The sequence below is a fragment of the Rhododendron vialii genome, chromosome 4a (assembly GCF_030253575.1).
Source record: "Rhododendron vialii isolate Sample 1 chromosome 4a, ASM3025357v1".
In the NCBI taxonomy this organism is placed as follows: Eukaryota; Viridiplantae; Streptophyta; class Magnoliopsida; order Ericales; family Ericaceae; genus Rhododendron; species Rhododendron vialii.
Window position 1 is genome coordinate 480,654 of NC_080560.1, and position 60,948 is coordinate 541,601.

General features: G+C 37.6%; 7 protein-coding genes across 11 annotated transcripts in view; 3 read left to right on the forward strand and 4 right to left on the reverse strand.

Annotated features, from left to right (window-relative positions):
- The window catches only part of LOC131321849 (nucleolar complex-associated protein 3), a 9,414-nt gene extending 2,449 nt beyond the window's left edge, over window positions 1-6,965 (forward strand). The window contains exons 4-14 of the mRNA XM_058352812.1: window positions 1-199; window positions 979-1,187; window positions 1,299-1,401; window positions 1,560-1,723; window positions 2,131-2,269; window positions 2,720-2,896; window positions 2,993-3,129; window positions 4,405-4,734; window positions 5,723-5,862; window positions 5,960-6,057; window positions 6,358-6,965. The exon at window positions 1-199 is cut by the window's left edge and continues 10 nt beyond it. Coding sequence (XP_058208795.1) covers window positions 1-199; window positions 979-1,187; window positions 1,299-1,401; window positions 1,560-1,723; window positions 2,131-2,269; window positions 2,720-2,896; window positions 2,993-3,129; window positions 4,405-4,734; window positions 5,723-5,862; window positions 5,960-6,057; window positions 6,358-6,861 — 2,200 coding nt within the window. The 3' untranslated portion in view covers window positions 6,862-6,965. The remainder of the gene's footprint in view (window positions 200-978; window positions 1,188-1,298; window positions 1,402-1,559; window positions 1,724-2,130; window positions 2,270-2,719; window positions 2,897-2,992; window positions 3,130-4,404; window positions 4,735-5,722; window positions 5,863-5,959; window positions 6,058-6,357) is intronic.
- Window positions 6,966-8,396: 1,431 nt separating this feature from the next.
- Window positions 8,397-9,321, reverse strand: LOC131321850 (auxin-responsive protein SAUR71-like). The gene has a single exon (XM_058352813.1). It carries the CDS (start codon window positions 9,095-9,097, stop codon window positions 8,693-8,695), a length of 405 nt encoding a protein of 134 aa, XP_058208796.1. The 5' UTR covers window positions 9,098-9,321; the 3' UTR covers window positions 8,397-8,692.
- Window positions 9,322-9,694: 373 nt separating this feature from the next.
- On the reverse strand, window positions 9,695-10,348 carry LOC131322563 (uncharacterized). Its single transcript, XM_058353922.1, has one exon. It carries the CDS (start codon window positions 10,346-10,348, stop codon window positions 9,695-9,697), a length of 654 nt encoding a protein of 217 aa, XP_058209905.1.
- Window positions 10,349-33,587: 23,239 nt separating this feature from the next.
- LOC131321851 (cyclin-T1-3-like) lies at window positions 33,588-42,045 on the forward strand. Of its 3 annotated transcripts, none has more exons than XM_058352815.1 (7): window positions 33,588-33,780; window positions 35,045-35,395; window positions 37,690-37,771; window positions 38,773-38,907; window positions 39,585-39,760; window positions 39,846-40,003; window positions 40,852-42,045. In XM_058352815.1, the coding sequence occupies exons 2-7, from the start codon at window positions 35,169-35,171 to the stop codon at window positions 41,805-41,807; spliced, it is 1,734 nt and encodes a 577-aa protein (XP_058208798.1). In that variant the 5' UTR covers window positions 33,588-33,780; window positions 35,045-35,168; the 3' UTR covers window positions 41,808-42,045. The 3 variants fall into 3 exon arrangements, with proteins under 3 accessions (XP_058208798.1, XP_058208800.1, XP_058208799.1); XM_058352817.1 differs by having other exon boundaries at window positions 33,620-33,780; window positions 39,846-39,946; XM_058352816.1 differs by having other exon boundaries at window positions 33,623-33,780; window positions 35,049-35,395.
- A 562-nt stretch (window positions 42,046-42,607) lies between these two features.
- On the reverse strand, window positions 42,608-45,445 carry LOC131321852 (THO complex subunit 7A-like). Of its 3 annotated transcripts, XR_009198641.1 has the most exons (4): window positions 44,675-44,699; window positions 43,610-44,229; window positions 43,031-43,165; window positions 42,788-42,927 (listed from the first exon to the last, which is right to left on the reverse strand). XR_009198641.1 is itself a non-coding variant. In XM_058352818.1 (3 exons), the coding sequence occupies exons 2-3, from the start codon at window positions 44,201-44,203 to the stop codon at window positions 42,796-42,798; spliced, it is 726 nt and encodes a 241-aa protein (XP_058208801.1). In that variant the 5' UTR covers window positions 44,204-44,229; window positions 45,395-45,445; the 3' UTR covers window positions 42,608-42,795. The 3 variants fall into 3 exon arrangements, 2 of the variants coding, with proteins under 2 accessions (XP_058208801.1, XP_058208802.1); XM_058352818.1 differs by lacking the exons at window positions 43,031-43,165; window positions 44,675-44,699 and adding an exon at window positions 45,395-45,445 and having other exon boundaries at window positions 42,608-42,927; XM_058352819.1 differs by lacking the exons at window positions 43,031-43,165; window positions 44,675-44,699 and adding an exon at window positions 45,295-45,410 and having other exon boundaries at window positions 42,608-42,927.
- A 2,960-nt stretch (window positions 45,446-48,405) lies between these two features.
- LOC131321853 (uncharacterized protein At4g15545) lies at window positions 48,406-52,539 on the forward strand. Its single transcript, XM_058352820.1, has 9 exons — window positions 48,406-48,884; window positions 49,006-49,074; window positions 50,685-50,738; window positions 50,910-50,973; window positions 51,083-51,157; window positions 51,263-51,520; window positions 51,749-51,794; window positions 51,886-51,964; window positions 52,077-52,539. The coding sequence occupies exons 1-9, from the start codon at window positions 48,597-48,599 to the stop codon at window positions 52,167-52,169; spliced, it is 1,026 nt and encodes a 341-aa protein (XP_058208803.1). The 5' UTR covers window positions 48,406-48,596; the 3' UTR covers window positions 52,170-52,539.
- A 1,514-nt stretch (window positions 52,540-54,053) lies between these two features.
- LOC131321854 (LOB domain-containing protein 4-like) lies at window positions 54,054-58,506 on the reverse strand. The gene is made up of 2 exons (XM_058352821.1): window positions 57,970-58,506; window positions 54,054-54,611 (listed from the first exon to the last, which is right to left on the reverse strand). The coding sequence occupies exons 1-2, from the start codon at window positions 58,177-58,179 to the stop codon at window positions 54,306-54,308; spliced, it is 516 nt and encodes a 171-aa protein (XP_058208804.1). The 5' UTR covers window positions 58,180-58,506; the 3' UTR covers window positions 54,054-54,305.
- Window positions 58,507-60,948: the final 2,442 nt, after the last annotated feature.

Sequence of the window (60,948 nt, forward strand, 5' to 3'; positions counted from 1 at the left end):
GTCACAAAAGTCTGAAAATGCAACAAATGGAGAGGACATCGGTGACAATGAAGCTGATGGTGTGGACAAAAGTTTCTTCAAGTTGACGAAAGCTGAAAAGCGGGCAAAGCTAAAAAGAACGAAAAAAGAGGAAAAGCAGCAGGCCAAGGAGGTTGCTAAAGTGGAGGAAGTGCAACAAACCCCTCAAGCTGAAGTGCTGGTACTTATCCTAGCTTGTTGCTAATCATTCTTATATTGCTACATTTGTAACAGGTTGATGCAGCCGTGTGCACGTGCAGAGACGCAGACAAAAATAGAGAAGAAGAAATGTGGATAGAGAAGGAGAGATGCATCATAGATGCTTTGTTTCCACATCTTTGAATTGCTGTGTGCATTTAGGCTGTTATACGATGGCTAGGAAAGTATCTTGAAGTGCTCATATTTGCATGTGCATGTTAGATGCTTCGTTTCCACATTCAAAAGGTTTAGAAAGGCATTCATACTACGATGGTTATGAAAGTGTCATGAAGTATTCTTATTCCCCTATGCATGTTAGATGCTTAGTTTCCACAATTTTCAATTACTGCGTACATTTAGGCTGTTTCACGATGGTTATGACAGCTTCTAAGCTTATGCGTTGTTGATATTTGCTTTAAAAAATATGCCTTTTTCTTTATAGAGAATGATGATTTGGTCTCAAAGTACTGAGTTCTCCCAGCTTTGATTTGAAATTCCTCTGGACATTACTTTTCGTTATTGCTCATGCATTGGATGTGCTTAATGTTTTTTACTCTCGCCACATGGAGCCTTGTATTGATGATAAGGAATTTGTTTGAAACATAGCTTTTTCATTTTTATTTGGTTGTATCCGACAATTGGTTCTTACCAACTTGGTTGCGATTTGTCCTTTTTGGTTTGGGTACTTTGCTTTCAGTCAAAGAAGTTCTCCTGAACTCCCTTTTTGTGTAACTGGGTCTGGTGTTCTTTTACTTTCAATAGGCTGAGGTGGAAAAGGAGCTAACAGCTGAAGAAGCCAATAAAAGAAAGAAGTATAAACTTGCAGAACTTGGAACAGCACTGCTCATGGATCCAGAATCCAACGTTAAATCTCTTAAAGAGATGCTGCAAATCTCAAAAGATGAAGACCATTCTGTAGCAGTCCTTGGGCTAAAGTCTTTGCTGGCTGTTTTCAAAGACATTATTCCTGGGTAAATTTTGTTTAGTTCCTCACTGTTTCTTGTGCAGTGTTCTTTGAACTTGTTATTGTTCCTCTTTGCATGACACTCCAAGTCCTTTACTTTTTTTAACGCGTGCCACAGCTATCGTGTTCGGCTGCCAACTGAGAAGGAGCAGGAAATGGTTGTTTCAAAGGCTGTTAAGAAAATGCGGTTCTATGAGTCCACCCTTCTATCTGCATACAAGGTTCGACTTGGCACTTCTTGTAGTTAATATGGAGTGTTGATGTTGATTTTAACTTTGGACTGTAGTTAATATGGAGTGTTGATGTTGATTTTAACTTTGGTCCCTAGCTTTGGTATTTGGTACCTTGTCTTGAATTTTTTCCTGATGTACGTATGCAGGCATACTTGCAGAGGTTGATAGCCTTAAAACAGAAGGCCTCATTTCAGCGTGTAGCTATTCGTTGTATCTGTACTCTGCTAGATGCAGTTCCCCATTTCAACTATCGCGAGAGCTTGTTAGCTGCTGTCATTCACAACATAAGCTCCCCAGATGATGTTGTAAGGTTCTGATATATTTTTATCTTTAATACTTTCTTTTTTCATTGATAATCAGGGCTTAATTGGGAAAACATGATGGAAAGTTGTTTCTGTTTCATCATCTGAGTTTTAGCATCTTTTCTCATGTATGTTTTGATAGAACGATATGTATGAGACTGATGTCACTGGTTTGCACTAGCTTCCAAGTGTGGAATCCAGCATGGTATACAAACTAGATATTTTAAGTAGCATGATGTGGTGAAACTGTCATTTTTCTTGGGGTATCCTATGAGGTGGGGCTGGTGTGAATAAGTCAGATATTGGGGTGACAGTGGATTAAAGTTCTTTCTTCTTCTCGGTAGAATTGTTGCACTTATTTCCAGCATGACCAAATCTTTTTCTGGGTAAAGATGTGTCTCCCATTTGGTGACAGGAAACTCTGTTGTGCCACTGTAAAGTCACTTTTCACCAATGAGGGAAAGCATGGTGGTGAGGCTACAGTGGAGGCTGTGCAATTGATTGCAGAGTATGTGAAAGCTCATGATTGCCAGTTACATCCTGATTCCATTGAGGTATTGGATTCCCATTCGGTTGCTGGTATTTTAATGTTCTTGCCTCCGTTTCTGTCTGTAACTTAAACAATTGGCTTGGTTTGCATGATTTAAATTAGACTTGGAGGAATAAAATTTTGAAGTGTTGAGTTGAATAGGGACCTTTAGAGTTGAAGTACATTATATCCGATTGTCATTTAAGTGTTAGGTTCTTTTTCTTTATGTTTTTTTTTTGTTTACTTCAGTCTGTTAGCCTCTTCATTTGCCGCGTGCGAGATGGGATTGCGTGTTGTGTGCATGTGTGTGTTAGCTTGATATTCGTGTTTGGCCATTTTTAAACAATTTAAGCCTTTTGGTACAAATGTTTATTTAATCATATTCTAGAGGGGAGTTTTATTCATTGACAAAGCCATTCACTTATAATTTATTTGTCATTGCTGTCTTCACTTATCTTTCTTTGTGCTTTCTCAGGTTTTAATGTCTTTGTCTTTTGATGAGGATCTTGGGAGGACTGAAATGTCGAGTGCAAATAATAAGGTACAAAAAAAGAAGAACAAAAAGGGAAAGAAATTTGAGGAGCCTAGTCAATTGCAAGAGAATGACAAAAAGAAAAGTCGAAAGGAACTAATGTCACAAACAAGAAATGAGGTATTGACTCGTCCTTTGAAGTTTCATCTTCTTGATGTTGAGTAGTCTTCAATTCACTAATTCTGTGGCATAAAGATTTCCTAATGTTTTGCACAGGTTGATGCTGACTTTAAGGCTGCTACATTTGCCCAAGATGTTAGGGAGCGGAAAAGTATGCAGTCTGAGACACTTTCTGCTATATTTCAGACATTCTTTCGTATCTTGAAGCACACTATGCATACAATCGCAGCCAGGTATCTCCCAACCTTGGCATTTGCTCCTTTTCCATTTACGAGCAGAGCATGAACTTGGTAACAGAATGACTATTCATGGTTGTGAACATGTAAATTTGTAAAAACTCAAAAGGGGCAATAGTTTTGAAAACCACACGAGTCTGAGGAATATGATTTACGCTAATCTAAGCACTTAATGTCTAGTTGTACAAATGTGTTAATGGTAGGGTTTTGGTAGTTTTGAAGTGCGGCTGGGATTTGCTCGTTTAAATTGGTTCCAATGACGAGATGCTCAGAACTGAGATTAACAAATGTTTTGAGAAGCTGAGTGCTGTGAAGGAGATTTCCAACCATATTTGGTTGACACTTGGCTTAGGTTCCCGAATCGTGGGATGGCCAAACGTGTGCAAATGGATTTCCCATGCAACAATGAAGACAAGAGGAAAAGGATATCTTGTTCCTCTGCCAACTGTTTTTTTGGGTGACTTGTTCTAGTACCACGTTTACAATACCTAACTGTCTATACTAGTACTTTTCTCATAGTTAAGTTTTTCCCCACCCTACCATCTGTGTTATTGGTGATCATTCCATACTAACATACAGGAGGCAAAAGATAAACCATAACCCTATGGAAGACGACAAAATCACTAAAATCACAAAACTTTGCAACTATGATTGGTCCAATGAGCTCACCTCCTTAAATCTTGTTCTTCATTACGAATTCTTTTTTCCAAATAAAAAGAGGGAATCAGAGTATCTTGATGAAAAATTGGGTCTTAGAAATTGGAGAAATAGGTGTGCCGTGCGCTCGTTTAGAATATAGTGGCCCTAAGTTAAAGATCCTGTAATCAGCTTAAAGCACTGAAGCCTCTTCTTTCTTTCCCTCTTCTGCGACTCTTGGAGTAATCCATATGTTGCTGCGCAGCGTCCAAATTTTGTGGCTCACACTGCGTCTTTTTGCCCCTTCGAAATCTGTCTCGCTCTCTGCCACGTGTCCTTTCTAGCCTTCTAGCTAAGCTGTATCCAGCTACGTGTCCTTAGACGTGGAGGTAGCTGTGCTTCTTTCTGGGTAAGCTTTGTTAGTTGAGTAGAAACTCAAGTAAGGTTAACGTAACAAATGAGGGTTGACGAGAAAATGGAAAGAAAGAAGGAAATTATATATGCCTCCTTGGGCTCCATTTGGATCTTGATTGTTCGTTAATCAATGTTTCACATTCTGTTAACAGAAGGCAAGTTTTTTCGTTTCTTATCATTTCTCTGTTTCTAGGTTTCTGCTCATTTTCCTTTCTTGTTCAGATCTGAAGGGATTTCAAATTCATCAGCTGGTGCTTCTGGGGGTCACCCACTGCTTGCTCCTTGTTTAAACGGAATTGGAAAATTCTCTCATCTAATTGACTTAGATTTTATGGGGGATCTCATAAACCATTTGAGAAAGCTTGCTGGGGGAGGCAGCAACTCAGATGGTTCTCCAGAGAAGTTTTCGAGACAGTTGTCTGTAACTGAACGACTGCGCTGTTGCATTGTGGCCTTTAAAGTGATGAAGAACAATCTTGATGCCTTAAATGTTGATTTACAGGACTTCTTTGTTCAGCTTTACAGTATTATGCTTGAGTACAGGCCAGGAAGGTTGGTATCAGTCCATTCCAAAATCGCATTTTTTTGTAGTAGTGGAATTTTACTTGCTGCTTAATATTTTGTGGCTTGAAATCTATGCATCCATGTTCCTTTTACATTTTTTTTTTTGATTGGCCATCTTCCTTTTACTTGCTCTTAGGTTATCTGAAGTCTCTCTCTCTCTCTCTCTCTCTCTCTCTCTCTCTCTCTCTCTGTGATAAGATTGACACTGTTGTAGTTCTTCTGACATCTTCATCTCTGTTTTGTTTCTCAGTAACCTAATTTCCTATCCTTCCCCCATGGCAAAATTGTTAGAATTCTGTTGGCAAGCTAATTGTTAATGAGGTCCTTACTGTCTCTTCTGAAATGTTCTTACAAACTTACCTGACTTCTCTTACAGCAGAAGAGAGGTAGCTTGGAGCTACAAACTGGATGAATCTTAGTTATTTTCCTTGTAATTTAAAACAGTTTGTTATGAACATTAATACCTGATTGGAGTGCATCCAACCAAATTTTGCCCATACTACTGGGTTGTCTGCCAACCTTTTGATCTTTATTGGATCAGTATGAACGTAGATCTTGCACATTTTCTGTTCGATCTGCTTTCCCATGAAGTTCCTATAAGACATTAACTCTCTATCACGAGGGTTAAACTCATTAAGTTTCCCCAACTTATACTTGTTCCCACTTTCTCTCATTTTTAGTTTCACGATATATATATATATATATATATATATATATATATATATATATATATATATATATATATATATATATATATATTCTTTTACCGCTGCTACTGCTGGTGTTAAGGTGGTGGGGAAATGTGGAGTTCATTTTCATTGGACAACGGAAAAGCCCAAAAATTTATTTTTACGATGCAACTGATATTTTTAGGATCTGCAGCTTATTGCATTAGCACATATTTGAAGAGATTATGTCCTTATTTCTAAATGTGAAGTGCAAGATGGCTACTTCCTTTACACGGTTGTTGAAACAGGGATCATGGTGAAGTGTTAGCGGAGGCTCTGAAGATAATGTTGTGTGATGATAGACAACATGACATGCAACGGGCTGCTGCATTTATAAAGCGATTGGCTACATTTGCTTTATGCTTTGGATGTGCCGAGTCCATGGCTGGTATCTTTACTAACGTGCAATTCATACTTAAACTATTTGATTACCCCCTTTTGGGTGTTCTGTGTCACCCCTTCCGTTTCTATTGGAACTCTTGCAGCATTGGTGACTGTAAAGCATCTTCTTCAAAAAAATGTCAAGTGCCGGAATCTGTTAGAAAATGATGCTGGAGGTGGTTCGGTTTCAGGCCCCATTGCGGTAAGCTTTCATACTACGTTTTAATAGGTAGAGATTCCCTTAGGCTGTGTTTTGGTCATGATGGATTGTTTTGTGATTTCTGGAGTGTAAAGAAAAGAGGAAGAACAAGATGCTAAACATACTTTTTAGTTACCTCTCACTTTCCTTTCTCTTGGTAAACTCATCCGACATAGCCTTGGGCCGGCCGAACGTATGTATTGATTCTATTGAATTGAAGTGCCTAAAATGCTTGCATTAGAGTTGTGGCCCTTTGTTTTGATTTCCCAAGCTCTTATTTTTGACCATTTTAATCGCATGCAGAAGTATCAGCCTTATGCCTCTGACCCAAACCTTAGTGGTGCCCTTGCTTCAGTTCTTTGGGAACTCAACCTTCTCTCTAAGCATTACCATCCAGATGTTTCGACACTAGCGTCTAGCATTTCAACCATAAGCTCTGCTCAGAACCAGGTTTACCACTCCAATGTGACCCCTCAACAAGCTTTCATGCAGTCATCGCTTGAACAGGAGTTGTTCAACCCGAAGACTGACAAAGAGAAAGCTAATCTCAAAAGGAAAAGAGGAAGTGGGTCTTCCATGCCTAACGGTAGCTTGACAAATAATGATGTATCAAGCACGATTGATGAAGATATGGTGAAGAAGAAACTTTCTGAGCATTTCTTGCTTGTTCATGAAATAAGTGAAACGATGCGTTTGAGGAGGGAGCTAGATCATGTAACCTCGTCCCTGAAATTATACGAACAGTATAAGAAGCAAAAGGAAACAAAGAAAGATGGCTCGAAACCAAGGAAAATGAGAAGATCTTAGCCTTCATTTGATTCTTCTGTTTCCAGTGAAATTTTGGATGTGTCTTGAGTTATTGAGGTTCTTTTGAATGTTGTGGTTGATTCATAGTATTGTTTTCTATTTCCTCTTTTTGGCAAATTTCTTCTCCTTTTTCTCATTCGGGGGGCGGGGGGGCGGGTTTATAACTTTTGATTCATTTGTTAAATGGATTTTGCAATCATCACTGGAAGTTCTTTCTTGTACGTATTTGAAGCGTTGGAGAGGAGGAGTTGAACCCTGGAAAGTTGAGGGGATAATGGAGAATAATTTAATTAATGAAAAAAATCAAGAAACAGACAGCCTAGCCAGCCGTTTGATAGCATATTCATCATAGGTTCTGGTACGGTCATGTCAACTTAACTTAAAAGCTGAAACAAACTCTTACTACTGTATTTAAAATTTAGTATTAGTTTAATATGGCTGGCGGAGAAGATTATTCATGAACCCCATATCCTCGATTTTCTTCTATTAATCAAATGGAACTGATTAAGAGCTGTGGGCTGTGGCTATTATTTTTTTGGTTCACACTAGTTGCTTTCGATTCGCCAATTAAGAAAATGGTAAATAAGTAAAGCTAATTGTGGTGTGGGCTTCATAAATACGGTACTCCATAATCTTTGCCGTAATAAATTCTACATGTCATTCTACCAATATTCCAAAGGTTAAAGTTCTACTAGTACTTTTTTGGAAAGAAAAAAAAAAAAAAAAAGAGAAAAATGAGGTATGGTACTACAGTAATATTTTCACGCGACACGACACAGCATATACTAATATTATATTCCCATGACCTATTCCAATGCAAAATTACGAGAGTAACCCTACACCTAAAATCTATAAGCCCTAGGACCGACCAACCTTGGAAGAATCGCCGACAAAATCGCAGAGATTACATCAAATTGGATTTTCCTGGTGGTGCGTGTTATAGCATGACTTACGGGTTCAAATACTACTTTCACCACCGATCCTATAATTACTCGATCGTAACCAACCGTTCATTTGTTGCACTACTACTCGATAATGGTATCGTTTATGCAAGAAAATCAGATTAATCAAACATCAGAAAGAAATATAGAAAGATTTAGATTGATTGAGCATAAAATGCAAGATAAATATACGTTGCAATTATTTTGGTACGGACGTAAGATTCTTGAATGAGCCTAGTAAAATGTAATTCCTTGACAACATATACATGTTAGGATTATTATGTAGCTTACCAGGTCCAATTCAACAGATTGTTTTTTTTTTTTTTTTTTTGTGTAACACCTGGAGGAAGAACAAATAATGAAGACCGAGATTTTATTCCATCTTATTACTAAAATAACAAACGGCAAACCCGGCGAGAGACGTACACATTCACTGACCGGCCAGTTTTGGCGATCGACCAGCGATTTATTCGGTCACCGGAAGACAAGAATCTCATAGCTATAACCAAACTGAGAACTTCTTATTTTTTCTCTAGAAGAGAAGAAATACTAATCAAAAATCGCATATAAATCTCAGGGTAAAAATAGTACTAATTAAGAAGGTGAAAGTAAATCTTCATTCATCCTGGCCTGGCCTGGCCTGTTTTAGTGAGAGAAGCTTTCCGCGAAAACAAAATACTCCATACTACTGTAGTAGTATCCAGAAAGCCATATACTATAATTTTCCTCCTCCTCCTCCTCCTCCTCCTCCACTTACTTTGACAGAGTAGACCCTATTTACAACGACCAAGTAAAAACTGATTACTGTTCTCTAATTAACTCACTCCGAATCTCACTACACAATTAAGAAAAAACAGAAAACAGAGCGCCCGGTTGAAATTAGTAATAAATTAAACAAACTCATCGGATAAGGAATCGAGAAGATCTTGTACGGAACCATCGCCGACGCGCAAAGCTTCAAGGACGCGCTCAAAGACGAGGACGTGGCAAGGTATGTGAAGCACGCCTTTCTGGTCGTACCCGTACTCTTGGGCCGATTTGTTGAGGAGCTTGACGAAGATGGGGTGGTTGAGGAGCTGTGCGCTGACGACGAAGCGTTCCATGGCTTCCCCGACGTACACGGGGAGGTGGCCTTGGGGAACGGTGGCGGATCGGGATTTGGAACGGGAGAGGTTCCCGATGCGGAAGGAGTCTAGGCGGAAAGATCGAGAAGGAGGCGCCGGTGAGTCGGATCGGAGGAGGCTGTAGTGGGAGGAGTCGGACACGCGGGAGAGGCGTCGGATGAGCTTCTTCATATTCGGTTCTCTCTCTCTCTCTCTCTCTCTCTCTGCAGGGATGGGGAAACAGAATCACGGGTTTTGAGAGGAGAAGAGGGATGGGGAATGTATTATGTGTGTGGAGGGATGAGAGAGAGGGGGAGAGAGAGAAGAAGAGGCAGCAGCTAGGCGGCGTGGTAGGAGGAGGAGTGAAGGGAGGGAAAGATATATAGTCGTAAATAAGGAGGAGTAGGAAAAAGGAGTGGGGTACCAGAGACACTAAAGCAGAACTATAATTTTCCGCTTGACCCAAAAAAAAAGAAAAAGCAGAACTATAAAAGGACAGTACAGGTAGTCGTACTTGCCAGGTACGGTGGAGTATCAATAATAATACGGAGAAACTTCCCTCCTGGTAATAAAACTACTACTAGTATCCGGACTTCGGGTCGAATCTCTTTTTGACGAGCACCGATTAAAAATTGTTCATTAGTAAAATAAAATCTAAGCCGTTTAATGTACGATTCAACAGTTCGAAGGTGTTGCACAACACCATCCCCAATCCCTTGTATCCCATCCTTTTTTTTTTTTTTTTTTGATAAAAGGTGAGAAGAATTTTATTCATCTGATTGGCAGAGCCTAAACATCAAAGAGATGCAAACCCCATGGGAGTAAAATGGACTTCCACAGATTGCACATGCCATTGGAAAGGGTTTTCTGAGCACAACAATGTGCAGCCCTGTTACAATCACGTTTAACAAAACCAAAATCACATGAATTGAATGAGTTTTTCAGAACTAAGCAATCATGAATAACTACTGCAATATCGGAGGGAGGGTCTTGACCATCATTGCATTTCCTCACAATCGCCTCCGCGTCCGATTCAATAAGCACCTTAGGACATTTTAAAGCAATCCCCAAATTCAACCCATCCCGAATGGCCAACGCCTCCGTAATTCTGGATGAGTTGATCCCAGCATGAAGAGCCAGAAAAATACCAATAACTCGACCATCATCCCTTCGAGCCACTGCCCCTGTGCCAATAGTACTTGAGCTTCTGCAAACCGCCGCATCGAAGTTTATCTTCAGCACATTCCTCTCAAGTCGCTGCCATACCAAGGTTCCCAGGGGAGAGAGACTCGAGGGGGGATGGGGGACCCTAATATTTGCATCCTTGAATTCATAAAAATCCCCTTGCGCTTTCCTACTAACAGCATCCGTTGCCCAAATTTTTTCATTGAAAATAAAGTCATTTCTTGCTCGCCAAATCCACCAACAGTAAAGTAAAGCCATACCTAAAAAAGGAAAAGGCAGACAAAACTATGTGATACGATCATAGATGCATTCCCACCAATCAACCATGTGCCTGCACTCGAGTAGCTCCTCAGGTCTTAGCCAAAATGGAGAGTGAATCCATACTTTGATTGCAGCCTCACACTGAAAAAGGACATGCGCAATTTATTCTTCCACTATACCACAACGAGAACAAATTGGGTCAAATCTGATTTTGCGTGTCACCAGTGCTGAATTTGTTGCCATCACGTTATTAAAACACTTCCAAATAAACATTTTCACCTTTGGGTGGATTGATAGTCCCCATAGCTTCTTCCATACTGTAGGTAATACGTTCGATGAGCTTGTTTGCCTCACTTGAAGGTCACGACAAGAACTTAAGCCTTCCTTTGCTAAACCATAAGCTGTATTGACTGAGAAAGTTCCATTCCGAGATGGGTGCCAAATTTTACGGTCTTGCTGGCTGGTATAACTGATAGGGATGGAAAGAATCGCATCTGCATCTTCATGATTGAAGGTCTTGCGGATCAGAGAAACCTTCCAGGACTTCGTATCAGGATCAATAAGATCTGTAACTTTCTCAATGCCCTCTCTTCTTGGTGTGGTTCTATCAATTCTGAAATCTATATTCTTGGATAACCAAGGGTCCTCCCAAAAGTGTATATCTTTCCCGGAACGTACTTGCCATCTCCATCCCTTGTCAATCAATTCCCGAGCCCATACTATGCTCTTCCAAGCCCATGAAGCAGTGTTACTAGCATTGGCATGCCGGAATGATGTATGGGGGAAATACCTTCCTTTAAAGATTTGTCTAAATAGGGAGGATGCACCAGAAATTAGTCTCCAACCTTATTTAGCTAACAGAGCTTCATTAAAAGTCTCCAAATCACGAAGCCCCAAGCCGCCATCACCTTTGCACCTACTCAGTTTTTCCCACTTAATCCAGTGAATTTTCCGTTCTCCCTTCTTAGAACCCTACCAAAATCTCGCTATTTCGTATGAAATTTGCTGCAAGAGAGTTTTAGGCAACCGAAAGCACGACATAGCATAATTAGGGTGCGTTAAACGAACTGAACTGATTTCAACAAAACCTCACACCTTGCCTAATTAACCTTGGACTCCTTGTAGCTCCGTAGATGCTTTGTTGTTCTATCTTTGATGTATTGAAAGAGATCACACTTAGAGCTCCCAAAGAACACTGGAAAGTCCTAAGTATTTTGCACCGGACGCCTCCATCGATATGCCCACTTTGCTGATAAAAGATGTCGAGACTAGATAGGAGTGTTAGGGCTGAAGAACACTGAAGATTTTTCTTTGTTTACTTTTTGACCGGAGGCGGCTTCATAGGAACGAAGGATCTGAGACAAAGCCTCGCAATCCTGATCTGTGGCACGACAAAATACAATAGAATCATCCGCAAATAATAAATGAGAGATAATAGGACAATGGCTGTTAATCCGAAATCTATGCATAAGTCTTCTGCTCAAAAAGTCGTGAAACAGGGTTGTGAAGCCTTCTCCGCACACGAGGAATAAATATGGAGAGAGAGGGCACCCTTGGCGGATCCCTTGGCTTGGATAGAAAGTATCCCCAGCTTCCCCATTAACTGTGATGGAAAAAGAGACCGTCTTCACACACTCCAGAACCCATCCAATCCATTTTTGATGGAAACCTAACTGTGTCATCACCATCTCCAAATAGCTCCACTCTATTCGATCGTATGCTTTTGCCATATCCAATTTGAATGCAGCCACCCCTTGAGTACTGGAACGTTTGTGCTTAATGTAATGTGTGAGTTCGTGAGCAATAAGAACATTATCCGTTATTTGACAACCCCCTACAAAAGCACTTTGATTTTCGGAAACAATAGAAGGGAGGAAAGGCTTGAGCCGATTGGCCAAAACCTTCGCAATGATTTTGTAACTTATGGTGCAGAGCTTACCTTTGTGGGAGTCTGAACCTTTGGAATGAGAACAATCTGAGTGCGGTTCACGCTTCTAAGCATTTTGCCATCGGGGAAAAAACTACGTACTGCTCGACAAACATCAACACCAACTATCTCCCAATACCGCTGGAAAAAACCTACTGTCATACCGTCATAGCCAGGTGCTTTGTTTGGGGGCATCTTGAACAGAGCAGCTTTGATTTCCCTTGATGTGAATGGCTTCAGCAGGCTATTATTCATTGCAAGAGTAACTCAGGTTGGGATAAAATTAGTAACCTACTGAAGGTTTTGAACTCCTTCACTGATATACAAATGGTTAAAGTAACTCTGGAACTCATCTGCAATGCCTTGTTGATCCGAAATTCAAACCCCATACGCATTCTCGATCCCCGAAATGTGATTACGCCTCTGTCTTTCAACTATACTTGCATGAAAATAAGAAGTGTTGCGATCCCCAGATTGGAGCCATATTTTGTGGGATTTCTGTTGCCAATATAGTTCCTCCTGCTCCCATTCATTCGCCACTTGGTTTTCTAGATTAATGAGTCTATCATAGTGAAGCTCACGCCCCTTGGATTCAAGCACCTTTATCTCCTCGCACGCTTGGTCAATCTTCTTTCTGGAGTTAGATTTTGTTTAACCCGCCATGATTTCAAAGCCAGCCTACAGCTTCTAATTTTTTGATTCAAGCAGAATAGGCGAGATCCTATAACTCCTTGCTCCCATTGGTTCTTCATAATTGTTTGGACCTCCTTATACTCACACCACCTTGCATCAAACCGAAATGGTGTCACTCGTCTCCTTGCCTCCGTCGTTATCTTCAACAGTAAGGCTTTATGACCAGACCCTATACAATCAAGATGCTCCACCGAGGCTTGGTTATAACGAGTAATCCATTGAGAAGAGACCAAGGCCCTGTCCAATCTAGACTCAACAAAATCTTCGCCCCTCCGGTTATTCCTCCATGTGAACGGGTACCCTTTGAATCCCAAATCAGCCGGAAATTGCTAATAACACTTCAATTTAGTGCTGCCATCAAGACAAGAAAAATATGTGTTAATGTGTCTTAAAAAGCGTAAAAGTACATTGGAAATTGTATTTTTTTTAAAAATTATTCTTGCTTTATTGGCTGTCAATAGGATAATCGACTGAAAAATTTCAAGACGTTTTTCTTGATTATAAATGTTTACTACTTCTATTACTATAACTTATGTGTTCGGGTCAACATCCGTACAACTTTATTGATTTTTGAGAATCAATTTCACCGTTCGCTAGTGAAACTGCAATAAAATTCAGAGGAGAGAATGTCCCGTATGTACTGGGTCCAAAAGAGTTGATAACCTATAAGATTTTGAACATGAGACCTCAATAGAAAGTAAATCAATGAGGGACAATGACGGCCCAGGACGTGTTTCAATAATTAATACCCGCCAAAGACAAGCTAAGAATATTTGTTAATGCTGAAAATGTCCTTGACATATATTAATTATCAAAACACATCCTTAGCTGTCATTTTCCCAATCAATAAATCTGAGATCTTGACCACCACTAGCCCAATCATGATTGTTCGTTTTGGACCTCTCTCAATTTATTACTTTTATGTTTTTATCTATCTATTTTTCACTCATTATTTCAAAAGCCTCTCTTAAAACTCAAACTAAACAGAGTATACCAAGTTCATTTGGATAAGGTTAATGTGAATGCCCCAAAATTTGACAAAAAAAAAAAAGGATGCTCCAAAACACATGACACTGTTTAATATATTGCTTACGGATTAGTATTTGTTTGTCTTTAATTCTATTTGAGTTATCACCAATCAATTGCTACGTTACACGACACTTACCTGGTACGTACCCTATGGTACTGTAATGTACATTGGGTTTCGTATGACCAACTTTGGAGTTAACAAATTGGGCATAAATCGATCAAGGCTTTATCGATATTCGATTGAGCTGATTTTTTTACAGTGATCATTGATTAAAAATATTTTAAAAAATTAAACAGTTTCCAATCCTTTATATGGGATTCCGAAGTGAGTTATACGGAACATGATGTACATTTGGTATAACACAAGTTGTTGGCATAGTTTTATTGCTAAAATAGAGCTATGGGCAGTGGGTACCCATAGCTACTATGGAACAAACAAAAAGTGATACGTACTACTTTATAGGCTGGGGACGGACATCTACAACTAGGTATGCATGCAGCTTGAATCTACTACTGTACTGTATTAATTTCAAACCTATTTTTAACAACCAAACTACACAGCTACATATATATATATATATATATATATATATATATATATATAGAGAGAGAGAGAGAGAGAGAGAGAGACAGACAGAGAGAGAGAGAGAGAGAGAGTAGGATTTTGTAACCGTCCAACATAAATGCTTAAGCGTTTCCTTAACTTGGGGCATTTGGATGGATGGATGGATGGATAGACAAAGACTAATGATTTTCCGCTGACAAAAAAGAAAAAGAAAAAAAGAAAGGCTAATGAAACTCAACTATGCAAACAAATTAAATCACGCTAGCTAAACTTCAAATAGGCCGGGGCTTGGAAATTAAACAGTTTATTAATGTAATGTCGAACCAGAAATCCTAAGATACTGAAGGGGCAAAATTTTGATGAAAATTAAAAAGAGGATCTTGGTGGGTAAATAGTAATAATACTGGAGTAATAAATACTGGAGTACAAATGAATGGCGAATTCAATTACTGCATCACTAGTGGAAGTCTAGCTAGCAAGCTTCTAGGATAGGGATACCCCTAAAACATTACAATATTGAGAACCACCAACACCAGCACATGGGTTTTGTCTTCCCTAAGTCCAAGGGTGTCTTATGTATGTATAAACTTTACCTGTAGTATATTTTAGCCTAGCGTTACGCTTGAATTTTAAAAGCGTACAAAGAAAATCGACCACCTAAAACTTTCTATATTCTCTTAAAAAAAAAAAAAAAGATCCAGGAGGAGATTAGCTACAAGCATACGGTAAAGGAAAAGTTGAAATGATGTGAGCCTGATGACACCGTGCCTACTTCTCAAGAAAAATGTGAAGTGAAAAAGGTCGGTCACGTTATAATATATGCTCAAAGATTGATAGTTTTAACTTAGAGTTGGTAAAATTGGACTCGCAATGCTTAATTAGGGTGCTATGTCTTTATGGAACCCACAATGTCAATTCGTAGTACGGCAATTTAATATGCAGAGGTGGTGCATCCGTATCAACCACGGTCTTGATCTACAAATTATCGAATATTAAAATTAAAATGAGTACAGGTTGTTTGAATTATTAATTATACTAGCAATTGTTTAATCATGACAGCATATATATAATACTAGTCGTAATTGGTAGGGACAAAGTGTGGCCAACGCCAATGTTTAAATACAGTACATACGAATTTTCTGTTTCAAAGACGAGATAAACTTATTTCTGGTTGAGGTGTAAACAAGGAGTTTACGCCGCCGCTATGTGCGGGCTCTATTGACACTTTATTGCAAATAATATGAATCGTTCATTTTGTAGGGCCTACAGAGTAGTGTACATATGCGGAAAATCAGCTTGACTCAACATCGATAGTTATATCAAAAATTAAATTTTTTTTATGAAATCAACAGTTTGGATTCTGTCAATAATTTTTAAGATAAAATGATTCAAGCTGTTGATTTTATCAACCAAAATTTAATTTTGATATACTTATCGATATTGGGTCAAACTGATTTTTTGCATATTTACACTACTCTGTGGGTCATACAAAACGAACGGTTCAAATTATTGCGATAAAATATCGATGGGACCCGCACATGGCGGCGGTGTAAACTCCTTGTTTACACCTCAACCGGAAAGAAGTTTATCTCTTCAAAGACTTGTCTTTCTTTTGCGTTTTCACTAGGAAATTGATTTTCACGCTCCACTTTTTACTGATGGCGTTCCAATTTTAACGTTAACTTCATGAGCATTTCGCGCTCCACTTTTTACTGATGGCGCTCCAATTTTAACGTAAAGTTACTAATAACTTCATGAGCAAAATGAATCACTATCAATAAAAAGTGAAGCGCGAACATCAATTTTCTTTTCACTATTCTTTATATGTATAGTAAGTAATAGTGTTTTTAAAATATACTCCTTTCCGTTGTAAAAATTGTCGGCCAACATTTCAAACCGTGTTTTATTTAACTTTTCTTTTAATATTATTAATGGTAATGTGGATAGATGAGGTGAACCTCAAGTTAGAGTAAAAAGGTAAGAGTAGTTCAAGGACCACACTCATACACATACCCAGATACACACCTACACATTTGTGTGTGGGCTCTACACACACTAGAGTGTGTAGTGTGTGTGGAGCCCACACACTTGTATGTGTGAGTGTATAAAATGGGTGTGCTTGTAAAATTATTGAAGTAAAAAATTTTACCCAATGGAATACGAAAGAAGGAACGGGAAATCTTAGAGACATATCAATGTGCATATTTCAACTACACATTTCTCACATACATGTATGAAAATTTTACAATATATATTAGGGACTCGCTAGAAACCTGCATGTATGTGAAAGAAGTGTAATTAGGCCTCGTTTCAGAAACCTTCTTAAAAAATAAGCAATTTATTTCACATTTTTAAACTCAAAAATAATGTAAATGAAAAATAATTTTTCAATTTTTTTTCATCATATAAAAGATCTCAATGAGATCTTTCAAATAAGATTTCAAATAAGATCCATAGTGCATATTTTTAAATTTCAATATGCCTTTCATTTTTAAACTTAAAATTACCTTCTCAAAAAATAAAAAAAAATTTGAGTTCTGAAACGAAGCCTTAGAGTGTGACAAATTGATATACCTCTAAAACATCTTTAGGAAACGTTGTGGGCGTGATGACCGGGTAGGGTAGTTCCCACGTGGAGTACTACTCCTACTACTTTACTTTTGTCTTGTGTTTTTCGGCTCTCTCTCTCTCTCTCTCTCTCTCTCTCTCTCTCTCTTTTGCTTTTGGCTTTTGGCTTTTGGCTTTTGGCTTGTCCGTTTGTTTGTTTGTTTCCCATTCCGTAGTCCGTTGCAGTACAGATTCCGTAACCAATGCCGCCTTTAACTGCCTTTATCTACCCCTCTCTGCCCACCCTCCTACTAGCGCGTCAATTTCACTCCCCATTTTGCACTCTCAATCACCACAAAAACTAGTATATAAATTTTCTACTCAAATATTTTGATATTCTAATTTTTCCTCTGGAATGCATATAGACAGTTAAAAATTTAAGGTGAACCTCAAAAGGTTTAAAAAATGATACTAATAGTTCAAAAATGATAATATTTTTGTCTTTAATATATATACTTTTTTTTAGGTTAATTTGGGTCATTATTTTTTTTAAAACTTTTTACATTTTTCTTGCCAAGAAAGATGAATTGAAAAAGGAAAATATGGGAATCATACTATAATAAAGTTCACCAAAGGATCGATTGAATGAGTCTAGATGCCTTTAAGCAATGAAATTAAAGTAGTACCCAGAAATGTTTTTGTTTGCTTCTCTTTTCCAGGGTGGTTTTTTTTTTTTAGCAGTGTGCCTAAATTTCGTGCCACTTTAGTTGTGTCCCCTCCATAATCCATATTCTTGCCGTGCATGCCTCCCACTTTTTATAAAGAGATTCAACTTTTAATTGCGTGGATAACTACAATTTGCTCATGTACTTTTGGAACACACACAATATACGTAATATACTAGCACTGATCGTTAAAGTATTTTTAGGTAATTGATTTTCATACTTTATATTTTATAGAGGTGGCAAATAGACGTGTTGAAACGGGTTGTGGATTGAATATGGGCGGGTTGAATAAGGGTCAATGGTATGCGGGTTGAATAAGGGTTGGGTCGAATATGTGTCAAGTTATACCCGACCCGTTTCCCCTTTTCTCCCCTTTCCTTACGAAATTTTGTCCAACTTTAGTTTAACCTCCCTCTAAGTGAGGGATGAAATTAAGCATAGTCGCGTAAAGAAAAAGTTTTTTTTTTTTTAATCTAATAAGTGTCCCTCAAGTTAGGGATGGGATTAGGTCTAAACGTGTAAAAAAAAAAATATTAGTGCATTTTTCGCATCTAAAAAAATCAAAAAAAAAAAACTTTAGTTATTAACCTTTCAGTTTTTACTCTTTATTGGTCGGCAAGTTAACCTTTAGTTATTTTGAGTTAAAAAAAAAAAAAAAAGACTAACCTTCAGTTGAATCAGTTTTGTTGGTGCCCGTCGCTGAAAGTGAGCACGTGGAACGACGCCCATTCAGGATACCAAAGAACGTGATTTTTAGGCTTAAAATCTATCGATCACCTCAGACCTCGAAAATCGACACACAAGGTCTTCGAAAAACAAGTATTGAAGCCATTTTAGAGCATCTCCAACTCTTGACATCAAATTGGGGATGTCAATTTTTTTTTGAAGGTTGATGTGGCATTTTGGCATCTCCAATTTGACATCAAAGCCTTCATTTCCAACCTTTATGCCAAATTCTATTTATTTGACATCAAACTATTCCTCTCCAACCCTTAAAGGAAAATAGAAAATTCAAATCGGCAAATGTTCAAAATTCAAACTGTCTTTTTTTGAAATTTGGCATGGAGGAGGGAGGTTGTCAAAGTTGGCATGAAAATGCTTGCCTTCAAATCCACATAGGAATTGACATCAAAGAAGGCTGTTGGGTTGGATTGAATTTTGGTGTCAAATTTTACTGTTAACATGTCCACGTAGGATTTGACATCTCCCGTTGGAGATGCCCTTAGGCTTAAAAGAAATGGGTACATATGAGAGAGAGAGGGATCTAAGCCTTGGGAGTGGAAAATTTTAAGAAATTGGGATATGCTAATGTGAGAGAGAGTGTGTGTGTGTGTGTGTCTGATGAATAATGAAGACCGAGAATTGTTTTGTTTGAAGGCGAGAAACTCAATTTTTACCTTAACTGAATTCGTCATTCGTCGGTGAAAAGCCCTGGTAGAACAATAGATGAGTTTTTTAAGTTGAATCCATTTCCAACCCATTAGAACATCTCCAGCCTAGACCCAAATTTTTACCCAATTTTGGGTCAAAATTTGGATAAAAATCCATTTTTAGTCAGGTTCACTTCAATGGCAAAATAATCTCTTATCCAAGTATATTTTTTTTTTTTATGCTCTCAAGAGGATTTTCTTCTATTTTTGTTTTCCTCCATTTTTTCCCAACATATCCTATTTTATTTCCCTTCCATTTTTCCTCTTTTGCAAACAAATCTCCCTCTCAATTCTGTTTAATGTTGCAATCACACATCTCCTATTTATTTTGCTCCCATTTTTCCCACAAGAGAATTTTGCGAGACAATTTCTACTCCATGAGTTTATTTCAGACTAATAGAATCCTCAAGAATTTCATACTCAACCATTGATCAAATTGAAAACTCACTGTACGTTGAGAGAGAGAGAGAGAGAGAGAGAGAGAAGAGCAGCGTCAGCATCAGCAATCAATTTATGGTTCTTTGCTCTCAGAATGACATGGAAAGAGCTTTTGAAAAGAGAAAGAGAGCCGTTGAAATATTGGGGAGAAAAATGAGGAGAGACTTGGGTTGTCTCAAATTTGAGCAAACAAATGGGTAAAATCCAAAATATGGTAGGATTTGGGTAAAAGATTGGAGAGGATTTTTTGTGGGTTTGACCCAAATTTAAGATTTGAGTCTTAAAATAAGTTAAGGCTGCAGATATTCTTATATACCAACCCATCTAAACCCATACAATCAGTGGGTTTATTAAACCCATATTTAAATATGGGTGGGTTTGGGCTAGTTATAAATTGATGGGTTTGGGTGAAACTATATTACTGGACCCAAATTGCCGCCTCTAATGTTTTACAACCATATTCTCTTTTTGTCATTTTGGAATACAAATTTACAAAATTAACATTTTATTTTTATAGTACTTTTTTTACACTTGAAAAGAAAACATTGTAAATTTACATCTAAAAAAACAAAAAGGAAGTGTGCTTATAAAAAAAAAAAAAGTGTGAAAATCACTACCCTATTTTTATTCTTGGAACATGGTTTAAAATTGATTATGTGTTACGAGGAAAATTCATTTAATCCCTTGTTGGGTTGGATTAGAAAATGTACTTTTTAATCTGAACAACATCCTATGAATTTTTCTTCTTACGTTTTCTCTTGAAGAGATGTGACAAGTCTAATTTGAACTGAAAGATACTTTTAGAAATTTGAAAATTCAATCAATCATTACGTTCCTTTAATAATTTGAATTCTCCGAATTTAACAAATAAACAGGGATGAGAGGAAAGTTTCAGGGATGATGCTATGGTGTCCCCGGTCATTTTGGGGACACCGTAATTTTTGGCATAATTTTACCATTAGGAGCATAACTAGAATCAATTACAAGCATAACAGAACCCAAACAAAGCATAACTAAGGAATATCCAAAAAACCAACCAAGGCGTAACTAAACCCAACCAAGGCGTAACAAATAAGTTATGCCTTGCTATGGTTTTGGTTATGCCTTGCTATGGTTCTATTATGCTTGTAATGAGTTTTGGTTATACTCATAATGATTTTGTTATGTCAAAAGTTACGGTGTCCCCAAAATGACCGGAGACACCAAAGTCATTCCCAAGTTTCAGCAATGCACTAGTTCAACTTACAAAGATTAATTTCCTAAGAACGTGGTCTGCTTTCTGATATATATATTCTTCGTCAAGAAAATACTACCGCAATATACGGCTACTGCTCAAGTGCTCATTAATATTGTTGACTTGCATGTGAGAATAGAGATTCATTAGTCCACAGTCCACTCTCGGTAGTCAGTCAGTCAATCAATCAACCAATATATGCTAAAATGGGGTGCCGGTGGTGAGGGTGCATGCATGACTCGAAGGCCGGCCCCCGCCACAGTCCTTTTTTGTGAAGTCTCTCGATCAGCGAAATGAGCCAGTTTCCGCGACCGTTTTCTGGTGCTGCATTGGAGTCCAAAGTAAACTGGATGCTAGCTAAGCTAATATCGATCCGTTGAAAACTGGAGAAGAATGAGATTGCATATATGCTACTTGTTCAAGGATTTTTATTTTGGCGCTCCACTTTTAACGTGGAGTTGGTACGTTAAAAGTGGAGTTTCTGCATACAAAAGTGGAGCGCCAAAATCAATTTAATTACGATTTGATTTACTCCACACTCCATGAAGTTACAAGTACATCATATAACCTTAAAAGACAAATGCCATGTCAATCTACCTACACGTAACACGTATATAAGATTGTATCCCAAAATGTTTACCAAACCACAGTACCATTGCTGTAGTTGGTAAAAGAGGATAATTGTGCGTCACCAAGTCAATTGGCCGGTATTGTTACTAACTCGGGTTAGTTAACTTAATTGACCATGACTTTTGCATTTTATTAGGTGGTTAGGAGTTTAAATCCCCTCATTTGTGTGTGGCTTTTAATTCTTCTCTTAGAGGGGTGGGCTTTTCTTTTCTTTCTTTGTTTCTTCCCTGTGTTGGGTTTATTTTTGTATTAGTTGAGTTGTAAGACTTGGTTATCTTGTGAATTTTCACAATAGATGTAGTGTCTCGAATTTGTACTTTGTAATTCATAAAAGAATGTATGTGATCTCTTCTATTGATTGACAAAAAAAAAAGTCAAGTGGTATAATTGTCTCTCAAATATTCCTTTCGAGGAGAAAACTATATCCAGTACATGCACTGCTGCTTGGAGTAATTAGGAGTTTTTTGGTAAGAAAATTTTATTAACAATAAAAAAAGGACATTACTATAATGATCAAAGACTCTAGCTAAGTTAGAACAAAACACTCGTCTTGCAAACAAGAGAACAGGCACCAAGCTAGCTATTGGGAAGACAAGAAAACAACATCTTACAAAAGGCACTAGTCAAGCAATATAATTAAGCAACATCTTACAAAAGGCAAAACTCAGTAGCTTGAGATGCATGGTTTATCTTCCTGGAGGAATTGAATGCTCTTTCCTTTTATGTGGAGGAAGACTAATTCAATTTGGATCTCTATAGCCAAATCAGGTACATTAGATATTGATTGTAATTTGAATTGTGCATCTTGTACAGATATTCATGTATATAATATAGATAACTTGTAACGACCCGGATTTTTGACCCAATTTTTTTTAATACAAATTTATATTTTTAAATTCCTAATTCAATAATTAATTAGATTGAATAATTAAAATATATTATTATGTGTGCAATTGATATTATTTGCATTATTGTATAAGATATGTATTTAAACTTTAGATATATAAGAAATCAGTGATTCATATTCATCTCTTATCTTTCCTATCTAAACCCTAAGTAGAACTCTATTCAAACTAACTCTCCACTTCTCTATCTCTCATCCTATACATAAAAGCGTCCAGATACATTCTCACCATGTACATACATGCGTCCACATACATTTGAATTGAAAACCCCCCAAATGTGGCACTTGTCCCCCATCTTTTTATCATTATCAGTATCACTCTCCTTCCTCATTCCACCACTTCTACACTTATCCTCTCACCTTCTTACTATCTTATTCTCTCTCATTATACATACCCACATAATCCGAAAATTGAACACCAGTAGATTATTTCACTCCCAATTCTATTGTTGAGTCTAGAACAGAGAGAGAGAGAGAGAGAGAGAGAGAGAGTTGTGACCGTAGGTGTGTGCATGCCGTGAGTTTCGTGGGCATACCGCTGCTGCGGGCCCTATCAGAGTGCCGCCGAACGCTGCCTCGAGATTTCAAAACCACCACAGCGATCTACGGACACCGTATAACACTTATCCGAACTTAGAATCGCGTTTGAGGTAGTTTTTCGAAAACCCAAAACCTTTATCTGCATTTTAATGGAGTTACTTAGATTTAAAGTTTATTGAAGATGATGATTTGCTGTTAAATTGTTAATTTATTTTTAGTCCTGTTTATATTAAAATTTAGTCCGGTTGTGCTGAAATGATTAGTGTTATACCCTGCGAAAATTTATGATCGTTTAACAAGTGTTTGATTGTGAAATTATTATTGATGTTGCACTGTTAATTTGTATTTGAGTGGATGTTTACGTGTTTAATAAATTATTGGAGTAGATAAATATTTATGAAATATTAACAAGAATATTTTACTAGTAAAAATTTATTTAAATTGTAAACAAGAAATATTTTAGATTATATATTAGTTAATCTTTAACTCTAATAAATATTGACTAGAATAGCCTCGCATAATTTTGTTCTTATGAAAATCTCATATTAATATGTAATATAGTTAGTAAATACTAAATTTAGCAATAAGTATTTTCCAATAAAAATAATTAGTTTGTAAAATCTATGAATAATATGAAAGTTAAAGAAAATGTTTAAATAGTAGAAATGTTTTATAAAATTTCTAAATGAGAGAAATAGACTTAATTTTAAGTATAGTAATTAATTGTTTGACTGAATATTATTTTGTTACTCGCATGATAAATTCTATGACATGATTAATTTTATCGCATGGTTATATGTTGTTAGTACTTTTAGTTGAAATGTTGAACCGTGTGATATTTTGTTGTGGCTGTAGATTGGACAAATAGGTTCCCTGGGTGGTTACGAGTAGTGACTCATGTAGACGATATTAAGTAAATGGAAATTGATAAAGTGTTGGAAGTGTGATTGTGTGGATTGTGATTTGAGCCATGGTGATGGCAAGGGTAACCTATGGGGCCCTGTGTTGAAATGGGTTACCTGAGGGGCCCGGTGTTGTGACGCTAACGTATGATACGTCATGGGAAGTTTCTCTTCGAGGAAGAGAATGGGTCCCATGAGACGGTTTATAGTTAGTGAGACGTTAATGTATGATACGTCATGGGAAGTTTCTCTTGGAGAAAGAGAATGGGTCCCATGAGACGGTTATAGTTAGCGTGGGGTAGTGGATGTCCGACCCTAATGTACGATACGTCATGGGATGACTAAATCCTCCTGTTATGGTCTTAAGTGAGAACATACTCGGTACATAACTTAGATGCGCTCACCTAGGACCCTGGTGCAGGACAAGCAAGAGGAAGGGTGGACCCATGAGACGATTGTAGTTAGTGGATGTGGGAGGAAAGGATCTCGCGGAGAGAATCCTTAGATTACATGTAAGATGATGGATAGTAAAGAAAAAGACGATGTGTTATTATTTTGTACCTTCGGTGTATTATGAATTATTATATTGTTGATCTGCATATTGTGGTATTGGGTTTTAGGATTTCTACTTAGTGAATTATCACTCAGGATACGTTTGTATCCTGGCAAATCGTTTGCTTCGGCGTTCAATTTGCCAGAGTGTGCAGGATTCCACAGTGGAGCAGTTGATACAGGTGGGACCCCTGAAACGGAGTCTGGGCCAACATTGCTTGGAATTTCGTGTCAAAACTAGAGTCGCTCTGGAGTTACTTTTGTTAAATAAATGTACATAGATTTTTGTATTATTTTGAAATTGTAATTTTTGTATAAGGATAAACAGGGGCCTAATAGTTTGTAAAATTTAGTGTATTTTTGGGTTAATACGTCCAAAATTCCTTGGAAAATCGGGGCGTTACATAACTAGTAATTGCCTACGCCTAAAAGCACGGCACAATGTTTTCGAATATAGTTTAAATGAACTATCAAATCTCACTTTTCCAAAGTTTTTTTTTGGATATAACTGTTCTTTTTAATGTCATCTCACATGAGGTGAGTCTCAGATATGCGTATGGTCCCAACTCATGCGAGAGGAGTATTACAAATAATCGTAAATTAGAAAAAATTACTCCTGGTCGCAAAATTTTACTCTTAGCCGCGAATAATTACTCATGGCCGTGAAGAATTACTATTGGCTGCAAGGAATTACTCTTGGCCGCAAAAAATTACTCCTGACTACGAAGAATTACTCTTGGCCACACAGAATTATTCTTGACCGCATTGAATGCCTTTTGGCCGCATCGAATTGCTCTTGGCCGCATTGAATTGCTTTTTCGTAGTGGCCAAGTGTAATTTGATGCGGCCAAGTGCAATTCGAAGCAGCCAAGTGCAATTTGATGCGGTCAAGTACAATTCAATGCGGCCAATTGCAATTCTCGGCCAAAAGTAATTCTTTGCAGCAACGAGTAATTCATTACGGCCAAGAGTAATTTTTCGCGGCCAGGAGTAATTCTTCACGGCCAAATGTAATACTTTGAGGGCAAGAGCAATTCATCACGGCCAAGAGTAATTCTTTGCGGCTATGGGTAATTTTTTGTGAACTTCTAATTAATCTCAGCAATATATTGGCGGGAAAATTTCAACATGACACCTGAACGTTGCACCAAATGTCATAGAGACACGTAAACTTAAGTTTATTTCAATTAAACACCTAAACTAACAAATTTTCCAAATTTAGACACCTGAACTTAAGTTTATTTCAATTAAACACCTATACTAACAAAATTCTCAAATTTAGACCCCCGCCGTTATACTACATCCCAAAAATTGCTAACATAGCATCTCCAACCCGTTTAAGTTGCCTCATTGCACATGTTTTTTTGCCCAAACCCAGTTCTTCTTTCTGCTCGGCATACTTCTAATGATGGGTTTCGCTTGGGTGCATCGTCCCCTGTTGGAAACATGTGCAATGGGGCAACTTAAACGGGTTGTAGATGCCATATCCGCAATTTTTGGAACGTAGTATAATGACGGAGGTCTAAATTTGGGAATTTTGTTAGTATAGGTGTTTAATTGAAATAAATTTAAGTTCAGGTATCTAAATTTGGAAATTTTGTTAGTACAAGTGTTTTAATTAAAATAAACTTAAGTTCAGGTGTCTCTGTGACATTTGGTACAAAGTTCATGTGCCATTTTGAAATTTTCCCTATATTGGCTTCAATGGTTGAGATGGAGAGTCTTTTTTTAAGTCCCCGAAATGCTCTCCTATATATATATATTCTTCAAATTAGCACAGAATCTGAAAAGTTTTGGTATTTTTCTCTTTTTATTTTGAAAAATCATAGAGACATTAATGTATAATTATTAGGAGTAAATAAATCCACACGGCAATTGTGTAATATGTGCCAAAAGTGTGAGCACTTTACTGAAAGGAGAAGAATGAGCCTAAACCATTGGATCAAAGTAAAAATCCATTGCAACTTGTTTTTTGTGAAGTATGGATGAGCTTACACCCTTGTGTTATGTATTGTAGAAAATTAAGTTAAATAAGAAAATTAACTCCAATGTGGAAATACAGGCACATGTATATTTTCGTTGACTTTCAACTTTCAATCCGGTGAAGGTGAAGATGAAACTAGCCCTAGATCACGGCAATCATTTTTTACTGATAACTGTTAGGAAAATAAGAAAAAATTGAAAATAAGGAATCAGAACAAAATTAGGAAACATCAATTTTAGTTTTTATTTCATCATCATTCTTCTAAATATTCATTCTTTCCAAATATATTTATAGTCTTACTAACTGTAAATCTCAACCATAGAAAAAAATATGTGCAAATCCAATGGTCCAAAATATGAAAAATTCAAAAATTGTTGCTCCATATTATATAGATGCATGAAAATACTAGTAATTGATATGCCAATCATGTATATCCACATGATTTCATCATAAATTGTCTTTAAAAACATAAAATATACTTCCTCCGTTTCTAATTGGGAGTCCATTATTCTATTTTGTGTTGTTTCAAAATGATGATTCTTTTTCAAAAATGAAAGGAGAAATTTGTGCTGTGTTTGGTTTGCTTCTCAAAAAGAATTTTTCAAAAAATTCCCTCTAGATTCCATCTACTTCAAACATTTATCTCTCTATCTTTCTTCACTTATTACCTCAGCTATTTTTCAAAAAATAATTTTCCTAAAGTGTCATTCACAGGTGAATATAAGTGTATAGAATATAGAGGTAATGATGGAAATGATAAGCATTAAATTTGAATGTATGTGTAATCATTGCATGTCCCCCTAAATATTTAAAATTTCCAAAAGGTACTCTCAATTAAGAATGGAGGGAGTATTTCTAGATTTGTACTTATAAATGTATTGAAAGACAGTTTTGTGGGCAAATTGTTGGCCAAAACCTTAATGTTGTTTTTAAACCATCATTAATAAAGGAGTAGAAAAAAGATACTCCCTCCATTTCAAATTGGGAGCTACTTCTGGGGATTTCAACTATTTAAGAAGACATACAATGATTATACCTATAATGCTTATTATTTATATCATTATCTCTATATTTTATCTACTTTATAACACGTATATTCACATTTGAAAGACACTTTTGAAAAATTATCAAATTTTTCTTGCATTTTTTGAAAAAGAACTATCATTTTGAATTTAAACAATTCAAAATGAAATAATGAATTCTTAATTTGAAACGGAGGGAGTAATAATAATAGTAAGATGAGATGGAAAAAGAAATTAGCAGTCCAATTAAGGGGGACAAATACCGGTTCGTGGGGAATAGACTACCAGGGTTTAAAAGGGCAATACACAGTAGCCGTCCGCATCTGGTTGGGCGTTAGTAGTACGGGGAAAGCAGTGGGGTGCGACGTTGGACTTTGTCCGTATTAACCGTACAGCCAGAGTCGTACATGGACTGGGACACCACCAACTGCCCACCCACTCGATTAGTACTCCTAGAATTGAATAGAATTTTTGAATTGAATACTACTCCTATTCATTCAAACCCGAGAATTTGGAGAGAGAGAAAGAGAGAGAGAGAGAGAGCACATGGACATGACATGGATTTCCACAAACAAGGATCATGGACCTACAGCTGTTTACGCTCCTTTCTTCGCCCATTCTTTTTCTTGGAAAATGATAACCTCAACCTGAGAGTATTCGCATCAATCTCATTAAATTTTGGATCAAATTTAAAAATTCATTTAATTATTTTATCTATTCATTTTTAAAATGTGTACTGCATCATTCTTTTTACTTTCACGACTCTCTACTCAATTAAATATTTATACTTTTATATTTCTTTCATTTATTTTCACATTTCTCTACTCAATTAATAGTTAAAAGAGTGAATAGTGACTCTTTAAAAGAGTCACTATAGCAAAGTTATTTATTTTTCAAAGTAAAGAGGAAGGAAGAGAGGCCGTGCATGGCATTTTTTTTTTGTCCATTTTCTCATTTCTGCTCTTTACTTTAGTTTAGAGAGTTGTTTAAAGAGTCACGTGCGGATGCTCTAAGGGCGAAGAATATTACTCCCTTCGTCCCATTTTATTGTGCCTTTTTTTTGGACGTCTCAAAAAATTATTTATATTTCTTAATTTATGGAGTAATATTTTATATATTCAATATGGATTATAGATCTCAATTAATTCTTTTAAACAAAGTTTTTGAAATCATAAAAATTATTATAGATTGTGATATATAAACAATTTTTTGTGAAGTACAAAAAATGAAACAGACACAACAAAGTGGGGCAGAGGAAGTATATTATATAAAAATGTATCGCTATTTCAAGAATATATATTAATATTCATGAGATATGTATTGAAATTCGATCTTATTTGGCATATTTGCATAGTATTCTACTAATAGATGGAGTTGGCAAAACCTTTTCTTTTTTTTTCCCCCCACTTTTATCATCACTTGGAATTGAAAAGGGAAAATGAAATGAAAGACAACTAACTAGACAAGGAAGAAAACCACTGCAAGTAGTGGAAAAGTAAAGATGCCTCTTACCTCCAACTAGAATCCCCATCTTTCCAGCCTCTTCCTGTCGTTACTTTTCATCTTTTCCACTGGCTATTATATTGTGATGTCTTAAATAGAGTGTCAATCTAATTAGAAAAGCCAAAAATTATCGCTAATGAAAACACCCATGCCATTAAGTTCAAGATAAAAGCCTAAACTCGAAATCAATATCGGGAAAATTACCAATAACCGACAATCAGTCCAAATATTTACCACTTTGATGGTGTGAAGTTCTAAAATATATTCCCACAATACATGGCATTCACAATATATAATATTGACCAAGACATGGTAACCATAACTTTTATAATTTATAGACCATTTTACCCTTCTCTCTCTCTCTCTCTCTCTCTCTCTCTCTCCTCTTACGGTGATGACCGCCTCTTCCTCCAACCTCACTGTCGGCAAACTCCCTCTTGCTGCCCAAGTCACCATTACTGTTGCCAGCGTCTCAAAACTCGTGCCTTCAACACCTACCTATGGATTCACCGATTTTGTCCCCGATCCTATGGGGAAGAAGAAGGATAAAACCATAATCTTACATAGCCTCACCATGTTTTGGTTTTTGGTAATTTCAATATTTGAGACCATCAAGGCGGTAATATGACTTGGTCAACACATTGTTTTGGTAATTTTCCTTCAATATTCCAGAAAATAATAGCCAAAAATTGGAACTCTTGATTAATATATCCAAAAAAATAGGACGGAGCGAATATCAAGATATATTTCCTTGAGATTTGTTGCCTTGGGATGATGGTCGGCCTCTGGTTAAATAAACGTTTTTTTTTTCCAGCCACAGAGATAAGTTTGGATATTTTGTTTGAAACTTTTGCTTAATCATAGTCATCAAAGACTTTTTGAGTAGTATCTGTTTTATGTTTTGCTTTCAAACGGTTTGGAAAGGAAAGAGGAAGTTCCTCGATCAGTTGCAGAAAAGCTAGCATTAAACTTTTTGTTGGAGAATTAGGCAGATTTTGATTTTAGCCAAAAACGATTGATGAATGCCTGTAGTGTGAAACATGCAATGTACGTACTTCCTTTCTATCCTCATTTTCTGTTCAGTACTTTTTTGTCAGATGCAAAAGTTGAGTAATGGTGACAATTTTTTTTTTTTTGTAGTTGATGATGACTCCACATCGTCCATATTTGTGTGATTAGTATGCATCTTTTTGGTAACATACTGCACGTACAAAATTGCAATAAACGGCTACATTGGGGTCCTCGCTGGTCGGGAACATGCATCGGGAACATGCATGTAGAAGCAAGATGGGGCGAGTTAGGTTAGATAGAGACGTGAGATTTGTGATCTTGCGCAAGTTATATAATTTCATCAACTATGCACTACCAGAACTTAATTATTCAGAGCATCTCCAACCAATCTCTAAAACTCCAAAATGGATATGATATATTGGAGGGAGATTTTGTAATTTATTTCCACGTTTTGCATTTTATGAGAGAATCTAGGAGAGACCCATCGTATTTTTTAGAGATTTTGTCTCCAAAATGGGAGTAGGGTCTCTGTATTTGGAGAACCAAAGGCAATTTGGAGACCCAAATATTTAAAATTTCCAAATCTTGACCAAACTGAATTTTTGATTTACAAACGCCACGGGGAAGATTCTTAAGTTTGGTAAACTATATGTCCAGATGACTAATTTGGAGCCCTGAACTTAAAGGGTCGGTAGACTAATTAAATTACACAAGACAGTACTCTGTAAAGAAGGGTGGGTAGACCAAATATGAGAATTATATATGCACATATATTATTGGTAATTAACATGATAATGGAGTAGGGGCAATATAATACATTTTGGGAAATGTAGTGGGTAGATTGGGGAATTTTGGCATGGAAAGATTAGTTTAGTTAATTAAAGTCTAAAACATGACCCCCGGCAGGGGCGGTCCCGGCCCCTGCTAAATTGGTGTCATTTGTGAAAGTAGTGGGGTACTATACCTTGAAAACAAATTGGGAGGTCACGTTATGACAGTTATATAATTTCAGTTGGAGGGCTTTGATGGACCTCCCCATGCCTTATCTTGTAAATTAGATAGATAACCTCTAACTTTGGCCACAGAATGTGAGGGTAGGCTTTTTCTAGCTTTTGTTTTTAGTAGGGGATTAAATTTCCTTAGGCTTGGTTTGGTTCCAAGATTTGGATAGATTATATTTCTGGACGAAAAAGTTACTAATTAATATGAACTGAAAATGCTGATATGATTAAAGTCGTTCAACTTTCATCATGTGTGTCCATTATATTTTAAAAAGATACACGCGCGATTGAAGAAAAATCTACTAAGCCAATGTGAGCACCCCTTGATCGAAGTTCGTAAAATTCTAAATGAAAGTGTTTTTTATGGGATATCTTCTCAGCAAAATTAATACTAGAACTAATTTAACCAAAGGCATGCAGACGTGATCATTTCTTTGAGATAGTCAAAGGCCAAGTATAATAATTATGAGATATTATAACCAGCTAGTTCAACAAATATTATATAGTGGGCGCCCGAACATGTTGGTTCGTCCACGGTCATTACGTTTGGCAGAAGGCCAAGTTAAACCCCTTTGATTCTGTCTGATCCAATCGAGGTCTTGAGGGGGGACTGCTAGGTTCGGTCGAGCTCGGTTCGGCACAAACAGTGTTCGGAGAAGCAGATTCGAATGGCCAACTGATTCTAAGGATTGACCCTCATTGGTTTGGACATTATGGTTCGACTAACTCATGCTGAAGTGGGCGCTCCTATCTATGGTTCGGCCAACTCATACTGAGGTCAATGCTCTTCTCTGTGGTTCGGCCAACTCATACGTGCCAGCTTGCCTACATATGTTTAACTGTCTTATCCAGTAACGTAAGGCTGAACGGTCATGGCATGAGTTGGGCACGAGTGCACATGGGTAACAGCTCACGCACATGCCCGATAATTAATTACCTTATCCAATACATTAGGTGTGACGTAGACCGAAGGCGGTTATTGAGCGTGCTTGGCACGCACTGGCTTGGAGAGCAAGTCAACGAGATCTATATAAAGGCAATGATGAAACCGTAGAATGGTACTCACTATTCACCTCTCAAAACCCTAGTGCTTTCATATATCTTCCTCCTACACTTTTTGAGTAGTCCATTGGAGGGCCTTTCCAATCTCCGACCGATCTGGCCCTTAATCGTGCGTTATCTATTTAGGTCAAATAAAAAGTTAGGCAAACCCATTAATCCGAACCAGATGCTCAGGTGAGGTTAAACGATCCTGATGGACAACCCCACATATTACAAGGAGTAATCAAATATCTTTCGTTGATATATCGCTTACTAAAGATTGCGAAACAAATGATTTTAAATAGTCATCAGAGGATAAAAAAGCAATCCTTCATATATATCTGTACATGGTGAGGTTTTTATATACTGTATGCTATATATTCAGACTCATGTAAAGCTAGCTTGGCTTTCGTATGGAGTATTTCTTTTTTCATTTTGTTTGACCGTGCCCACCAAAAAAATGTAATAATAAAATACTACTAGTAAGATAAGATGATTAGGAATAGCAGATGAAGCTGCTCGATCATCTGGAGAAAGGCTAACTGTTCACTTCTGGCAAGCTCATGCTCACGCATCTATATATGCTCTACTACTGTTTCACATTCGGAGTATCACAGGCCGGCCCATTACCTGAAAGGAAGGATTATAGTATACATTTGATGGTCCATTAATTAAGCAGTAGTAAGAAGCCCAAATAGATGGCATCACTTTCGTCTCCCAATCAATAAACAGGGCCCCCACGGCCCATTTAAAAGTTTTGTCTACACGGCTACACACTACTAGTTTGGAAAAATGACGGCAAAATGACGGCCAATGACGTGTTCTGATAATTAATATCCGTCAACAACATTTTCAGCATTAACAAATGTGTTTTTGACTGGTATTAATTATTGCCTTATTGAGGTTTTGATTATACTCTTATATCACTTAAATAATGCTTTGTGTAGGAGTAGTTTCCTTTATTTTTTCCCTGAGTGTTTCGACTTCACTAAACAATAACACACCCAGCTCTAGTTTCTCCTCTCCATTTTACTTGAACCCAAATGGTTTTTTTTGTGCGTGTGTGTGTGGATATACATGAGCGAGATAAAGGAAACGGCAACATTAATGGAGTATTATGTTGATTCTTTTTCAATCTTTTGGATTATAGAACAAAAGTTTCACCAAACTATGACCATGACACATCCTGCAATTATTTTGTTTTTCGCTATCAAACTTGGTCTCATGTTATAACTTTTACTTCCGATTTGATCCATGATATTGAATACATAAACTAGTTAGTTATTCAAGAAATTAGACGAAACCAGTCTTGTGTATATATGAAATACGTAGAAATTAGGTGCTATATACTCTTTTATCTTCCTCTTTAAATAGAATTAGGGATGATTGTTGCTCTCTACACACAACAATATTTGGAGTGCACCTATAATTAAATGGATTCATTTATTTTGATCTCGGTATTAAATGGACCTTAATTTAGCCACAAACTAGGAAGATAATTAAAGCGTTGGAACCGTGACATGATCTCAACTCAAGGCCCCCTTTCCTGTTCCGGACTCCGGTCCAGGACCACATAACGGTGAACCGGACAACCTCCTGCCCTCTACATATTGCACCCGTCAATGTACCTGCACTGTCTAGGGTTTGGATTTGGAACCACAGTTGAACCAAATAATACTATCAAATCCCTTACTTCAAAGCCAAAAACTTGCGATTGGGAATCGTTGAACGATCATTTGCTCCTTCACCGGGTATGTATCTCTACTCTCAATCTCTCTTTATGTATTTTTTTATTTGTATTTGATAATCACGTACGGTGCAGATATAGTCTCAAACTCTCTGTTCAATCTATCTTCACTCTCTCTCTCTCTCCAGTTACGAGAGAAAAGTTCAGGGTTTGATGGATAATACTCGTTTCTTAGAAATAGTCCGTGCTTAGAATTTGCGAGCGTAGGTCAAGCGGCTCTTACAATTTCAATTCGGGCCCCACAACACTTGTAAATCGATTGAATTCTGACAACCAGGTTTCTTCCACTGACCTTGGATGTATTTAATGTTCGTTTTTTAGAGTTCTTAAGTCGTACTTGGCCTGCTCCTAAACTGTCCGATGACAGACTTTAATAAACATTCGTATTTGTAAGGGTCAGCCAAATACCCAGGCATTTTGCGGCCACATTTTTTGTAGCTATACGAGAAGGTGCAATAGTTGAAAAAACACAAACAGATGCATACCTTCATATGGATGATACGGGTTTATACTGGTTTAGTCGGTTTAATTATTTGGAGAGAATGGGGTTCACATGCTTATATAGTTCATACACATCAGCTTTTAATACTTTTACCACCTTCTCATTTTTGTTCCATATTACCGATTGTGTTCTGTTACCGATGCAATCATTAGGGAATGCAAGCCTCTTGTTATTCCTATTTTAGTTGTCAGTTAAGTTCTGCAATAGCAGCCACGAAGCTTTAACTGTTATGTGAAAGGAACATTCATTAAGATGGTGTTATATGAATCTTATGGTTATGATGGCATAGTTTTCTTGAATTGCATCCTCATAACGAAAGTAAAATAAGGTCATTGCTTTGACATGGTTTAAGGCTAGGCACTGCTTTCCAGTTTACTGCGCTAGCTGGTCGATCCCTGTTGTGTGCTACATGTATCTTGTAGTCCTCTCATTTTCTAAATTGTTGATTTAATTATGGAAAGCTAGTTGCCAGTTTGTGGCTAAACCTCTTGAGGTTTTTCAACTTGATAATTTAGTAGGCCAGAAATAACAGAACATTGAGTCATACTCAAAAGCAAGAGACACAACTGTAACTGTAAGGTTGGTGTAGTGTGTGGTTGTACATCCTAGAAGAAATTGTCCTTCCAGCCCAGTAGCAGTCGAGTTTAGGATGGTTTTTTTTTTCATAGTTATTCATTCTTTGCATCTTTATGATTACATTAGAAGCTATTGCAAGCTATTTGGTTGCTTAGAACCTAATTTTCTGACTTGCTATGTTGATTCATAGACAGGATGCACAGGATGCTACTGGATGATGGTGATGCAAACAATCACTAGCCTAGGCCTCCCGTTCAAGAAAGAAGGCGGGCTTCCCCATAAATCACGAATATTTTTGGTGGGAAGAGAGGCCCATGGCTGGTCTGCTGACTGGTGATCCTTCACATCATGGAATGTATGAAGGTGGGCCACAGAAAACTTCTCAGGACAGCCCCGATGATGGTGGACGTTGGTACTTCTCTAGGAAGGAAATTGAAGAAAATTCCCCATCCAGACGAGATGGCATCGATTTGAAGAAAGAGGCTTATCTACGCAAGTCATATTGTACATTCTTACAGGATTTGGGCATGAGGCTTAAAGTGTAAGTCCTTTTTGCCACAATTCAGTGTCTGATTTCTTTTCCTCTCATCCTTTTTCTTATGGCCATAAGCATTTTCTTGGATCGATGGGATGTCTGAGATCACATTGACACAAATAGAGTGTTTGAGCTGTTGTACGCTAGTTTGGTCTCGTAGCAAGTATAGTTCAAATGAGTAAAAGCAACTAACTGTGATAGTTGGAAGTTGCATCCAATGATATATGTTGATAAATGCTTGAAAGTTGTCAAGTTTTGTTTCGGAAAAGAAAAAAATGTTAGTACTTGCAACGTATCTATTAGCAAACAAAGCCTTGCTATTTACTTATATTGGTTGAGCTGTCTGTAGTAGCCTTTCAAGTTGATGTCTAGTTCGTAGTCATCTTGTTTATGGTCCTTGAGCAATTTGGCCTTGAAATGTATAGGTAGTGGTGTGGGACAGTGTACTAATCTTCTACAAGCTTGGTTAATGGGTTTCAGTAGCAGCTGTTTATACTAGATTTATGAACTTTTTTTTTTTGAACAGCACTAGATTTGTGAACCTAATTGGTGGTAAAAGATTGTTAATCAAGCAACTCAAAATAAACCTAGCTTCTAAAGCTCTTTCTTGCAATTTGATTGCATAATCTTCCTTAGTGAGCATTGCTCCGGTTACAAGAAGATTTAGATTGATAGATATCGATAGAGATGACATGCTATTGAGTGGCGATGAGGGTCCTGTGATGGTTCAAATCAATACATTTCCATAAGAAATACTGGAATATGCTTCTCAATAACCTTCTCATTGATCAGCGATTTATTAAGTACCAGACCAAAATCCCATCAATCGAATCACTTTTTCAAGAAATATGAGTCTTATGTTGACCTTGGCCCCCACATGAGAGAGATGACTTGAGGAGACCTGTGGAGGGACCCGGAGGCCAGGAGCCATCTCTGCAACCCACTGACAACAGCATTTGGGCGCTGTTTGGCGCCGGAGACACTTCACACGTGATAGTCATTTATGGCTGGTTTTGTTTTTCTCTTCCCATTTCGTGTGTGTGACAGAGCAAAACTAAGGCTGGTGAAACACGGACAAAGTGAACCAGAGAAGGAGAGATAGAGCTTCACCTGTGATAGCCATTTAGGTTGTATTGTCTGTTTGATCAGTGAAAGCTCCTCTAGAATAGAGACTAAGTTGAAGGGAGCACAAGAATTTGGTGAATGCAATGACAAACACATTATGCTATCCTTAGTTCATGGAAAGACACACTAAATGCATTGACTCATTTAGTGCAAACTATGGTTATTGGTTAACATATTCCCTTTCAATTTATACAGTTTGTTTATTGAAGAGTGAGCGCCCTAGTTCTCAAGGCTAATGCCAAAAGCAGGGTCTAGTGAGGGCATGATTTATCCAACATACCTCCACTATTGTCAATAGCACATCTTCTAATGTTAACTACCATAAAACATCCTCTATTTCCCCCCTAAACGTTTATCAGTCGAGTTCAAATCATCCGCAACCTTGTTTCCTATTCCTTCACCTTCTAACATACAGAGAAATGCTATCTAAAGGATTGCTGCACCTTATTGAGGATTTGTGTGTAACGGACTAGCTGTTAGAACTGTTGCCATTAAGGCTTGTTGGGTTAGCTTATCTCATTGACAAACGGGCAAAGTTTTTGAATGGAAAGATACTGCTGAGAAGCTTTTCAAGGGCCATGGCTTAGGGCTTAAGTAGGTTTGACACTTGGTTCAGTGGTCAAAACTCAGCTTACTAACCGTAAGGTTGTGGGTTCGAGTGAGGACAACCACTTTGTGCATTTAATGCCAAGGTTAGGTTTCTTCCTAATCTAGCCCTCCTAGACGCCTATTAATGGGTACTAAACTGGGCATACTTATTCTAGAGTTCTCTCTTTTTCTTTTTTACTTTTATTATGCTGTTGGATCTTAGATTGTTTGCATGTAAAAGTCAAGGTCGTATTTAGTAATTTTGGATATATGTGAGTGGGTTTTACACGGTCACCTATCTGTCATAGACTCGGTCAGGTGAGATGATGTTTTGAGTTTCCCATGAATGGGTATTAGTTGGTTTGGGATTTTACAGTTTAAAATCATTAAGATTCTTGATCTGGGATCTAGGTGAAAGATGACATTGTCTTTTGTGCTGAAGTCCTTTTTGTGCCTGCATGTGAGATGATATTTTGAGCCTGTGTTGCTTTTTATCTCATAATTTTGTTCTAATGTGGCTGAAGAATTTTGGCTTAAGAATTTTTGCTTTTATACAAGATATGTGATAGTGTATGTTACAAATGCAGGCCTCAGGTAACAATTGCTACTGCAATAATTTTCTGTCATCGTTTCTTCCTTCGTCAATCCCATGCGAAGAATGACAGAAGGGTGAGTTGAGTTATTGATACTTTGGAGCATTTAACAGCTTATGCTTTTGTGGCTGACTAGAAAACTTACCTTAATGGTGTATCTATGATGTGGGCAAAATTATTACTAAGGATGTTGTCACTTAGTAAATGTAATGTGAAAGACATCTACTAGGTAGTTAGCACACGTGTGAGATTTTTTTTTTGCTAAAAAAGCAACGGAAAAGATTATATAAATACTGTGATGTGGGGTAAACAATGGTGTCCTTACAAGACCCAATGTGAATTAGGGATGTTAGGTGACCAGCAAGTTGAGCTGACAGATAGGCGGGCAGTGTAGAAGCAGCTGGCTATTTGCTATTTACAACCCTAATTGTGGGATTTTACAATCCCAAATGGGAACTTGATCATTATTTGAAAACAGGAAAGCCGTGGCCTTTTTGTCGTTTTCTATGTATTGGACCGTGCACATTGCGGGCAGGGGTGGTTCCAGCTGATGAGCTCTGCTGATGCTTGTCTTACCTGCTGGTGCTTGTCTTACTTGGGCACATTAGGTTCCTCCACAACAGACCACTGATACCCCTAAACAATTGCGCATGCGGCATGCACACACACTTTGAGGTCCAAACCATAGAAGAAGAAAAAACAGCTTTCTTTTTCCAATAGATGGACTTTGGAAGGTCTATTGTTTTTTTCGTAGATGATTACATTTTGAGGTGTAACTTCTATCATTTGGATGTCAAGTTGACAAATTCCTTCCACGTAATAAGTCCTTTTTGAGGGCAGTTGTATGTTGCTAATTGGTGTTTATAATTTGTCAGTTGATCCATACCTCACTCCTTTGTGTGCATTGAATTCTTGGTCCTTCAGAATTCTTACTTGTTGCATAATGTATTGATGTTCATGTTCAATGATCAATTCACATAAGAGGAGTATAACGATGGAGGAAAGATGTTCAATTCACATCTGGCTTTTGACGGATTATTATTCCTGGCACCTAAGTTGTCCTAAAATTTATCGCAGACCATTGCAACAGTATGTATGTTTCTTGCTGGGAAGGTTGAAGAAACTCCTCGCCCACTTAAGGATGTTATACTTGTTTCGTATGAAATAATTCATAAAAAGGATCCCGCTGCAGTACAGAGGATCAAGCAAAAGGTACTGTTTGTGGTGGTAGTGGTTATGCTACTCATCTTATTTGTAATTAGCATCACTCATCACATGTACTCCACTTGAACTTGTTTTTCAGTCACTATTCGTACTGATTAGTCCATCTTCTATTCTTTTTTTTTGTCATGCACATAGCACAAGTGAACAACAAAGCTTGATGCCACTTTTAGTTAGAAATACAGCATGATGGTCCTTGAATATGCATAGTATCATTCATTGCTTAAAAATTTGAAGGAAATTTTTATATACACATCCTTGTTTGGTGTGTACGGTATGCACCCCTTGAATCGCCTCAAATTCATTATATCTTACACACCCCTATGCTCTCTTTGTACAACAATTCATAACATTTGGATAGACTGATAATTGAATTTATAACCTTTGTGTGTTATGAATTTTTTTCTTGATGTTGTGGGTATCTATGCAAATGTGAATCGTTATACAAATGTTTCGGATCTCATACAAAATGGTAAGAATTTCCATACAAAATGTTAAGGGAATTTCCATACAGAATGTTATGAATTGAAAACGATTCAAGGGGGTGCATGCCGTACACACTTAAACATGGCTTTCCCATAAATTGAAGCAATTAAGGTAATCTTTTGATTGCTATTTTGGACTTCATACATATTAACTTATTTAACGTATTGAGGTTGATCATGCAGGAGGTATACGAACAACAAAAAGAACTAATTTTGTTGGGAGAGAGGGTTGTACTTGCAACTCTTGGCTTCGATCTTAATGTGCATCATCCATACAAACCCCTTGTTGAGGCAATAAAGAAATTTAAGGTTGCTCAAAATGCCCTTGCTCAAGTTGCATGGAATTTTGTCAATGATGGGTATGACAGATTTCTAGTTCTTTACATAATGCCCTCCGTGGTCATTCTTCCTTTTCTCTTTTTGACCCGGGAAAGCGGCATGCAGGCTGCGGACATCTCTTTGCTTGCAATTTAAGCCCCACCACATTGCAGCAGGTGCCATTTTCCTTGCTGCCAAGTTCCTTAAAGTAAAGCTTCCATCTGACGGTGAGAAGGTTTCTCATTGGTGGCAGGAGTTTGATGTCACTGCACGCCAATTGGAGGGTTGGTAGTTTGCCTACCTTTGCAAAGAATGCCGCACACCTATAATGCCTATTCTTCATTTTCTAGTTGATGCGTTTTATGCATTTAGTGCCCAAAACCACTGCCATGTGGACACTTCTATAATTACGTTATACTACTCTTTTTTCTATGTGCACTTCAGGTTTGGGAAAGAACACTACCCTATTTACTTGTACTTCTTAATTGGCAGTGATGACTACATGTGTGTCAGCTAAGAGATAAAACTGGTATTTGAATATGTAATAAACCAGTCATCTGTTTTATTACTGTATGCAGAGTATCCATAGACCATAATCATCCTTCATATATTTTGCTACACATACATAAATCATATTGTACTTTATCTTTGGCTAGTATATACCAGTTATGATACTTCCACCAAAAGCTCCAAATTATCCATTAATGTCTTACTGGTACTGCCTTCTTTGATGCCCTTTTATTATTCGTAAACATTTTATGTATATAGCTTAAAATTTAAATATGTTGGTAACTGGTACTTAGGGGCTCCCTAGTCCATAATGTTCCTCTTACTCTGTGTGCATGGTGCATGTATGCGCGTGTAAAGCATCAATATCACTGTGTATTGATTTTAAATACTTCATCCGATCATTTAACAATTTTATTGTTCCGTATGTAGTGGTTTTTTTTGGAGATACTTCAAATACATTTAGTTTGTATTTGCCTAATTGTTAATTTTAGGTGCGTAATTCTAATTAATTCTCCAGTATACCTCTTTTATTTTGGCAGTTGAGATTTGATTTCATGACTAGTTCTTATAAATGTCTGGATAATGGATGTTGCATCTAACTCCCAACTGTTCGTTAATGCAGAGGTCAGCAATCAAATGCTAGAGCTGTATGAACAAAACAGAGTCCCGGCTTCTCAGGCAAGTGAAGCGGAAGGAAGTGCTGGGACTGCAGTAAGTCATCCCCCCCTTCCGAAAGCTCCTATAGGCAACGAGGAACATGTACCAAGTAATAGCAATTCTCAGGGTGTGGGTCCTACTTCAAAGCCTGGAACGTTGAGGCCAACATCATCCCGGCCAGCCCCTGATCATCCACATCCGGATAATCATGGTGGGACCATGAAAACCACACAAAATCGGAGTACTGACTATGGGAGCACGGAGTTAAAAGGTATGTCAGACCAGAAACAACGCCATGAACCACAAGAGCAATCACTTCATGAGGAAAACATTGGGGAAGACCCTAACAGTTCAAGGTTTGGTGAAGAAGATCAAGAAAGATTTGCAGCAGGGGTTATGAAGGATAAATTTCCTGGTCGAACTGTGGAGTACAGAGATGATATGCTTGGCCAGTCACCCCAAGAAGCTATCAAGAAGATTGACAAAGACAAGGTAAAGGCAGCTTTGGAAAAACGAAGGAAGTCCCGCGGTGACATGGTTCGGAAGAAAGACTTGGACGATGACGATCTCATTGAAAGGGAACTGGAAGATGGCATTGAATTGGGTTCCGATAGTGTGAAGATCAAGCATGAGAGGAGGCAAAGCTGGCCCACAACTTCAAGAAATGTGGAAGAAGGGGAGTTGGCAGCATCTGTTGATGTTGATGCTGGACATGGATTTCGATCACCAGTGTCAAGTAATCGCAAGAGAAAGGCAGGGAGCCCACTTGAAAGACCGTTGGAGGGAAAGCAGCGTCACGATTATGTTCCTGGGTCCCATCACCATAATCACCATGCATTTCCGGAAGATAGGAATAGGTTGGGCAGGCTTGGTTATTCGGAAAGGGATCAAAAAAGGCATTTACAAGAAAATCATGTGTGAAGGGATGTGCATAATGCTTGATGGAGGGATGTCTATTTCAGAATGGAACATGGATTTTATTTCCAGGCGAATAGTTTGATCTAACTACTTTATGCAGTTTTCCCTTTAGTTGGGAGAAGTTTATGAATGGAACTATGGTGATTATTGGTGGTCAGTGGACTTAATGGTATTTTAGTTGTATTTCCACTTTTTTGATCTCTTGAAAGCATTTTGGACTTAATGATATTATGTTCGAGTATTTGTAGTGTTTTGATAGGAGTGCCCCTGTTGATGTTCTTCTCTGAGAAAGGAAAAGTCTGTCAACTCACATTTATGTGCACGGATACAGATTTGTTCGAAACATCCAACGCATGGAGTTCATCGAATAACAAGGAAGCCACATGTATCGAGCAAATCTGGACACATGTTGCTCACTTCTGTCTGATGAGTTTATCTATCTGGTATCCCCCAATTCATAGGGAAGAGAAGGCTTAAAAAAAAAAAACACAGATTGGAGTTGATTTAACGGGGTCTTCAATGGAGGGTTGGCAGTTGGGGAAGATATTGAGCCAATTAGTCAACTAACCCCCACATTGGTGAGGATTCTCAGTCCAAACATAGTTGTCGATCAACATTGCCTGCAGTGCGCCCTAAGGTGCCATGCGACAAAAGGTGCTCAACATTGCGAGAGGTGGATCAAGTCCAAGCAATGTAGGAACTTGACCCCAGTGATTACCTTAGTCATCATATCCGCCGGATTGTCTATTGTCCCAAACATCGATGTGCTGTTTCTGAGATGTGCAGGGAAAAAATAAAAACAATAAACAAAAAAATAAAATTTTCGAACTACTAAAGAGGAAATTGAAGTTGATACAAAAATTCAGCTTACTAAGATACAAATAGAGTTCAGATATTACAGTGTAATCTTAGAATTCAGCAGCCCAAGAATTAAGATCAACCACCACCTCACATGTTTAAGGCTGAGATGCAGCAGTCGCAGCAGTCTTCACTAATCAACAGCCATGGCTTCGGAACCCCCGCTTGCATCCTCCACACCATTCTTTTGGTCATCGAATGCTATTCTCATCTCCTCGATCAAACTCCTTTGCTCTTCCTCTATGGTGTTCTGCAGCTCATCCACCTGCAGAAAGAGGTAAAACACACTTGGTTAACACCATAAAACCTGCTTTATCATTGTAAGAAAAAACAGAGGCCAGATATTGACAAGGAATGAGAATCATTACCACAGCCAACAGTAGATCACGATGAAGAACTAAATTCCAATAATACTCTTATGTAAGGACAAGTAAGGATTGGGGCATAAGCACTCCAGTTCGTACACCCCTCTATCTTGAAATTCAATGGGATCAAGAGAGAACCTGTCATCATCCATAACCATAGGATCCCAAGTAACCTGATTAATCGAGAGTTCTTTCTATCTGATCTAATCGAACTACTTTAAAAATCATATCCACATTCATTGTTTACAAATCTTCCTTTTTACTTGATACTTCTAATCTTACTTACAATATTGCTTCTAATTAGAAATGGAAAGGACTGGAGTTGAGGGGAGACCTTAAGGATGGGAAGAAAATAAGTGATGACCAAAAATTTATGAAGGGCAAACAAGAAGACAGAGAGAACGAATGGAAGAGGAAAAAATCAAAACAACCTAACTCTAGAAAAAATGAGGACACAAGCAATAAAATCAACAGACAATGTGTACTGCAGAGCTATTTGATTTTCTTGAAAACAACAGTAGTCCTCTGGCAACAAAGCAAAAGTAAAATAAAAATAAGAAGCAAAAGCATCTCGCTACATACCACATGTAACAGGAGAGCAAATTGTTTCTTGCGAAGCTCCAGTGTCCTTGAACCAGCAGTATTTTCTGCCTCCAACATCGCAATCTCTTTCTCAAGATCTGTTATGATCTTCTGTGTCTCTGATCTTGGAGGTTGCATCCCGATTAACCTCCTGATTGCCTCACACTCTTCTTTGTGCTGCCTTTCAATCTTGCTCTCCTCTAGTTGCTTCTTCAGATCCTCTATGTGCGCTTGTGCCTGAATAATCTGCCGGTTTATCTCATCTTTCAACTCGTTGAAGTTCTCCTTCTCTCTCAGATTTGCATCTATGACTGCTTTGCTCTTAAGAAGCGGAAGCTCAAACGTCGTCAACTCCTGTAAGAAGGCTTTGGCAAGTCTTTCGCAGTCACTGTAGTTATCTGCATCCTTCTCAATCTCAAGGGCAAAAGAGGTGAATTTCTTCTGAAGTTTCTTCAAAGGAGGTTCACCCCTAGTGGTGGTCGTGCGGGTGAGAAGCCGGTGTTTTATAATCATATCATCTTCAAGCGGACCAAAAGCATAATGTGCAGCCGTTGCTTCTCCCCTACCAGCGACTTTCCTACCCTTTACCAACATTTAGACAGCTGTTTGTTACTCCAATCCTGCATTGAAGCGCCACATAGACATCACCATATGTACCATAACTACTTCTAGATAAGTGTACAAGTGCAAAGGATTACCGCTTAACAAATCTGACCGATTTATATCACCAAATGAAGGATACATATAACAAGCATCAAATGAATAATTTAGAAAGAAACTATTGCTAGACTTCTTTCCGACTGTATGTCTACCATGAAATCGAGCTCATGGACCTTCTAAATAGTTTTCCTTCTGATGAACCACCTCAGACATTCCAGGTTAGCAATAAGGATCCATCTCTAACGACAATGGCATGTGGAAGAAAATTAGAAGAAACCACCCACAAACATCCCCGACCAAATATGATCAGACTCACAGGATTGCTTACTACGTGCTTGACAGGAAGTGGTCAAATTGATGTGATGATTTCTTACTACGCGCTTGACAGGAAGTGGTCAAATTCACCTGAATAGTTGTCTGTGGGATCACCATAGGATGCTTCTCTCTCAATATTTGTCCTTTAATTGACCTAATAATGGGAGGATCATGGATAGCTTCACGAGGTTAAACTCGTGATAACTTTTCCCTTCTGGAGTACAAAACAATTCCCAACAGGCGAGTATACAGAGGCCACTGGCCAGGAGTTCAGTTTGCCCAACCAGTTAATATGCAATCCATCAAGGGTCTATCGTAAATTTAGAGCAGAAAAATACTACTACTACTACTACAGTATGAGGACATTCATGAGCCTAAATTCCACTTTTGTAACAAATATACAGACAGAGATCATGTAATGATAAGTGGGTTCAATTATGCAACGAATCTTATTTCCAAACTTCAGTCCAAGTTATGCAGTGAAATCATGTAATGATAAATTAATCACCTGGGATGGGAGAGCTAATTATGCTATATAAACAAATACGTTGCTCAGAGATCCTTCGCAATTTCGGTGGGAATTTTTTACACCCGCTGGTAAACAGCTTAATAAGATGCCATAGTTCAACAAGTTTTTTATTATTATTACGATTTGAGGCTGGATTTACAAATAAGCACATTCAAGAAATGAAATCAGCAATTTTTCAAACCTGGAATGGTGTAGAGAGAGAGAGAGAGAGAGAGAGAGAGAGACTGCGGCTTGTGGCTGAGAGAGAGAGAGAGAGAGAGAGAGAGAGAGAGAGCAGTGACCTGAGAACAGTGAGAGGTCAGAGCCCGATGAAGGTAATGAAGGAAATTGTAGGAGTAGGAGCCCTATCCTCTTTTTTTCTAGTATTTTTTGCAGGCTTGTTTGGACAAAAAAGCCATTGGCTTTCCTGCAAAAAATAAACCAAACAAATCCACATAAAAACAAAAATAAGCCAATAAGTCACTTTTTTCGTCTTTATTCAAAAAATATTGGATTTCGATCAAAATTTTATACTTTTTAGATTCCTCTCGTCATAAAGATGCAATAATACCTAAAAAAATGAGAATAAGCCAAGTGATACGAAAAAAATTTGAATAAGGACAAAAAATAAGCTATTTTGGCTTATTTGTCCGAACACTCCCTAAAAGCAGCCGGTTGAGTGCAAGTTGTGCAACCCTGGAACGGTCAGAACGGTAAGCCGATTGAACCGCTAGTTAATCCTGTTTTAGTTTTAGAGCGGTTTTACAATTAGAGCATCTCCAACAAACATATGTCTATTTCTTCAAAATACTGTCCCCATTCTATTATCCCTCGTATTATCCTAATCGGCTAAAAAATTAATTATAATTTTTAATTGGTAATACCAATTATATATAATATGGATCTTATTTGATAGATCTCAATGTGCTCTTTTAAACGATATTTTCAAAATCACCTAAAACATTATAGATTGCAATATTTAATCAATTGAAAAATAGCACGGATTCCCAAAAGAGACTAAAGAATGGGGACGGGAGGGAATATAAAATGGATGTGGCATATTGAGGGAAGATTTTATAATAACCTTCTTTTATTTTCTTTTTGTAGTTTTGTTGGGATGAATTTTGGAGGGATCCATCATTTTTTTTTAGAGATTAAATATTCTCTAAAATGAAAGTGTAGCCGTCTCCGGGGAGAGACACAAAAATAAATTTGGACACTAAATCTCTAAAATTGACAATGTGTCCCTCCCTCCAAAATTCTCCAAAAAATATAGTAGTAAACAAAAGAATAAAAACCAGTGAGCTTGTAGAGCAGTTAATAACTCTTAGCTATCCATTGTGAGAGATCAGGATTCGAGCTCTGCTGTGGACAATTTTGTGGGTTCAAGGCTTGGACCGGTTCCCGGTTCAACCGAACAAACAAGCAGGTCTCGTCCAATTTTTAAAACATTGCTTCCCAATTGTATGCATCTGTCGGGAAACTCCTTGTTCATTATTCACCTGCTAAGGTCGAAGGCGTAGGTAGACAATTGTTGCCGGATAGTGCTATGGTGTCTCTTGGGTAACACAGTAAGCCATTATATGGATCATTTTTTAAAATGGTATAACACAACCATTCAAAGGCACAACACAGCCACTCGAAGACATAATACGTTTTTAAAATGATATAACAAGTATTATGCCATTATTACAAAAATAACATAGCATAATCACTCGAAAGTATAACATTAAACCATCAGGAGGAATAATCCGTGTCCCTTTTTGAACAGGGGACACCATAGCAGTTGCCATTATTGTTACTACATATAGTACAAGTACTTTTTTTTACCTTCAATCTCTGCACGTTTTTTGTTTTTTTAAGACAAAAACGTGTTCATAACTCACTCTTTTGATTAAGGCTTGACTTTTTTTTTTTGTCATAACTTTGGTTGTTTGGGCCACCTTACGGGTATTTTAACAAAATTATTGGGACATACCGTCCACTAACAAGAGGCTCAATTAAAATCCGAACAATATTGAACTGCTCTACGAAAATTGACAGCACATGTGATATTTAACTATCAGACCAACCGTTTCACAATTCTCTTGTCTTTATTCCTATTGTTACACAGACATTTGCAAGGGAAATAAAGATATAAACAAAATGAGAAGATGTGAGGCGTTTTAAGAGTTGGAATATAGATATTAAACATTCTAATATTTTTTCTTTATTATTTGGAAATTGTAAAGTTTTTTACTTATGAAATATCTATAACGTATACAATACTTGTATTCTGCATCTCTAAACAAGGTCTAGCACCATGCCCAGCCCAAGGTGCTCGTTAAAGAAGAAGAAGAGCAAACGAAGAAATATGAGAGAAATTAATCTTATGAAAAACTTGAATTCTAAGAAAAAAGCTCATTTTTAGGCAGCCTTTCACCTGAACGAAGCTTTTTTTTATCAGTTAAACTAGTCTCTGAAATCAACATATAGCATAAATACACATTTATAAAAAGTGAGGTCTCTCAAAATAAAAAGGCCTAAGGCAGTAGTCTTAATGACCTAGTGCTTGAGTTGCTCTCCGGAGACGGAGACGGAGACGAGGGAACTCATGAAGTTTATGAAGGTAAATATGAGGGTTAGACTAAAGGTTAACATGTTGTAGTTTTTACTTTGATGTTGTTCAATTTCTTAGCCAATAGGATGACTTACTTTACAACCACACACAAAAAAAAATAAAAAAAAATCCATTGCATCCAAACAATTCACCAAAAAGAGTTGGAGTACCCAAGGCAAGGCAAGGCAAGCATGGTCCATTTGGAGGGAAACTTGAAAGTTTTGAAAATACTACTAGCAGTATTGAGAGAAACCGACCGCAAAACACGTGATTATTATTATTATTAATTGATAAAGAAAGACCCCCATTCCATTAAATTAGACACAGACCAAACACATTATTAGACCAACCAGTACTACTACTACTACTACTACATTACATTCGTGATCCGTAGAAAGAAAGAAAGACAAATTGAGACAGAATAATAATATGTACACCTTCCGTTCCATATTGAGAGTCAATCACAAAAAGTTGTATAATTTTTTAAATAAAAAAATCAACTATTTTTGGGTATAATTTTTTGAATTTTTTTACATCAAATTAAAATACTAATTAAAATCTTTAATATGGTACAAAAAAATTAAAAAATTTATACACGAAAAAATTTAATTTTTTGATTTGAAAAATGTCAATAGAGAAAATGTGAGACTCTACGGAGTACAGACTCCATTCTTCATTTATACCGTACTAGTAGTACTATTTAATAATCCTCATTTCATAATTCAAATCGTCCGACGCCTGTTTAGGTCTCCATCTACCCCTATCCCTCCCTCTGCATTCCCCTGTGCAGATTTATCCTACATTAGGGTTTTGTAGAGACAGAGAGATACTCCTATAGTCCTATTATTGTGTATGTTCCTTGAATTCTCCGCCCCAACTTTCTCTCTCTACATTTGGGGAGGAGGATGTCGCACGCCAGCACCACCACCGGAACCGGACCGGAATTCAACCTACCGGACGAGATACTCTCGGTCATCCCCACCGATCCCTACGACCAGCTCGATCTGGCCAGGAAGATCACGTCCATGGCGATCGCGTCGCGGGTGTCCAAGCTGGATTCCGAGGTGGGCAGGTTAAGGCAGAAGGTGTACGACAAGGACAGCCTCATATTGGAGCTCGAAGAGAAGGTTTCGCACCTGCAACAGGCCTTTCATGAATCCGACATGCGGTTGAAGATTGCTCGGGAAGATAATGTTTGTTTCCTCTTTTTAATTAATGTTTGTTGATTTTGTCTTGTTTTATGCCCTATCTTTGATTTTTGGTAGAATTTGATTTGAATTTGTTTTTCTTTTTAAAAAAATCATTTTACAATAGATGAAGCTTTCCAAGGAGCGAGATTCATTGGCCATGACAACCAAGAAACTGGGACGTGATTTGGCCAAGGTAATATCTCTTCTAACTCTCATTGTTAAAATCAATTTACTACACCATAATTGAGAGTTATTTTGGCTTTTCTTGGATACGGTAAGTTGGGTTCCCAGTACTCGTTTGTCAATTATGAAGAATATCTGCACTCCAGAGAACAGAGAACATAACTCTTATGCTGTGAAGTTGTTTTGCCTATTGAACTCATACATGTATACTTTTGTTTTAGCAGTATCATATACTCTTATCATACTCCTTGCTAGAATTTGCTACCTTTAATTGTTGAATATAAACCAAAATCGATAAAATGAACAATGCCTACGATGATGTGCTTCCAAAAATGGCCTACATTGTTGACGAGGGTAGAGAAGAGGATAACTTTAGGCCGTCTTCTTTAAAGAATGTCAAGTAGGAAGTGTTCTTATGTATGTTCGCACGGTACAGATTTTTGTATTTCCCTTTTATAATTCTACTGCTGTGGGGAAATCGATACCGGTCTTCATTTGAGAACACAATATCACTCATCCATTGGCAAGTTGCTGTCAATTTATGCCGTGACATCAATATGAAAGAGTTGTTTCCCAGGGAAAGTGGAGCTCGAGAATAAGTAATGCATTCTCTGTGATTGGAGAGAATAAAATTGAGGTGGGATTGGTCCTCCAGGATTAGTAGAGGTGCACGTAAGCTGGCCCGGACACCTAAGTTATAAGAAAAATAAATCTCTTAGGTGAAATACTCCATGGCTTCACCTTTATATCTAACTGTAACCGCCTCTGTTTGGATGGCAGCACCACTCCCATGAAGTTCAGGGGGATATAAGGTTTGTTTATCTTTCTATTCCTGAACATTTTACCTATCCATGTAGGTCCTGCACTTTTAAGGAGAAATAACAACAATATAACTTATTATAAGGGCAGGAAAATCTGAGCGGGGGCCTGAATTACTGGAGTGATGCGGAAAGAGGTGCCCTCCTTTAAAAAAATATGGAAGTACAATGGATCTTCTTCCGTTGATTGTTTGTACTACTTACCTCACAGTCTGATAGCTGGTAGAAGATCCCCCCTTCAATGAAATTTTCTCTTCCGCTACATTCCTTCCTTCTTGCTGTTGGCTATCATACAATTTGATATGGATTGGTAAACGAATGAGAACCTTTGCAGAACAGGGTCTTTGCCCTATTCTGTGACTGCTTTCCCTGACTTGATTGACTTTCTTCACTTTGGAAGTGGAAATGCTCCGCCCCACCACAATTTTGTGATATCTCCTATCTGAAAATCTTGCTCAAGAATTCTGGCTTAGGAGAACTTATATCGACTAGCCTTTAATCTGTAAAATAGTCTGATGCTATGTACACTTGTATTGAAGTATGCCAAGAAGACTTTTCCTTTTGGATTCCTCTACACAGCAGTCAACATTCTTTTCACCCTTTTGGAGTTTAAACCTGTCTGACCTGGTGAATTGTAATTATGGCTTTGTCTTTCTCTTCCCTTATTTTTCATGTTGTTCATTGTTCTCCTATTCCAACGGTTGGTATTTGTTGCATGGTTCTGCCAAATTTGCCGCTGTCAGAACCTTAAAATTTTCCAGCTTTTGTAATGTATGCCGAAAAAAACTTGTTTTTTTGACAGTTGGAGACATTCAAGAGACAACTGATGCAGTCGCTAAATGAAGATAATGCATCGGTACATTTCTGCGATCATGGTTGTTTTTTTAATCACGGTTGTTGATAACTCCTACGATGAGTTTGTCGCTGTTTTCCACATCGACCATTTCAGGGGACCTCATGTGGCCTGGCTGAAATTACAAAACTTCTAGTGACAAACTAATCTATCATTTGTATTCTTTTCCAACAGCCAGCTGAAACTGTTGATATTGTGACCTGTGACCAGTCAGTTTCCAAACCGTACACTGTGAAAGGTACTTTCAACCGATTCAATACAGACCTTCATTATCTGTTATTTCACATGAATCTTTTGTAGTTTACCCTTTTTATTCTACAAATGTTCTTGGCTCTTTCCGCTTGTAGGGGAGGAGTTTAATGGGCATGCGACACACCGTTATTTGACCAGCTCTGTGGAGAGTGGATACACAACTGATGATGGTACCTGAATACCGTTATTTTAGGGCTTGCTTGGCATTTCTTTGGCCTGCATATTTCTCATCTGTTAGATGATATATTTATTCTGCTTGGTTGTTTGCTCCACAGCCTCAAAGCAAGCTGCGCAAAGATTTTCTATGACACCATATATAACACCACGGCTCACTCCCACTGGAACTCCAAAAAACATATCCACAACGGGATCACCAATAAGGTACTCAGCTGCTGGATCTCCTCAGAAAACATCTGGCATGACATCCCCCACCAAATCTCAGTATGAAGGACGCGGTACGATGTCTTCATGGTACCCATCAAGCCAGCAGTCATCTGCAGCGAACTCCCCTCCTCGCGGACGCCCAGCGCCAGGTATGCAAGAGTTATTGTAATTCAGTTTTACTTTCGAGAGCCTTGTGCATGTTAAATAATTATTGCTAGTCCTCTGAAGTACTTCAATCGTTACTGTTAATTGTTGTTGACACAACCCTGTTTTGGATATCATCTAATTGCTCATTCTTCCATAATAACGTTTTGTATTGAATTATTTCAATACTCTTTCTGATTGACATTTCCTTACTGTTCTTCAAATATTCATAGGACGTACGCCACGAATTGATGGGAAGGAGTTCTTCCGTCAAGCTAGGTGAGTCGGAATTTGTTTCCGGAATTTCGTGCAGCTATTAACTTCTATTCAGTTTCTCTAAGGCTGTTTTTGGGATTTATTTGTAATTCAGGAGTCGTCTGTCATACGAACAATTCAGTGCATTTTTGGCAAACATAAAGGAACTGAATGCTCAAAAGCAATCTAGAGAGGTAATTAGCTGCTGACGAGTCATGTACTCATGTTCTAGATAGATGCAATGCAGATCTCTTATGCTCTAGTCGTTTGCTAACTGAATAAATGATTTCTGCCTTTTCTCTTAAGGAAACTTTGAGGAAAGCTGAAGAGATATTTGGGATGGATAACAAAGACCTTTACATATCATTTCAAGGATTGCTCAACCGCAATGTACACTAAATGATTCGGTGGTAGGCATGTTTATCCCCAGTCAGGGTGCTTTTTATCTGTTTGTTCTTAACATATGGTGTCACTGGTAAACTTATGACTGAAGACAATCATGGCCATCTGGGAAGCTGGTTCTCAATCAACTCATATCAATCTGATCATCTAAAACCATATCCAGCTTCTGTGTGAATGTTCCTTAATGATCCTCGCTGAATAGTTTGTCGATGGTATGTTATCAATGTGCGCCTTGCTGAATTGTCCCAACTCTGTAACGTATTGAGTTGGTTTTCCCCTTTCCTCGAGGGTGTGCTTTGTAAAGCAATTACAAACTTGAGCTTTTTCAAGGCTCTAGTTTTCATTTATTCAATAACCTTGAATGCAATCATCGACTCTGCTTCGTCTTTCTTATTGTCAATCTGAGTGAATGAACACTGGGATGTGTGAGTTTTCCATTGGTGTAACATAGGACCTTTATTTATGTGTCATTCTCATTCCTACATTCCAACATGGTTTTCTTACGTCTTCATGATAATGATTCGAATCGTTTATTTTGCAAATGTGTCAATTATCCATGCGAAAGATCCAAGTTTAATAGAATTTCTTGTTCAGGGCTTATCCAACCTAGGTCAGGTTCACAGGTGTCTTACAAAATGGTAGGTCTCGCCCACGCTTGGTGGTGAGATCTCTGTATCCATCCAGTACACAGATATCGATCTTTTTTTCTGCAGTGACTTGGTTTGCTCCTTCATCACTCGAAATTTCAAAGCTAATCATACTGCTGCTGTGTTTGGTTTGTGTTTTGAAAAGTTTTTTGAAAAATAGTAGGGGTAAGAGCATCTCCACCAGGCTCGCTCCGGCTCCGGCGAGGTCAAAGTGGCCAGCCAAACTCCTCTTTTCCGGTTTCCAGCAGACTCGGCAGCCCCTCGCCAGTTTGCTCCCTCGCTTCAGCCCCTCGCCTCGACCAGCGAGGTATGAAAGGCTCGCTTGCCCTCTGCTCCTTTCTCTCTCCCCCAAAACACACCGGCGACCACCGGCGACGAGATTTCCTACTCCCACGAGTCAGTGAAGGCGTGATTTCTCATCGTCGTTGTTGTGAAGACTAGTGAAGATGAACATCTGATCTGCTAAATCCAAGGTCGGTTCCTGTTTTTGTAGCCCAAAATCAAAATTGACTGATCTTGGTGGCTTTGGACGCTTGATTCCTTTCTTGTAGCTTGGAAATTGAGATTAAAATCGACTGATTTTCCACATTTCTAGATTTGGGTTTGGGGTTTCGTTGGAGAGAATTGGGAAGTCCATGGGAACCTCAACCTGAGAGGTCTGGGAAGTCTTGGTTTGACAGCTGTGTTCACTTTTACCGTATTTGACAGCTGTAATCTCTTTTGCCTTGGCTGTTGGGTGTCTCAACCATTTGGTGGCAAGCTAACTCATTTTTCCTAAGCAAAATGGCTAGAATTTTGATTACTCTGTTAGAGATGCTCTAATAAGCGGAGAGAGACAGAGAGAGAAATATTGGAAGTAGGAGAAATTTAGGGAGAATTTTTTGAAATTTTTTTTTCAAATAGCAAAGAGAACAAGGCATCACTCCAATTTTACCGATGCATCAAAATCTTGCAGTGGAAGATTTGAAAATTACTGTGGCAGTTGAGTGTCCAATGACACACTGCTTACTTTTTCCCACCTCCGATTTGGAAGTTCATGCTTCGGAATTGAATTTGCTGGTCGTTTTAGTCAAATGATTTGATTTAAGATGTCCTTGCCTCCCACTTCAGTTTCAAAAAGGCATGAATATACATTCCAACCGAAACACAAATTCAAATTCAAAAGGAGGGAAAGTGGAACTAATAAAAGAAGTCACTTCACTTTCAATTACTCCTACTTTAATTAAGAAGTCACTTTCAAATTACTTTAATTATATAATCACTCATAATTATGGGTAGAGGACATTTACAATATTGTTAATAATGCTCACCATCCATCTCTGGGTCGGGCAGAGAGATGTGAGTTGCTAGTATTAAGAAGTGTAAGAAAAAGAAGCAAGAAAAGTAGTAAAGGGAGACAATAAAGAAAGCTAGCACATCATTAGTAGTAATCTCTCATGTAGAGTAGTAATCGCGAAAGGGAATGCATGCCCAAGTAGCTAGCTAGCTAGCATGACCACAATGACTCCCCTATATCGGCCTCATCAACCACCATGTCCATGCTAAAAAGGGACTTTGTCTGAGATATTGATCCATTTTCCGGTGAGTTGGTGGCCGTCATGTTGGGCATGGAACGCATGCGCATGTGCACCACCTCCGCTTGTGCAAGAGCCAACTGGGTCTGAAGAGTGTCGACCTGGCGCTGTAATGACGATATTGCTCCCACACAACCATAAACTGGGTCCCGCACCCTAGCATTTGCCTCGTAAACTAGCGAACTAACGGCGTCGCCACGTTGGTGCTCTGGCAACTCCTGCAAATTTAAAGAACTGTAAGTTAACCTCTGCTAACCTTGAACCAGAATTACTACTAGCTAGGGAAATGCTAGGTATTTGATAATTAATGCTGCAATAATTCTAATGATGGTTTTTTAAGGTTCAATTCCAAAAATTACAAAAGGGCAAATGCACTGCTGACAGCATACGAACTGTTGCCCCAGCATTTTGGACAGGATTTCTTAAAGAACAATTTCGAGATCTTTGTTATTCTAATTTTAAATTTCCATACTTTTGAAATGCATGAAGCATGATACTCCACTATTTTTGCTAAAAATAAGCATATGTTGTTGATTAGCAACATAGACCACGCGAGCAATTGCATAGAGATTCCAGTGGGCCCAACTAATATAATACTATTGGACCCCCAACATTTACTATCGTGACAATCGTCGCCTTGATGTCATGATTACACTACTTTAACTAGTTTCAATGCACCTACTGCTCATAACAAGAAAAAAGGATTTTTTTTTCCACAAAGGTTAGGATGTCCAGTCAATTTACACGCGTTTCAAATGATTTCCTCTTCGGTTGAATCAAAGACATGCCACTACAAGAAAAATTAAAATTGGTGACGAAAAAGTGGCGACGGAATTTAATTTCGTCACTAAATGAGTATATTTGGCGACAAAAAAATAAATTCGTCACTATTTTGATAACTTCCGTGACGAAATAATTTCGTCACCAATTATACCTGTTTAGCGACGAAAAAAATATTTTCGTCACCAAAGTTACCCATTTGGTGACAAAATACATTTTTTGTTGCCGAAAGCTTAAAAAAGGTGACGAAATTATTTTTCGTCGCCAAAGATAATCATTTGGTGACAAAAAATATATTTCGTCACCAAATGCTTAACTTTGGTGACTAAATTATTTTTCGTCACCATTTTAACACTTTCAACGACAAAAAATATATTTCGTCGTCAAATGGGTACCTTTCGTGACGAAATTTATGAATTGCGCTTTGTCACTTAATATATTTCGAACGTAACTCTTTACTAAAAACTCCGATTGAGATAATTCAAATTGGGTTTGAACAATAACTCAATTGCCTACAACTTTCATGTTTATCAAATTTGCTAATTTTAATGTTTAAAGATTCAAAATTACATTCAAAATATATTTTCATGTTAAACATATGTGTTATATATTAGATATTTCAAATGTTTATTGAAAAGTGTGTTTGGTGCAGTTGGTTGGAACTTGCGCGAAAAACTCATTGGACTCGGGTTCGAAACTCAGCAGGAGCAAGAAAGAATGATTTTTTTTCCCATATGAAAACATTTTTTGCAACGAAAAATTTCGTCACCGATGTGTCACATTGGTGACGAATTTTTTCATCGGTAAAAGGAATAATTGATGACAAAAAATTTCGTCATCAAAAAGCACAATAAGTGAGGAAAAAAATTTCGTCACCAATTATTCACTTTTTGGTGACAAAATATTTCGTCATCAAAAGGCACTATAGGTGACGAAAAGTAGATTTCGTCACTAGGTAGGAATCCTCGACAACCTTTAGTCGACAAATTTTTTTTCGTCACCTATATTATTTGTGACGAAAAACATGCATTTTGTGACGATTTTCATTCGTCACCCAATTGAATTTTTCTTGTAGTGTGCCATCCATCCGGAATCAAAGAATTCACAAGAAAATACTTTCTTGTGACCTAACCCCAAAAATCAGATCTTGGCCGATTGTGGGGAGCACAAACTCATTAACCAATTGGATTAACCCCGGGACTAACAAGAAAAGGATTTACTAATCAATTCTATATGTCCATGGCATGATCAGCCTCTTTGCCCAAAGGAGCTGTTACGTAACACCAAATTTTATCACCATTTTTGTATGTGTCAAAATTCAAAGCTATTTATTGCACGAAGTATGCTGCTCCTATCACTGAATATACATTAGATCGAAGATGATTTATCTTGATTCTTGGCACATAAATCTTCTCCTAACATAGAATTTAAATTTAATCACGGCTACTTAACTAAACGGTGACATACAATACAATGCTGACAATTTTATGTGACATATTCAAAGGTTAACATAGGTAGACAAAAAGCACATAAATCATGGACATATTTCCCCACTAGTTACCAAGGAAAAAGAATTCTTAGAACAAAAAGCTCAAACAAGCTTTTGTAGTACGTAGAAGAAGGGATCCGACTTCTCTGTAATTGACTGTAGAGAAGGATGTACAATTCAATCTGAACCGTTCATATTGACAATTAATGGTCCAGATTTATTGAATCTTTTCAATCATTCAAGTGAGTCCATTAAGGACCCAGAAGTGGGCCAACATAATAATCTAGTCCATTTACATAGACCGAAGAGGATCCTCCCTCAATTCAAAAAGCTTGATACTAGATGGTCATAAAGAAGTTAACCACTCTTTTTGAATGAATTTTGTCTTTGTTGTACGAAAACTGATTTAAAACTGATTTAAAGTCCTTTTAGTATTTTCCAAGGAATCATTGTATTGTGCTAAAACAGTGCTTTTTCTTTGAAAAAGAAGAAGAAAGTAGTAGCGAATAATAGCAGTTGACCAAGAATAAAGCATTTTGACCAAGAATAGCAGTTGGGGTGTCGGACTGTTTACAACTACCACAACTGACATAACCGTTTTAAAATGATATATACTTGCTTTACAACTTTAGGGAAGAAAATTATCAAAAATTGATTATTTTCACAATAATATATGCGCATTAGAAAAACTGATCAATAATTTATGGCATCACTCCCAAGTTAATTACTAGAAGAAACAGTTTTTGTTATTCTAAGCTGACAAAAGTATAACTTTCTCTTTTCTTTTTCTCTCTTCTGAATACTATCATCTTGTTTCGTTCACATCTCAACTCATATCATTTTTCTCTCTACATGTTTTTCAATACTTTTTTTTCTATCTCTCTCCACTTATTACCACTTATTACATCAGAAATAACTTTCAAAAATGCAAACCAAACAAGTGGTATGTCATTCCAAAGATTTGGCATGCTTCTCCTACATACGGGTTCTGTTTGTTTTACAATATGGTAAACCAATCCCTATTAGGGACAAGGAAACATTGGCTCCATAATTGTCCCAGGTAGATAGTGATGATGCCAGAAACTATTTTTGTTAATTTTCAAACTCCAATGCGCAAAAGGATTGTACCGGGTAAATGGTACCGGTCTATTATGCACTGAAATTTTGTCATTAGCAAAAACAGTTTTTGCGTTATCATTTTCTCAAATGGGTAAATATTATTCTGTCTAACAAGTTAAGCTGATCAGGAATGCCAGAAAGTGGAAGTAATTAAATGAAATAGCTAGAGATGGGATTAATTAATTAACCTGTAACATCTTGTTGACGTTGCTAGCACCAAACACTTTGTGGACGCTGGCAAACTTATGGGGCTCATCTGCAGGAAAATAAGGAGCAAATACACATTCCTGAGCTGCACACCTCCTCCGCAGTAGCTTGCATGCCGCACATGGTGACGCTGCAGCCGCCTGGCCTGTTTGTTTCCTCATCATCCCGGCCATCTTCATATTCTCCTTCATTATTTATACTATACTATACTGCCCCCTTTTTTTTAAATGTAAAGTGGACTTCAACTACGGTATAGCTAGCTTGCCTCAAAACTATACATGTGTTACAGAGATTACATGTTAGACTCACATAAACTGCAATGTGTAGCTTATATAATACTCCTATAAATGATCACAAGAAATGGAGGGAAGGAAAAAAGAAAAAGAAAAGCTTTTAATATAACGAGAGAGAGAGAGAGAGAGAGAGAGAGAGAGAGAGAGAAGGGGGAGGCTTGAACGAAGAGAGAGAGAGAGAGAGAGAGAGAGAGAGAGAGAGAGAGAGAGAGAGAGAAGGGGGAGGCTTGAACGAAGAGGGCATTGGGTGTTATATAGAAAAAAATAGAGATGTTGGGGGCAGGATATCTTCAGCGGGTCCTACTAAAGAAGGACCTTAGATTTGGCTGGACAAATACATCCTTGTTGATATGATCTTTTCATGTCCCACATCTCCATCTTTAATTATTTCGTTTAATTTTTGAACCATCTACTACTTTTTTCTACCTCTTTCTTTTTCTTTTTCGAAAATAAACAATGTCAACATTAATCAATAGGAGTAGCAAGTAGAAGGGGGAAAATGGAAAACTGTGGGTCTAGTCAATTTTTTCTTTCTTTGGCGACAGTTAGTATTGTTAGAACAATTATATTAATACATTGGAAGAAGAGTTGAACTCCGTACTCCTAGCACCTAAGTGCATCTCCTGATCATGCCGTTGACCCAAACGCCTCTTGGAGTGTCTAGTCAAATATTGCTTTAAAACCCTAGAATTAATTTTGCTAGTTTATCATCATTTTTTTTTCTCGGCAAACGAAACTTTTATATCACTCGAAAGGATATATCGAGCTGGCTCGAACATAGTAAAATTACACACTTACTAGTTCGAACAAGAAAAAAGAACAACTAAACAAAACCCTCTAACAGAAAGTTGGATGGCAATCATCTCACCACCCAATCAAATTACAATTTCAACAACCTGACTCCATCCAGAAAAATCCTAAAATCTTCCACCAAATACACCTTTATGTTGAATTTAGCCTTTACCCACATTGCGACTCTAGTTTTAATCAAATCACCTATTTCCCCAGCACTTGTAGTTGCATTATTGAACACATAAGTATTTCTTACCAGCCACAAAGACCACAAGGTTGCGAAGAACGAAGCTTCCCACACATGTTTCTCCCATTTTCTGAAATTGTTGTCACCCCACCAAATAAAAATTAAGGTCTTCCAAAGAGACGGGGCACACCCATCTCACATGCCACCAATCCATAATACGCGACCAAACCTCACAAGAAAATTGACAATGAAGGAATAGGTGCTGAGGTGTTTCCAAGTGCAACGAACAAAATGGGCAAAGAACAGTTTGATCCTCTGGAATTAGATTTCTGCCCAATAGCTCAGCTCTAGTGGCCACCTTGGATTGGATAGCCATCCAAGCGAAAGTAATCATATTTGTAATATAATCTCCATCAGGTGAACTATAAAGCTCATATACATCAATATATATATATATATATATATATATATATATAGATATATGAGAATATGTATGCTTATGCTTGATTTGAATAGCATTCTTTTTAATGGTTCATGCTTAAACCTTTGCCCTAATGCTTTTACAGACATGGAGAGACAGGGATTGCCAAAAATTGAAATAAAAATGTTGATGAATCCTATCTAGTGATCACAAGATTTAACTGATCGATAAGATATATTGATTAGATTGGCACCAAATTATATCAAATAAAAAAAAAAGAAAAGAAAAAAGAAACGCGTAAACACGACTACTCTTCTATGAGTGGACAAAGAGATCCTCAAGAAATAGAGAATGATTTGGAGGCAGGTTACATCATTAAGATTGAGTGCTAGCTTTTGATGGTTGGATTAATTAAATAAGTATATAACTTTGATTAACATTACAATAATGGTATGGCTTAAAGTTGCGATAGAATTAAAGCTTAAGCAAACATAGTAACCAATAAGATTTCCCGAGTGAAACCAATGAATTGTAATTTTATGGACATATATAAATATATAACGTGTGGATCGATGAGCTATATATATATATATATTTATGCCAAAATTCTTGAATATAAATATAAATGGCGCCAGTCAACATCACTAGTTGTTTTGTTCTCACTTCGATCAGTACTCATCAGATCTAAAATTCGCGATACAAATCAAAATTTTATACTAGTTGTAGCTAGCTTGACAATTTTGACCAGCTGATACATGAATGAGCGAGGTGACAATTATATACTAGTACAAAACGTGTCATGCATTTGTTTGTATTAAGGACAGATCATAAATACATACAGTACTATATTGAGAGAGAGAGAGAGAGAGAGAGAGAGAGAGAGAGAGAGAGAGAGAGAGAGAGAGAGAGACGCATACCTAGAAGCTAGCTAGCTAGCTAGCGACCATTACTATTTTTTTTTTTTTTTAAAGGTTGCCCGGCCCGTATGAGATTGATGAGTCACTCAGTTTGATTATGGATGCATGGAGTAGGATGGAAGCAGCAGTAGTAGACGACAAATCTATTAGGATTTTAGTGGGTGGAGTACTGTCTCCTACATGTATATATCATCCATAACCAGATCCTATCTTGTATCTTCACATGTTCCAACATGCATGTGATTGAGATCAATTCTGTCTGATGCCTCCAGGTTATTTATTATTTAAATTACTCCAGTAATTAAGATACAATATTGATTAACTAGTGTTAGCTCGTGCTTATAGACTAC

Bases quoted from the DNA above. Each gene is read 5' to 3' on its own strand.
- LOC131322563 (XM_058353922.1), bottom strand. From the start codon at position 10,348: ATGGCTTTACTTTACTGTTGGTGGATTTGGCGAGCAAGAAATGACTTT.
- LOC131321851 (XM_058352815.1), top strand. From the start codon at position 35,169: ATGGCTGGTCTGCTGACTGGTGATCCTTCACATCATGGAATGTATGAA. The intron at 37,772-38,772 runs GTGAGTTGAGTT...AATTTATCGCAG, and splicing joins ATGCGAAGAATGACAGAAGG to ACCATTGCAACAGTATGTAT. The intron at 39,761-39,845 runs GTATGACAGATT...AGCGGCATGCAG, and splicing joins TGGAATTTTGTCAATGATGG to GCTGCGGACATCTCTTTGCT.
- LOC131321854 (XM_058352821.1), bottom strand. From the start codon at position 58,179: ATGAAGGAGAATATGAAGATGGCCGGGATGATGAGGAAACAAACAGGC. The intron at 54,612-57,969 runs GTTAATTAATTA...TTAAATTTGCAG, and splicing joins ACGTCAACAAGATGTTACAG to GAGTTGCCAGAGCACCAACG.
- LOC131321850 (XM_058352813.1), bottom strand. From the start codon at position 9,097: ATGAAGAAGCTCATCCGACGCCTCTCCCGCGTGTCCGACTCCTCCCAC.
- LOC131321853 (XM_058352820.1), top strand. From the start codon at position 48,597: ATGTCGCACGCCAGCACCACCACCGGAACCGGACCGGAATTCAACCTA. The intron at 49,075-50,684 runs GTAATATCTCTT...TTTTTTTGACAG, and splicing joins TGGGACGTGATTTGGCCAAG to TTGGAGACATTCAAGAGACA. The intron at 51,965-52,076 runs GTAATTAGCTGC...TTTTCTCTTAAG, and splicing joins CTCAAAAGCAATCTAGAGAG to GAAACTTTGAGGAAAGCTGA.
- LOC131321852 (XM_058352818.1), bottom strand. From the start codon at position 44,203: ATGTTGGTAAAGGGTAGGAAAGTCGCTGGTAGGGGAGAAGCAACGGCT. The intron at 42,928-43,609 runs GTATGTAGCGAG...CTCTTTCTGCAG, and splicing joins TTGCTCTCCTGTTACATGTG to GTGGATGAGCTGCAGAACAC.